Below are 72,089 nucleotides of genomic sequence, written 5' to 3'. Positions count from 1 at the left end.
GTTTTTTAAAATGTTTAACAGATTAACTAGCATTGTACAATATGAAAATAAATATGACCTATGATTATGTTGAAGGACATTTTAACTCACTACAAACTTTAAAGTTTAAAATGAAATCAATAAAAATTATTTTATTCAGCATACTAACAAAAACTACAGTAACGTTTTATAATTCAAAGTATTTCTGAGAACAAGAAAATGGATTGTCAGAAGCTAAGTCAGGAGAGCCAGGGGGACACTGTATGTTATTTCTTTTTTTTTAATCAAATCATAATTTTTACTTTTGAACACAGGAGTTATAAACATGAAAATGCAGGATGTGGGGAAGGGGATGACACAGGAGCATAGGTGTTCAGGGGGAGTACAGATATCTTTCAGAACAGGGTATCAGCTGGGTGAAGATTCAGGGGTCAGGTCACTATGACTCTGCCTATGATTCACTTGTCCTTATCTAATTTGGTACTATCCACTAAGGCTGCCTATTTACAAGGTCTATGACTACTCAGGCTGGTAGATTTCCACAAAAGCTGCCTGTTTACAATAGTCCATAGCCCTCTGTTTCAGTGTTTTTTCCATAGAGACCAAAGACTCTGTGTTAGCAGGCATGTAAGTCAGGCCTATTGCTGATTCTAGGCTTATGGCTGATTTCAGGACTTCAGTGTATAAGCAGGGCTGCCCCTGACATCTCCTCCCTTCTCCAAGTATATAAGGGCTGTGGCAATTCTAATCTTGCCAAGGCAGGGATAGAGGCCTGACCTCCAGTACGTAAAGGGGACCTTGTAATGGCTCCAGTCCTCCTGTCGTTGTCCAGTGAGGCATGAGGGCCATACTCATCCTGATGTCTTTTTCCTGGAGAGGGAATACTTTTGACATCAACCCCTATGCAGTCAGGTTTGTCCCTCAGGAAACCCAGAAACATATTTTTAACTTTTATTTATATTCTCTTGCAGTGCTTAGCCTCACAGCCTAAGCAATAATTCATATCACCAGACAGAGGGGTTCTGGGTAGCCCCTCTCTGCTTGGTCTAGGAGCAGAACTCCCCTCTTTTAGATTGGGTGGAGATGGGACTTGACTTGGGAGCACCCTGGATAGAGTAACATCCTCATCTAGAGTCTCGTGGTCCTTTATAGCTACCTTATGACAATGTATCTGAATAGATTTTGCTATCAGATTATCTATCTGTTGTTTCACAAAGTTAGCCTATTTAAGGCCCAGGGACCAAAGGAAATAAGCAAAAATAACATAATTAATGGTCCCAACATGGAAGAAAGTAGGGTTAACAATCTTGGAGAGGTTGAAGACCAATTCTTGTACAAGCTCTCATTTTTCTCTTTCTCTGTCTTTTCTCAAGACCTTCTGTGGCCTTTTTCATGCTCTCTTTAATCATCCCTGTTTTGTCTACGTAAAAGCAGCATTCTTCTTTAAGGGCTGTACACATTCTAGAGCTGTACACAGTCTTTTCTATTGTAAAAAAGAAAATCAAGTCCAATAAAGTCCTTTGCAATTTTTGGGGATCGCATCAGACAGTGAAACGAGGGATTTTTTCAGATTAGTGATGTCAGTCTATAGCTGTTTGATGTCCTTGTCAAAAGCCCATGGAAGATCTGAGTAGTATAAGTCCAGAATCCAGCATCAGGATTAGAACTCCTAACAGCAGACATCACGGGTGATTAATTTTTACCTGTAAAGGAAAAAAGAAGGGAATTCTCAGGGAAATTTCTCTTCCCTGGATGTCAATTGTTATTCATCTTATTTATAATTGGGCCTGGTTTTGTCGGGGTATCTATTTAATTCATTAATTTTTTTGGCAGCCATTTAGCTGTGCCTTCTGTGGTATCAAACAGGCATATCAATCCTCGGCCTCATATACAAACTGGGTCCTGGCCATTACACTTAAGGGTAAAAGGGCCCTTCCACATAATTGTGGCATAGTTTTTATCGGTCTCAGCGATGCCAGAGGCAATCAGTGGCAGATTTGCCATGAGTTTTCAGTTTTAGAAAGTTAAGAGTAAACAAGGCATGCTCCTTCCACCCTCAGAGAGTCATAAAGACACTACTTAAAGAAATATAATTCTTTATTAATAATCTATTTTATCAAAGAACTATTATAAAACAGCCAACAATTAATCAATCTATATAATATATCAATTAATGAGAGCTTCTTCTACTAGACACTGATGTAGATGGCTGGAAGTGCATGCTGTCAAGAACATGATATAGCTGTCTCCTTAGAGGTCTGCCAAAGACTAACACATTCAGAGGACAATGCTCACAGTTAACCACTGATATGATCAAGGGTTTCCCAATGGAGAACTTAGAGAGAAGACTGAAGGAGCAGAAAGGGTTTGTGACCCCAGGAGTAAAGCAACAATACCAAACAACCAGAGCCCTCCAGGGTCTAAACCACCAGCCTGGGAGCACATAGGGAGGGACCTATGACTCCAGCGGTATATGTAGGGGAGGATGGCCTTGTCAGGCATAGTTGGGAGAGGAGATTCTTGGTCCCATGAAAAATGAACACAGAATGGGTGGGGAATGTGAGGGTGGGGAGAGGGTAGTGGGGGTGGGGAGTAGGTGCGGGCACAGCCTTATAGAAGCATGAGGAGGGGGGATAGGATAGGAGGTTTCTGGGTGGTGGGAGGAAGTGGGGTAAGGGGATAAAATCTGAAAAGGTAAATATAATACCCAATTAAAAAAAGAGAGATGGAAAAAAGAAAAAGGGGAAAAAAGCAAAAAAGAGAGAAAAAAGAAAAAGGAAAGAAAAAAGAAAAATAGGAGATTTAATAACACAAAGGGAAGGATTTAGAAATTTAGGAGGCAGTTTATGTTAATGGAAACAACATCATAGAAACTGGAAAATCACACCCTCATAGAAGCACAAGGAGGGGGATGGGATAAAGGGTTCCTGGGTGGTAGGAAAATGGGATAAGGAGATAAAATTTGAAATGTAAATATTATAACCAGTTAAAAAAAAGAAAAGTTATTACAACCAACATTTTAAAAAAAATGTCAGCCCTCTAAAAAATTTTTTTTCTTGATACTAAAACTTGTTCTGAGAATTGTATATTGCAGAATAAACAGCCTTGGTGTATCTACTCATCAAGCAAACTGAGCAGACCTGCTCAAACCTCCGATGTCCTGGAATTCCATCTGGATGCAGTGAATACACAGCGTCAGACGCTTATCAATGTACTCTTTCCCCCACCCCTCTTCTAATATCTCAATGCCCGTAATCAGCTTGAAGAAGTTAATGAAGAGTCAGTGCCCCTATTCCCTGGGCTTGGGGACTAAGGTGGTTAATATTGGGCTGTCTTTCTAGGGGCAAGTAGTGGTTTTGTTGGAACGGGGAGTATTAGCTAGGACTTATTGCATAGCCATAACCTATTGATAGAAATCTGTATAATTAGTATCAAGATGAAGTTATAATTTCTTAAATGGTACAAAATTTACTTTGATTTCAAATTTAAGGTTTTCACTGGTACAAGCTTCTTATTGATATAAAAGTGAGATGAATATTGTTACTCTCATAGGCATTGTACCAGTATAACACATTTAGGAATACAAGGCTTAGACCCAGTTCTTCTTTAACTTTTTTAACTGATTTGGGATGGTTAGCCTATAAGTTAAGGGACTATAGCAAATTCATGGCTTTGAGTTTATTGTTAGGGTGTTTTTCATATTTTATTTAGAAATAGCTGAGAGGAGTTAACAGACAACAGTCCAGGTTACCTTACATGGATAGTTGGTTTTCAAAACGTCAGAAGTCCATAGAATTGACATTACAAATATTTCTATATTAATGTTCATTTTGATTAGAGACCTGTCTGCTCCTGACAGCTTCCCGTCTTTGATTCTAAGAAGAAATGGAGCATCCTTGGAGTTACTCCAGTTGTGAGGAGACAGCCACCAGGCAAGAATTGCCTCTTTCCATCTACAGACACATTACTGTCCAGAAAAGGACACACTTGAAGAATAGTCGACTGATTATATCTGCCTAGACAGAGTAATCAGCCCTTAATAATTCTGCATCACTAAGGTCTGTCAGATGATTCTGTGCCAGAAGCCTGAAGATTTGATGCTCCAACGTTCAGTAGTATAGGGGCTGTCCAGGTGTTCAGCGGTCTCTATAAATTGGCTAAGTTTTAGAAGCTATGCTTAGTGCTTCCCATAATTTTAGTTAACTCAGTCATTCTGGATTTCTGATGGGGTTAAAGACTTATAGTCTCATAGCCAATTCTGGCTATTTACTTTGAGAGAAAAGATCTGAGTGGATGGTTTTCAGCTGACATTCTAAGCCAGGAAAAAAACCAGGTTCAAAACTAAGTGTTTTAGTTGGGAGAGACGACAGAGTTTCTGGTTAGTCAACAAAATGATGGACGGGGTATTAGGACTATCTTGTACCTCACTGGTACCAATAGGCATAATCATGCTCTAATTGTATTTTTAGAGAAAAGTTTTATTTTAACAGGAAGGGTGATATGTAGGAGGAGCTAAGGGGGAAGAAATACCGAGAGGAAGAGAAGGAGTAAGGAGAGAAGAAGAAGGAGAGGAGAAGCTAGATGATGAGAGAGAGAGAGAGAGAGAGAGAGAGAGAGAGAGAGAGAGAGAGAGAGAGGAGGGACATGGAGGCATATGTTCACGTGTCTCCAGCAGTTAAAGATAGTTCATATATCTAGGTTGGGTATTGGGTTACATTTCTGACTGACCATTAACAAACTTACAAAGCCTTTGATTAACATTTTTTAAAATTGTATAAACGCAAAAAGGAAAAGGGGGCATGGGATAGGGGTTTTCTAGGGAGAGGAAATGGGGAAAGGAGATAGCATCTGAAATGTAAATAAAATATCCAATTTTTAAAAAGGAAAAAAAAGAAGTAGACAGAAGAAAAAGCCATGATGACCCTGGACTCAGCAATGTTCTGGATCAAAAGATTAGTATGTAAAAATGAGTTGCAATTCTTATTAAAGGAACAATGCAAAAAAGGATGGAGTACATTTTTTAAATTAATGATCTATATAGTAAAGCTCATTTTTCTTTAGCCAATGCTATCCCTTGGAAGTTGATGATAGAATGTATGAGAAAAAAGCTGATCACGCAATGTGGGTAATGTCAGTGAGCAGTGCTCCTTCCATGCTTCTGCTTCACTTCTTACCTCTTGGTTACTGCTTGGGTTCCTGCCCTGACTTCCTCAGGGACCATGGCACAGAACTGTATGGTCATCACACCATTTCCTCTGTAGTTTGCATTTGGTTCTAGCCTGCATGACAGGTTTTGAAAGTATACTGGATTACAGGTTTAAAGAATATTTCTTCGAAAAATAAATGTTTACTGTATGACTCCAAGCTTTAGTTTCACCTTCACAAAATTTATCACTAAATGCAATTAATTACAGACTACACTATGATTTACATGGGTGGATTATATATAGATTACATCTCTATGTGTATAATTATTTATCTTGTGCTTATCTTTTTATCTATTTATAAAGTTAGGTATCTATCACTTTTGTATCATCTATCATATATTATAATTAAGTATTGGTGATTTAGAATTGATTGTGTCTGAGATAGTATTTCATTGGGAAAATTGAAGACATAAAAATGTAAATTTTTAAAGACTTTCCATAATTTTATTACTGATGAGATTACAAAAATATAAAATAAATACAAGTGAAGATTGAAAAAAAATAAAACCAGATACACTGAAACTAATAGAAGAGGAGATGGGGAAGACCCTCGAATACCTAGGCACAGGGGGAAAGTCCCTGAACAGAACACCAATGGCTTATGCTCTAAGATTAAGAATTTACAAATGGGACCTCATCAAATTGCAAAGCTTCTGTTCAGGAATGGACACTGACAATAGAACAAAACGGAAACCAACAGATTGGGAAAAGATGTTTACCAATCCTACATCCGATAGAGGGCTAATATCCAATATATACATAGAACTCAAGAAATTAGACTCCAGACAACCAAATAACAATATTTAAAAATGGGGTACAGGCCCAAACAAAGAATTCTCAAGTGAGGAAACTCGAATGGCCAAGAAGCACCTTAAGAAATATTCAACATCCTTAGTCATCAGGGAAATGCAAATCAAAACAACCCTGAGATTCAACCTCACAACAGAATGGCTAAGATAAAAAATTCAAGTGATGGTAGATGCTGGCGAGGATTTAGAGAAAGAGGAACACTCCACCATTGTTGGTGGGAATGCAAGTTGGTACAATCACTCTGGATATCAGTCTGGCGGTTCCTCAGAAAACTGGACATAGCACTACCTGAGGACCCAGCTATACCACTCCTCACCATATACCCAGAAGATGCTAAAACATATAACAAAGACATATGCTCCACTATGTTCATAGCAGCCTTATTTATAATAGCCAGAAGCTGGAAAGAACCCAGATGTCCTTCAACAGAGGAATGGATAAAATGTGGTACATTTACACAATGGAGTACTACTCAGCTATTAAAAGTAATGAATTCGAGAAATTTTTAAATAAATGGATGGAACTAGAAAATATCCTGAGTTAATCCAATCACAAAAGAACACACATGGTAATTACTCAGTGATAGGAAGATATTAGCCCCAAAGCTGGAAATAGCCAAGATTCAACTAACAGACCACATGAAGCTCATGAAGAAGGAAGACCAAGTGTGGATGCCTCGGTCCTACTTGGAAGAAGTGACAAAATGCTCAAGGGAGCAAATATGGCGAGAAAGTGTGGGACAGAAAGTCAAGGAGGGGTTGTCTGGAGACCATACAACCCTGGTATCTGTCCCATGTGCAGTCACCAAAGATAGACACTGATACAGATGTCAGGAAGTGCATGAGGACAGGAGCCTGATGTAGCTGTCTCCTCGGGGAGGTCTGCCAGAATCTGACATATCCAGAGGTGGATTCTCGCAGCTACCCATTGATCTGATAAAGGGTTCCCAATGGAGAAGTTAGAGGACTGAAGGAGCTGAAAGGGTTGGTGGCCCCAAGAGGAGAGCAACAGTGCCAGCCAACCAGAGCTCCCCAGGGTCTAAACCACCAGCCTGGGAGCACAAAGGGAGGCACCCATGATTTCATGTGTATACTGAGGGGAGGATGGCCTTGTCAGGCATGGGTGGGAGAAGAGATACTTGGTCCCTTGTAGGCTGAACACGGAGCGGGGAGGAATTCAAGGGTGGGGAGGGAGGAGTGAGGGTTAGGTGGGGGCACACTCTTGTGGAGGCAGGAGGGGGAATGGAAGAGGGGGTTACTGGGTGTTGTGGGGAATGGGATAAGGGGATAAAATCTGAAATGTAAATATAATATCCAATAAAAAAGAAAAGGAAAAGAAAAAAAGAAGAAGAAAAACCTGGGTCCAAATCTTCATAGTAAAAATCAGTCCATAGAGTGGGTAAACAAATCTAGGGATCAATGTAAAGTGGTATATAAATCTGCTATTTTATAATATAATACAAACAGATTAAAAGAGTTTTAATAGAAGCATCCTGCATAGAGAGATAATCCCCAGCAGCAACAGGTCATTAAATGGACTTTTCAGAGCCATGAATGGGACACTACTCTGAGTTGTTATAATTATCCCCACAAAATTATTTTTGATCTCCCATCAAATACCAGCCCTTTACTAAAAATATCACACACTTTGATTGTAAAACATAGAGAACTGAAACTGAAAACGAGCTGACGCTCTTATTTTCAAAGCTTCATAATCTCAAATACATTGTGTAGGCTGCTAAGAAAGGAAAGACATCTATGGTCTGACCTAACCCTATGTTCTGTAACATCTACTTGCAAGGCATCTACCTACTTGTACATTAATAGCGTGCTCTTTAAGGAATAGTTAATTGCTTTTTTTTTATCATATATGATGTGTGTCTCACAGGAGAGCATGCATTATAATGTACATTGAGTCAAAAATTCACTGCTGGAGATGGGAGCCTACATAACTTTCTCTAAGAGTCTCTGCCCAGCAGTGAATGGAAGCATTTGCAGAGACCCACAATCAAACATTACATGGAGCTTGGGAAGTCCTGTGGAAGAGTTGGTGGAGGGATTAATGAACCCCAAAACCACAGGAACTCTACAGGAAGACCAACAAAGCCAACTAACCTGGGCCCTTGAGTGTTCCCAGAGAGTGAATCAAAAACAAAATAGCAAGCATGGCCTGGACCTTGGCTCCCCACAATACACATAAGTAACAGATGGGCAGTTTGGTCTTCATGTGGATTCCTCCACAACTAGAGTGGGGTTCTCCCTGAATCTGCTGTCTGCCTATGGATCCCATTCCCCTAATTGTGGAGCCTTGTCTGGCCTTAGGGGGAGAGGACATGCCTAGTTCTGCAGTAACTTGATATGCCTGGGGATGATACCCAAAGAGGGGTTGGGAGTGTTCACATTGACTTTAACAAAGCAGCTGAGGAGAAGGCAAGGGGAAAATGTGGGGAGGATCTGTGTGACAGAGTTATGGGAGGAAAGGGGGGCTGATATTGGAATGTGAAGTTAATTAATTAATTAATTAATTAAAATAAAAAAGAGAGATCACCAGCTTCTCTGATCTTCTGAAGACACAACAGTCTGAAGGCCTCTCAAGAGGTCCACTGCACTGACATGCACAAGTAAGGAACCCTCTCAAAGAACCACAGCCACTGGACATCCCAAAGAGCCCAACCATCTTGGGACCCATCATCCCCCAAAGCCCCCACCCTCTGAAATCCATTTTCCTTCTGGCCTGTACCTTCCAGAGCAGTTCACCATCTTGTCTGCTTCTCCAAAGACACCACAGGCTGAAGGCCTCCAACAAATTCGACCACACTCAGGGCAACTGGGCAACTGACCCAACAATCTGAAAGCCTCCTGGAGTTCTGCTGCACACAGGCTGACAAACATCATAGTCTGAAGAATTTCCAAAAGAACAGCTACACACAGGACAACAGCTTGACTGCTCCTCTGAAAACCCAAGAGTCTGAAGGCCTCCCAAAAGATCTGCTGCAGCCAGGGTGGTCACTGGCCTACCAGGAGATGTGCAGCAATTCAGGAACACAAGAGGCAAACACCAGACAGAGACAGCCAAACCAGCTAACACTAGGCATAGCCAGCAGAAGCCAATATACATTGGCATCATCAGAACCCAGTTCTCTCACCATAGCAAGCCCTGGATGATATACGTTGGCATCATCAGAACCCAGTTCTCCCACAACAGCAAGCCCTGGATACACCAACAAACCTGAATATCAGAAAACTGACCTAAGATCCTATCTCATGAAGATAATAGTCTTTTAAGGAGAATATAAATAACTCACTAAAAGAAATGCAGGAAAATGAAGGTAAGCAAGTAGAAAGCCTTATAGAAACGTATAAATCCCTTAAGAAAGTACAGAAAAACACAATTAAACAGGTGAAGGAATTGAATAAAGTGGTTCCAGCACAAAGAACCCGAAAAAGGGCTTCAAGAAAATAATAGAAAAAAAACTTTCCCCAATCTAAAGAAAGAGGTGGCCATAAATGTACAAGAAGCCTATAGAACACGGAATAGATTGAACCAAAAAGAAAATCCTTTTGTTGCATAAGAATCAAAACACTAAATGCACAGAACAAAGAAAATACTTTGAAAGCTGCAAGGGAAAAAGGCCAAGTAACATATAAAGGCCCACTTATCAGAATTACACCAGACTTCTCAACAGAGACACCAAAAGCCAGAAGGGTCTGAACAAAGGTCATGTAGACCCTAAGAGAACACAAATGCCAGCCCAGGATACTACACCCAGCAAAACCCTTAATCAACATAGATAGAGAACCCAAAGTAATCCAGGACAAAAGCAAATTCAAACAATATCTACCTAACAATCCAGCTCTACAGAGGATCCTAGAAGGAAAACTCCAACACAAGGGGGATACCTATACCAAAGAACCAAAGAAAAAGAAAGATATTAATCATATCAAAACAAAGCCAAAATGGAGAGAATCACATACACATAACCACACCTACAAAAACAATCGTAACAGGAACTAACAATCATCTGTCTTTAATGTCTCTTAATATCAATGGACTCAATTCCCCTATAAACAGACATAGGCTAATAGACTTGATATGCAAACAAGATCCAGCATTTTGCTGCATAAAAGAAACAAACCTCAATAACAAAGACAAGCACTCCCTCCAAGTAAAAAGCTAGAAAAAAATTATCCAAGCAAGTGGTCCCAAGAAACAAGAGAGAGAGAGAGAGAGAGAGAGAGAGAGAGAGAGAGAGAGAGAGAGAGATGCCCTCCTAATAGCCAATAAAGTAGATTTCCCTTTTATTTATTGGTTATTTTATTCACTTACATTTCAAATGTTATCCTGCTTCCCAGTTTCCCCTCTGCAAACTCTATCCCATCCTCTCCCCCCTGCTTTTATGGGGGACCTCACCCACATCCCTACCAACTCCTGACTCACTGCACTAGCATTCCCATACACTGGGGCATTGAGTCTTCACAGGACTAAGGGCCTCCCCTCCCACTGTTGACAGATAGAACCATCCTTTGCTACATATGCAGCGGAAGCCATGGGTCCCTCCATGTGTACTCTTTGGTTGGTGGTTTAGTCCCTGGGAGCTCTTGGGGATCTGGTTGGTTAATAGAGTTCTTCTTCCTATGGAGTTGCAAACCCCTTCAGTTCCTTCAGTCCTTCCCCTAACTCATACACTGGGGTCTGATGGTTGGCTGCAAGCATCCTCCTCTGTATTGGCCAGGCTCCATCGGAGAGTCTCAAGGGACAACCATACCAGGCTCCTGTCAGCAAGTGGTTCTTGGCATCAGCAATAGTGTCTGGGTTTGGGGTCTGCATGTGGGATGGATCCACGTGTGGGGCAGTCTCTGGATTGCCTTTCCTTCAGTCTCTGCTCCACTCTTTGTTCCTGCATTTCTTTAGACACGATCAATTCTGTGTTAAAATATTTTAGATGGCCCCATCCCTCAACTAGGGGAAATGCTTAACTGCTGGATATGGTCTCTACAAGTTCTCTCTCCTCTCTGTTGGGTATTTCAGCTAATGTCATACCAGTTGGGTCCTCAGAGAATCTTGCTTTACAGGAATCTGAGACTTTCTAATGGGCACCCCCAGTTTCCAATTCCCTACTGTGACATACCTTTCAATTTCCTGACCCTCTACACTTCTCCCCCCTCCTCTCACACCCAGTTCTGGCCCCCCTTTTTTCTTGCTCCTTTTCCCCTTCCAAGTTCCTTCCTCTCTAACTCCAGTGATTATTTTGTCCCCCTTCTAAACAGTACTGAAGCATTCGCACTTTGGTATTTCTTCTTCATGAGCATCATATGGTCTATGAGTTGTACTGTTGGTATTCTGAGCTTTTTTTCCTAATATCAACTTATCAGTGAATACATAGCATGTGTGTTCTTTGTGACTGAGTTGCCTCACTCAGGATGATATTTTCTAGTTCCATGCATTTGCTGAAGAATTTAATGAAGTCATTGTGTTTAACAGCTGAGTAGTAGTCCATTGTGTAAATGTACCACATTTTCTGTATTCATTCCTCGTTTAAAGGACATCTGGGTTGTTTCCAGCTTCTGGCTATTATAAATAAGGCTGCTATAAACATAGTGGAGCATGTGACCTTATTACACGTTGGAGCATCTTCTGGGTATATGCCCAGGAGAGGTATAGCTGGGTCCTCAAGTAGTACTACATCCAATTTTCTGAGGAACTGCCAGACTGATTTCCATAGTGATTGTACCAACTTGCAATACCACCAGCAATGGAGGAATGTTCCTCTTTGTCCACATCCTTGACAACATGTGCTGTCACCTGAGGTTTTGATCTTAGCCATTCTGATTGGTGTAAAATGGAATCTCAGGGTCATTTTGATTTACATTTTCATGATCACTAAGGACTTTGAAAATTTCTTAAGTGCTTCTCACCCACTCCAGACTCCTCTGTTGTCGATTCTCTGTTTAGCACTATAACCCATTTTTGATTGGGTTGTTTGGTTTTTTTAGTGGTTAGCTTCTTGAATTCCTCATATATTTTGGATATTAGCCTTCTACTGTATGTGGGGTTAGTGAAGATTTTTTCCCAATCTGTAGGTTGCTGGTTGTCCTATTGGACCTATTGTCCTAATAGCCAATAGGTCCTCCTATTGGCTATTAGGAGGGCATTGTGTCCTTTGCCTTACAGAAGCTTTCCAGTTTCATGAGGTCCCATTTGTCAATTCTTGATCTTAGAGCCTGAGCCATTGGAGTTCTTTTTAGAAAATTTCCCCCTGTGCCAATGAGTTTGAGACATTTTCTACTTTCTCTTGTATTAGATTGCGCCATGTCATTTTAAATATTACCCACAATAAGGGAGTCCAGGTTAGTTGAGACTGCTGGTCGTCCCAATGGAGCCACCCTCCTCCACAGCCTCTTCCAGCTTTTCCCAAATTCAACCACAGGGGTCCCCAACTTCTACCATGGTTTGGTTGTAAGTATCTACTTCTGACACTTTCAGCAGCTTGTTGGGCACTGGCCCTGGCACCACCATGATGGATAGATCAGCCAATCCACTCTGCTATCTCCACAAAGCTTGGCTAAACCTGAGACAATACCCACCATCCACGTGGTACCTGATAAAAAGAAGACTCTAAAGCTTAATTATCATCCAAGGCCTTTATATATTTAGAAATGCTCAGTTAACAAGATGTCCGTACAATTATACTTGTTAACCTAATTAACTATTCTAGATATAAATTATTACCCAGGACTGCTCTCAATGCATCCATAGGTCTCCATGGCTGCTACATCCCTCCTCTCTTCCTCACTCCTCTTCTTTTTTCTCCTCTTCCTCTCCTTACTTCTCCCACATTAGCTCCTCCAAAATTACCAAGTTTATTGTAAAATATATCAGAGGAACTATTATGCTATACCCCTGAGATCTCTCAGATACTCAGCAACCAACCAGGCAGCATTCACTAGCTGGTCCAAGACCCCCAACACATATACAACAGAGGACTGCCTGGTCTGAACTCTGTGAGAGAAGATGCACCAAACTCTTGAGAGACTTGAGGCTCCAATGAGTGGGGATGTCTGGTGGATGGTGGGGGGGAGGGAGGAATCCTCCTCTAGACAGTACAGGGAAGAGGTATGAGATGAGGAACAGTCAGAGGCCAGACCAGGAGAGGAATAAAGACTGGACTTACAAAGGGATTGAAAATTAAATTAAAAATAAATGTGCAAACTGAATATTAATAAAATTAATTAAATTTTAAAATCAATAAAATTAAAAATAAACTGCTTTCTTAATATACAATTTAAAATCCACTATAATGGAGACATTATAGGCCCTAGAGGGGAATATACTAAGTCTTATTTTGCTAAGTTGACATGATGTGAAGCTACCTTCTATGTTTATATGAGCAAAGTAGCACATGTCTCAGTGTTAGTCATATATGTTTCTGTATATAATTGGTAATATTTAATTGATAGTGTAGACTTATAACTTGTCAAGCCATGAAGAATAAGTGAATGTTAAGTGCTTGGACCAAATCAGGACATCTACATTCCCCACTTTATGGATCAGCAAACATAAAAGAAGATAAACGTGGTATGAAGAGTAGTGCTATGAAATACTGTCTCCTGAGCATAATGTCACCTTGTACTACTAACCTCATAGCAGTTGTGGTTTTCTGAACAGGACTGCTACAGCCTGGGTTTTGTGACAGAAGGTGCTCAAGGAGCCTATCTTAGTTACTTTTTCTGTTACAATGATAAAACGATAGGATAAAGGTTCAACTTAAAGAAGAGACTTTTATAGCCTACATCTCCAGGGCACAGGTGTTTGTGTTGAGAAAATTCAAGGCAACAGAATCTTGAAGCAACCAGTCACATTATATCCACATACAGGAGGCAGAGAAAGATGAGTGAACACATGCTGGAGCTCAATTCACTTTCTTCATTTTATACACACCAGTCCCGAAAATAGTCACATCCGCAATTAAGACGGAACTTTCTACACCCGTAAATATAATCAAGGTAATGACCCAATAACAGGTTCAGAGGATCACGGCCCAAATAAAAGCTGGTGAAGGCCTGGCCAGGCGCTCCATACATGCTGGCCTGAGCATCCTAAGTCTTCAGGATCACCATCTTTTTTTTTATATTGTCCAAGTTTTATCTGAACTGGGACATTTGACCCAGTTCCCTGAGTCTTCAGAGCCCCAATTCACCACTCCAATTCTCACACAATTAACAAGAGCAAAGGCCTGTCAAACAAGAGTGTACACACTTGACTTTAACCAAAGAACTACAAAACATAAGACAAGGATCTCCTCTTTGTAGATCTCAAGTGTTCCACATATCAACTAAGGATAAAAGTAATCTTCTGTATTATGAGAATGCAAAGATGTACCATCGTTTCATAGTGCCCAACATCTTCATATGAAACCAGACAGGAAGGACAAAGGTTGCCACTACTGGTATGATCAGTGCTTCTTGGTGCCCCACATGGAACTGGCTGACCTTGGTACCAGTACTGATGGAAAGGATGGAACTTCAAGATGCGCATGGAAAGAATTTTGCACACCAATCAGCAAATGTCAAAGACAGGGTCTTTTTAAAGAACATGATATTTTCAAAACCATACAACAGTGTCCTAAAAGATAGTTCCTTTAAACATATGAAGGGAAGTGTTTGTATATCAGGAGGAACCTTACAATGAGTATATAATAAATACCTAATGGTCTGAGTGTCCATCATTTATATTCAGATATTTTTCATTCTGGAATCTGACTTTTGTACATAATTTTTTGTTATCACCTGAGTCAAATACCTTATTACAAAAAAATTATAGTGGCAGCAATAAAACAAACAACAAAAACCCACAGGATTATAATGCACAGTGGGGAATGTGGTATCAGAACCATGGTATCAAGCCAGTTTTATTTATTATAAAGGAAAGGTTTACATGAGAATAAAGGCAGATACACACTGGTGGGGACCCAAACCTCACTGGTAAGATGTGTTTCCCCACACATGAATTGACAAGAGAAGAGAAAAATAAATCTACAAAAGTCTACAGCTTTAATGTGTGGTTGAAAAGTTCTCAATCCCAACATTTAGATCTTTCCCTGCACTCAAAACCCATTTCCCTCCTAAATATTTTTCACAAGTTATTTGCAACACTAGCACTACATTTTCTTATCAAAAACCTAATATCTTAAATTGATTTTCCAGACATGGTGACCATGCAAGGCCTACTGCTGTCTCTCCTCTTCACCTGTAGGCTGCCTTCAGCATCCTTCTCTGGCTGCAGCAAGCATCAAACAGCAGAATCCCAAGAACTGTTAGGATCAAGCCAGACAGGCACATATGTATGAGGTTCTCCATCGTGTGATGCTGAGACTGTGAGGCTGGAGATTGTGGAGAAAGAGGTCAGGGCTGACCAAAGCTACTACTAGATAACTGGATTTCCACTCTGAGAGGCTCCCTGCACTGTATAGAAACTGATCCTCTGTGCAGAAATACCCAACTAGGATCTTTCTTACTTACCTGTCTTGTCTTCTGACAGGTTTTGTGGTTGGCTGGTGATCTCAGGCACTCCTGAGAAACAAAGACATGTTGGGTGTGTGAAGTACTCAAGAGAAGGAACTTTTGTCCAGTTTTATCTTCTTATTTTCTATAGAGTCATACGATTCTTCTCACATAACTTCATGAAGATCCTACTGTAGTAGTCTTCCTCCTGTTGTGATTGACTTCTTCTGCTCAACTAGGCTCTGAGTTCAGAGCTTCTGGACAAAGCATTTCTTTGGAAAAGAGTTTATCTTTTTCCAGAAAGCTCAGATGGAAAAATATAATCTAGTTTAGAATAAGGGAAGTTTTATGTGCTCCCAGTTCAGTTTGAAGTATAAAATATAGGAAGATAATTCCTCTTAAGATTGGTGTTCACTGATTCACCAGCTGAGAACCCAAAATTCAGTCAGAAAGTCCCATTTTCTGGGCCCCATGAATATCAAGTGTACAAAATAGTGACAGTGAGGGACTCTCTCTCAGCACTCACCTCACCCAGTTCCCATGATGCTTTTGTTTAACATGTCATCTAATAATCCCATGGTTAGGGACACAAACAATGCAACCACAAAGACATAAAGATATACTCACAGTGTACATAAATGCAGATTTGTTCTTATAAGCAGTTAACCTAAATTATCAAATAGTCCAATAATAAGCATGTAACATCATATCATCATATTACTTGTATCCATATCTGAAGAGATTACAGACTTTAGTGGAGAAACCAATACTGCTATGTTCTTAAACCAATGTAATTTCTAACTGCATTCTATCATTCCTCATCAAAGAAGATTTTTTTTGCAACAGAAGAGAATTATTGTAGAGCTTCACACCTGGTCAAAATAGACATAAGTGGCATTGGTGTGCCCAGTCCAAATGGGGACTTCTATAACAAAAATCATGTAACTAATATATAAGGAACATCAAAGTAGTAGGATAGAAAGGCTATAAGAGCCAGAGTCCTGCTACACAATAGAGACTTCTAGTCATTGCAGGAAAATTACACCCATGAAATGGCAAAAATATTGTTATCTAACCCTGGACTTCATAGTTACCGCATGGATGCCACTCCCAGGACTTCACTGCACATCCTTGGATCAGATCAAACTACTCAGATCAAATAGCAACAGGTAGATAATAAGAAATGGACACAATCAAACTAATGAATCTGTGATGTCTTCAGTTGAAATTGTTTGGAGACAAGGGAAGAAAATATAAGGATCAAATTCAAGCTGGCCTGTAAACATCTGTGTGTGTGTGTGTGTGTGTGTGTGTGTGTGTGTTGTGTATATATGTTCATGTGTATATAATAATAATAATTTAAAAAGCAGAGGTTACAAATTTGAGACAGATTGAGTAAGACTCAGGGAGAGAGTAAGAGGGAAAAGTGAAATTGTGCAAATATAACATGTATGAAATTGTTAAAAGACATATATATATATATATATATATATATATATATATATATACCTAAAATACTATAGATGAATTTCTAAAATTATAAATACATGTAAACACAAAAATAGAATTGTACATGTATGTGAATATGCTTATATGCTGCCAGATGCAGTTGCAAACATATTTATTTGAGAGAAAATATTATTTGTACAGAACAATTGTAAAAACACTGAGTGCAACTGGAGATTAATATATTAAAAAAATAATTCAGACACAAGAAATACACATCATGTTTTCTTTCATTTAGGGATTTGGATTTATAGGTATATAAAATCATATACAATTCATATAACATAAACCTCTCATATACATATCAATTCATCTATTATATGACTATATGCCAATCATTGGGTTGATCCCTGATTGGAGTCATGTGGAAAGTCATCTATCTTCTAAAATTCCCATGTTTCACTCTCACTGCCCTCCCTTGGTTTCTGTATCATAGGTCTTATTGTCTCCAGGCACTGTGTCAATGGAACTGAGAACCCTGGATTCCCTGAAAACCTACATCAGCTCCATTGTCTTTCAAAAGAAAAGCTGGGATTCCTCACCTGAGACCAGGAGCTCTTGAGGGTCACTAGGTTCTGACCACACTTGAGGTTTGCTCAAGAAATAGCCATAGCATCTGAATGTTCTTCTCTGTCTGGAGGTCACAAGACCCACAGAGAACAGTGCCCGGAACTGCCCATTAGAGTATATGTACTGTGAATCCCAGATCAAAGATAACTTCTGTGATTCTTCCTTAGTCAGAACAAAGCCATCATATCCCAGTTGTGAAACACACTGGAGGGTTACATTTTCTCCTAATCTCACCACTGGGCTGGACAGGACTGACAGATGTGGTTTTCTGTAGAGTCCTGGGAAAGAAGATGGCAAATATTAAAGGGACCAACACCTCCTGATTTTTCCTCCAGAGTTGTGATGTACAAAACACACCTCAACGGGAAGTTACTGTACTGAGGACAGAACCTTGGACTGAGGACCCTGAGTTTTCTCTTACCTGTCACCATCAAGTCCAGAGAGTCACTGTTCTCTGACCAGCCAACATGGGTCTGATAGTAACAGTGATATCTCCCTGCATGGTTCTGTTGAATGGATGGGAAGAAAAATTCAGCCTTATTCCCAGGTACCATGGAGCTCTGTCTTTGCCAGGGGTCTGGACTTCCCTCTTTACAGAGATAGTATTCCTGAGCACTTGAGGTACCCTCACAGGACATGGTCACTTGCATACCCCTGGTTATCACGAAGCCTGGATGAGCTTTCAGTGTGGGCTTGCCAATAGTCTCTGCAAAGAAATCAACAAATTGATCCTAGAACATTGCTCCTCAAATATCATCCCTCAGCCCCAAGACCCTCTAAGTGTCACCCAGGAGCAGTCCACACCTATTGTTCTCTATTCCATTTCCCAGGGTTAGCTCCTGGTCCTCAGGAGAAGAAACCTTCTGAGTCATACTCACCTGCTGGTATATGGATCATGGGAACCAAAGTCAGCCCTAGAAGAGAATGCTCTGTGAGCGTTTTGCCCTTGAAATTAGAGCAGGACCTCCACTACCCAGAGATTTCTGCACACCATCTGACCCAGGGTAGATCTATGAGGCATAGTTCCCCCACCCAGATCACAGTATTCCTTCCCACTCTGTATCTCACCAAGACAGACCAAGGCAATGAAGGCAATAATCATGGCATCTCCTTCCAGTCGCTGCAACTGTGCTTATCAGTAGGACCAACGTGCCTGACCATATGGGCAAACAGCACAAGATGTGATCTTGGAAGGCTAAGTACTACCCATCACATGATGACATATTTCTTCAGCTCCATAGAAAAGGGAACTAACCACCTAATGTTTCATTTCCCCAGTTCTATTATTTGGGAGGGTTTTAGACTCTAATGTGCTTTTTTACAGAGATGCTGTTGCCCCCAACCTCATGACTGCATTACACTGAGGACTGGAAAATAGCAGCAAATACATCTGGTACCTCCCTTAGCTGATCCCATTCCATCCCATCCACGTCTGGCTGAAGGCTCTTTATCTGTTCTCAGAGCCTCTTCACAGGGATTTCTTCACTCTTTTGGTCAATCTATCTACACATTATTATACGGTTTTACATTGCCCAGGAATCTCCCCGACCCTCAAGATGCTTTGGAAGGAATGCAGGTTTGTACTACAAGGAAGACACAGAGAAACAGAGACACTCTGGACACCTCACTACTGCAGCTAACATGGAGCTCTACTTAGAGACAAGCCCAAGGAGATTCAAAGCTATGGGAAGAAAACATGACTGTTCTCATACTTCTAGTGTTTTATGTGCTAAATAGGCTTGTTCAGATGTGTGCAGTGCCCATGGATGAACAAAATACTGTCCTGGGACTAGAGTTAAAGAAAGTTATGAACCACAATATGAGTGCTGGGATTCAACACAGGTCACCTGGAAGAGCAGCCAGTACTCTTAACTACTGAGTCCCATTATATATCTATAGATTTTCTATATCTCTAGATTATATACATAATTGAGAAAGAGAGGATTTATTGGAACGACTTATAGGCTGCAGTCTAACTAACTAATTCAACAATGGCCAGCTGTGAATGGAAAGTTCAAGAATCTAGTATTTACTCAGTCCCACAAGACTGGATGTCTCAGCAGCACTTCTGTATATGCTGTAATCTCAAAAAAGTGTGCTCCAATGGCAGTGAAGGAATAGATGTGCTAGCAAGATGAGGGTAAACAGGTAAGAGAGAAAAACTTTCTTCTTCCATGTTTTATATAGTCTTCCAGGAGAAGGTATGGCCAAGATTAAACGTGTGTCTTCCTGCCTCAAGATCTGAATCAAGGGTGTGCAAAAGGGTGTCATCCTGCCTCAAGATCCAGATCAAAAGTGTGTCTTCCTACCTCAAAGTTCTAAATTAGAAGAGGATTCAACCACTTCAAAACAAGCAGACTATATCTTACAGGTTTGCCATTCATATCATGCCAGATATGGTCAAGTTGACAACCAGAAATAGACAAGAAAAACAGAAAACAATTGCAATAATTCAGAAAACACTCTTAAGTATCAAGAAAAAAGAATGTTCAAATGCTTAGATGGTACTTCTTTAAGTGAAAGCTAAAAGGTCAGATGTCAGAGTTTGTTATGCAGGCTAAATATATTTTACTTTTCCCCCAAGCTTTGGCCCACAAGTCATAAATTGGCATTTGTAATGTAGAACACAGCAATTAACCATTTTTCTTAGAGCCCAAAGCATACAGAACCCTGGCTGGTTTACAATAATGTATCTATTTCTTCATTTTCTTGGGGCTATAAACATCATCGTGACAATTATCCCGAACATTCCCTGAGGTATAGCTTATGCTATTCACTCTAACAGAGCACCGAAATAAATTATAAACAACACTACATGAAATAATTAATTATGGCTGACCTGAATTGAATTGAATTAAACTGAACTGGATTGAACTAGACTGGACTGGACTGAACTGAACTCAAGGGCACCCTTGGATCAGAGGCTTAATTTGAACTGAACTGAACTGAACTGAACTGAACTGAACAGAAAAAGACACCAGACCAGACAAGACCATACTGGACCTAACCAAACTGAACTGAAATTAAATGAAGGGCACCTTTGAGTCAGAGGCCTGAACTGAACTGAACTGAACTGAACTGAACTGAACTGAACTGAACTGAAAAAGACACCAGAACAGACAAGACTGGACCAGACCTAACCAAACTGAAATGAAATGAAATGAAGGGCACCTTGAATCAGTTGGCCTGAATTCAACTGAACTGCACTACACTGCACTGCATTGCACTGAACTGGACTGAACTGGACTAGACTGAAATCAAGGGTACCTTTGAATCAAAGACCTCTTGGGTTGTGAAAGAACACAAAATGGAACAAAATATGCTTTCAAAGAAGAAGCCAAATATACTGCAGTTCAGAAACAAAACCATTCAATACAGCAACTCCATTTTTTCCAGAGAGAGGGGGGGAGAGAGAGAAAGAGAAAGAGAAAGAGAGCAAGAGAGAGAGGGGAGAGAGAGAGAGAGAGAGAGAGAGAGAGAGAGAGAGAGAGAGAGAGAGAGAGAGAACTGGAGATACAGAAAAGGGATCACTTCAGGGGGACAGAGAGAAAGAGAGACAGAGAGAGAAGGAGAGAGAGAGAGAGAGAGAGAGAGAGAGAGAGAGAGAGAGAGAGAGAGAGAACTGGAGATACAGAAAAGGGATCACTTCTAATGAAAATCATTTGGAGGGATCTATGGAGTTTCAGAGTCAAGAGCCCTGGAGTACCCCAGCCAAGGCAGAAATTAGGATGCCTCATTAAATCAGTGACTTAATAAGTTACCTAGCTCTACAAACAAAACCATAGCTCATACTACAGGCCACAATAACCATAAGTGGAGAGAGTCAAGACTTAAGACTGGAAAAGTAAATGGAGAATTATTTACTTGACTCTCCCCCAAGAGGACATTCTCAGAGATAGACTGGCAGAGTGAGACTAGTTACTCTAGGGTGGGTCTCCTTCAGAGTCTCTCCTTTATATGCTGGATGTCTCCAGCCTTATAAAGACGTCAATACTCATGTTGAACAGTTTTTCCATAATGCATGGTCCCTTTCTAGTTTTTATATTCTGTGATGTTGACAGTGGATTTCCATCACCTTCCAATTGTATAACCTAATCTGCCCACAAACATCTTGGGAAAGGCATTAGTACATGAACTGTGTTACAATCTAGATAAGGGTTGGAAGAGAGGCTGTGTAGCTAAGAGTGTTGATTCATTATAAAGACAAAGTCCTGAAAAGCCACATGTTCAACCAAGTCACATGATTCAGTGTGTTCATAAAAAATGGAACAGAGCTGGGCAGTGGCCATTCACACATTTAATTCAAGAACACAGGAAGCAGAGGCAGTCAGGTCTCTATGAGTCTGAAGTCAAGCTAGTTTACAGAGTGAGTTCCAGAACAGTCAGGGCTAGATGAAGAAATCCTGTCTTAGAATCCTAGCATAACTGTCCTCTGAGGCGCCACCCAGCAGCCAATAAAAACAGTTGCAAAGACCCATAGCCAAACATTAGATAGCCAAACATTTCTAGGACCCAGAAACCAATATATGAAACAGGAAACAAACAGTCCTTTGATATAATGAGACTTCATAAAAATGGGTGGTGCCCTACCCCCAACTCACCGTGAGAACCATACAGGAAGGCAGAGGCTGGAACTTCTACCACAGCAACTTCTGCTTCCTCTTTTCTGGTTCCTGCATGAAGCTGACTGACTTGGGTATAAGGGAAGAGCCTTGGGTGTAAGGGGACTTTCCATGAGCAGTTACCTCTGCTCCATCCATTTAGCCCTTTGTTTATCGGTTCACTCCAGGTGCTCCCCATTCCTCCTCTCACAGCTTCAAAAAGCAATCTTTAAATTACTGAGAAGTCTCAAACTTTGGTAAAGTTAAAATGATTCTGATTTTCTCCCTGAGGAAAAAAAAAAAACAATCAACTTCTGCCTTTCCCTACAGTGTTGGGTTTCTAGGAGAACAGTTCTGACCACATAGTGGGTAAGGAAGACCACAGTCTCTCAGCTGAGTGGTTCCTGTATGGAATCCTTTTGCATTGACCATGCTTGTTTAAAGCTTGATGATATGCAGTCTCTTCAAACTCATGGCTGTGAAACATGAGATGACTCCTTCTTCCACACAATAAATATCTGAGGCTTTCAGGTTCTCATCAAATCATGACAGAATCAGGAATATCTTTCAGTGGAGGAAAACATGTGGATTATGTACACATTCCTGTTCCATTTTTGAATGATCTGGTCAGATCTTAGAAAGAAGCCCACCAGAGTAATTGCTCACTCATGTCCTAAAAGTGACCTAGCTCATGTGAGGCCAGCATCATAATCTAACACCAACTTCAGACAAGTGCATTATAAGAAAACACAAGTATGCATGGATATCTCCTATAAGCATAAGTACTAAGTCTTCAACAAATATCACTCAAACATCACATAACAAAACTTCAGTAAATGGAAGATCTCACATACGATGTTGATCCCATTAGAGCACATCACCCATACAAATGTATCCATGTGATTTCTTTATGATGCTATTATACTGAAAAATATTCCCTAATATACTATTATCAGAACATTTTCTATTGTTGGTCATGCAAATTAAGTATACTGTTGTGTGTGGAGAGCCACACCGACACCACGCCCTAAAGATGGCGCCTGGCGGATGCGCCAGACAACTCCTGGCTGGGCGGAGAGATGGGAGGACTTAGCAATCGCCTGACCTGATGTTGCTAGGCCCGAGCCTATGGCTTGCAGTGGTGTGATGTGGCATGCTGGGACGTCATTTTCAGGGATATAAGGCTCACCCTAGGAGGGCAGGAGAGAAGAAGCCATCAGATCGCCCCGGGGCTCAACCATTTCTCTCAATGCCTGAGTAAATTGCTGTTGGAAGGAACTGTTGTGGGCGTCTTTCTTCCCGCTGGTCGGGAGCTTGGCGCGTCACAGTTGTGAAACAAGTTTAATACATAATGAACAAATAAGATTTTCCCTATTATACAATGATGGTCCAACAACCCCAAAACCAGTTATTATCACCAATCACAGCAACCAAGTAAAGTGGAAATAAACATAATAATGTCATAAAGGGAGATAAAGAAATAGCATTAGCCAATTCTCAAAATCTGTTCATTATAAACACTCACCATAAATTAAGAATAGAGAACTCTCTCCCTGAATAAGATCCTACTAAAGATGCTAACATTAACATCATATTTAGTGGTGAGAAATGAGAGATTTCACATTAAGTTGGAAAGAAGACAGCAATGTCCACTCTCTTCATACAATTTCAACCTTGTACTTGAAGTTCCAGCTAATGAAGTAAGACCAGTAACTGAAGGTACACCTCTTCAGATTGAAGAACTGCAGCTGTCATTGTTGGCTTATTGTGAAGACCCCCAAACTCTGGAGACCCTTCCTCAAGTCTCAGGAAATCACGACCACCCAAGAATCACAAGAAACCATACCTGGATGCAATCAGCAGAGGTTTATTGGGGAGTTGGCTAACCAAGGTCAAAACTGCTCGTCCACGCAGGAACAGGATTTTGACAAAAGGCCAACAAGCTGAGGAGTTTCTTTTATAGGGAAAGGGAGGAATTTTCACACAGTTACACATGATTGGTTGTATTTTCTCGTGGTTACACATGATTGGTTGCTTTACAAAGTTTGAACACCAACAGGTTGTAACACTGGAAAGACCAAGGGGGTGGGTAACCCAGAACAGTGGAACATTTCAGAGGAACCTACCCTAAATGATCATTACCAACTATTTCAGGTAAACTATTTTTCACTTCTTCTGGCTGTAGCCCCACCTAGATGGCTTGCATCTTTCTCTATGGTCAGGAATGTGTCTTCCTGCCTTGGGCTTTCCACTCACAGGTGGGGCCTATTCCCTGAGGATTGAGGAATGTAATCCAGTAAGTGTCCTCTGATTCAGGGATAATGTCCTCCACCCAGAATGTGTCCTGGGGCAGTGAAGGTCTCAAATCTTATTTTCAGTTCCGTGTTCTGGAACCTGCACTTTTCCTGCCCAGGTCTAAGGGCAAAGAAAAAGTCTACATATTTCATAAAATGGTCTTTATAATTTTTCACTCTACAATTGTATGATGTTCCATGTAGAAATTCTAAATGATATTGTAAATTTATTTTGTTGAATTAAGCAGTGATATATTTCCTTTTTGTGTGAATGCGTAGGTGCTTGTGTGTGTCTGTGTGTGTGTGTGTGGTGTGTGTGTGTGTGTGTGTGTGTCTGTGTGTGTGTCTGTGTGTGTGTGTGTGTGTGTGTGTGTGTGTGTGTATGTGTGTTGCCTACATGGATATTCATACTCACAAAGACAAGCAGATATCAGATTATCTGGAACAGGAGTTGTGAGCCACTGTGTGGATGCTGGAAATTGAACCAGAGGCCCCTTGAGGAGCAGCCAGTGCTCAAAACCACTGAGCCACCTCTCCAGTCCCCACAAAAGTGATTATATCACAATGACTCAAGATTGATTTATTAACAAGTCAACTGCTTTTGCACATGGCAGCAGTTGACAGTTTAACTGAAAGTACATCAACTTTATGTATCATTTCCAAACCTTTCACACATGTTTTACATGGATGCTATGAAGTTGGCCATGGAAAGCTTATATTATATACACCAATTACACAAATGATATTACAAAGCACGTTAACAATGCCCCACCACAGAACTCCTTCAAACACCAGTGTGTTGGTGGCTGGCAAGTCTTTATTTTTTCTATTGGATATTTTATTTATATTTCAGATGTTATCCTTTTTTTCTCATTCTCCTTTATAGAAAGCCCCATCCCATCCCCCCTTCTCCTTTTTATTTTTATGCCATTTTAGTTATATGCAAGTATTAAGGTCAGTTCTAGGTTGTGGAACTAGCAAAACAATAGATGCAAATAGTCATGTTCGACTCTAAGATCCAAAACCAGGGGGTGCACTCCCCCAGAAACACTCACGGATGGAATTTGCTCTAATAACATGAGGTTTATTGATGATAAGTTGTTAGCCAGTATACTGGGGTTCCCCTATATGTTGTCAAGAGGAACCCCAAGCCAAAGTTGGGAGCAGTTTTTATACAGAGTTTATGAGGGCAACTGAAAAGGACCACAAAGGCTGGCCTTCCCATCTTGGAATGTGTCTCTGTGCTCTGGGCCTTCCCCATCCTCAGGTGGGTTCCCTTCCCTGAGGTCTGAGGAATGTTAATCAGCCTCTCCCTTCCTCCTCTGAATGTTAATCCAGCAAGTGTCCTCTGACTAAGGAATGTACTACTCCTGGAATGTGTCCCAGGGCAGTGAATACTAAGTTCAAACTGAGACCTGAAATTTAAGTTCAAATGGAGACCTGAATATCTCACATTTGGTTCCTACTGTCAAAGAACAAGCAAGAAACAAAGTTCAGTGATGACTCCCATGATCACTATTTCTAAGGGCTTATCAGGAAGACCAAAATATCTGAGCCAACTTCATGTCCTAGCCTAAAGTCATTTTTTTTGTCTGAAGTCTACTTCTTTGTTCTAGCCTAAGATTTAGATTCCTGCCTGAAATTACTTTATTTGTTCTAGCCTAATGTCAGATTCCTGCCTGAAGCCCATTTCCTTGTCCTTGATGAATGTCAGATTCCTGCCAAGCAGTGCATTTCCTTTTGAGAGGCCACACAATAAGCATGTGGAAGTGAGTGAATGGTCCCAGGATCCCTAAGAGAGTTGCAAGACCTGATTGTTGTTCAGTTATTTTTCTTTCTGAAATCTGATTTATGCTTGTAGTTATTGTTATTGAGCCAAATACCTTGTTCTTGGTAAAAAGGACAGGCTCTCAAGGTACAGTGAGGAACTTGGTGATTTATAACGAATGAAAATGTTACATTAAAGTAAGAGAAAGTCAGAGAAACATGAAGTTTACCATCTTTAGGACAGGATTTTTCCTACTGTCATGTAGTAAGAAGAGAAGAGACATCAGTCAACGAAAGTCCACAGTAAGATGAAGAGAAATAGTCTTAATCTAGTGTGAAAATGCTCTGTACTCCATGTCCTCTCCCTGAACCTAAACATACATATTCCTTGAACAGTGCTGAAAACATAAGCCCCAGATTTTCTTAAAGAAACACTTTGAATCCCCGGATATATTTCCCAGAATCTGCCACCAGGGAGGGATACAGTGCTCTCTTCTCTTTGTCTCCCAGATGAGTATCAGATCTGTCTCTGATTGTGCCAGGCCTTTAACTGCAGAATCCCCAAAACAAGGAGGATCAAGCCAACCACAGCCATCAGGATGATGTTTTCCACTGTATGATCCTGGGGTTTTGATGCTGGAGACAGTGCACAAACAGGTCAGGGCAGAGAAAGTCACTCCTAGGTGAGTGGATGTCCAAGCACAGCACCTGAATCTACTGGATAAGGAAGACTTGATCCTCTGCATCCCACCCTTAATGGAGAACTGCAATTACTCACCTGCCTTGGCTTCTGATGAGTTGATAGTCTCAGATGCTCCTGAAAAAAGCAAAAGGAAAAAGGTAGGATGTATGAAGTACTTAAGAAACCTGGGCCTTTCACATGGGATTCATATTATTTCTTTTATTGCTTGAATATTAGTCTAATCACATAATTTCTTGAAGATACTTTTCCTGCTAGGGTAGAGCTGTCTCTGTGTTATTTTAATAAATTCTACAGGTCCAGTGCTCACTATTTATTCAGAATATTATTCTCATCACAAGTTTATCTCTCTCCTAAGAGCTACAGATATAAATGGTCTCCCACTTGAGAATTAATGATGCCTCCATTTGTTTCTATTCACCAGCTGAGGACCCCAGATCCAGGGGTAATGGCTGCTCCTCAGGAGTTCCTAAAGTCTGGAGGACAAAGAAGAAGGAGACTTTGTCCCCTTTACCAACAACGGCTAACTCTCTTGTTACACATTGTTATACATCTTGGTACAAATGTATCAGTGCACACATACATGCACATTGATGGGTTCTATTAAGAAGTGAAATATGTCTGCAGAGAGTGGTAAAATAAAAAACTTGTAAAAACGTATTAGCAAGACATGTTAATGTGAATGGATTTGTAATAATAAATACATTTAAACCTATGACATATATATATATATATATATATATATATATATATATATAATCACCACTGTAAATGCATTTTTATATTCTATATACAAAAATACAGACATAAAATGTGAAGCAAGAAAAATGTGATATGCAAGAAGTTCATTCTGCTTGTTAGATATAAGTGCAACTAGAGATCACTGCATTAAACCATGTAAATCAGACTCAAAAAGACAAATACCACAAAATGTGTTCACTCATAGGTATTATATAGATATACATAAATTCATATATATAATAGCTTTTATGTCTTATTAAAGAATCATATTTTTGCAGCAGACAGAACCTACAACTGGTCAAAATGCAGAGAAGTGACCATGAGTGCCCAGCTCTAATTAATACTTACACAACACAATTCCTGTATTAAAAACCAGGAAATGTCATGAAAAACATGTCAGAGAGATTGTTAAGAGCTGGGTGACCAGGGTGCTTGTTTGGGGATTGTGTATTTTAAATATTACAGGGTAGATGTACCCATAATATATCAACAATATGCTTGCCTAAAGAAGACCTGAACAATTACACCAGCAGTTGGCATGCCAATGTGGATGGAGGAAAATTCACAAGGTTCTATGCCTAGATGAAGACTTACAGGCAGTCAATGGCTTCTGAGAGAATCAGTTTTTTATATGGAAGAACCCCAAATAGATTATTTAATTCTAAGTGGTCATCCCTAAACAAATGTACATAACAGTAACAGCAAATTGACCATATATATGATGTGTGTGTGTGTGAATAATAATTTTAAAAGAAATGCCTTAATTTTGAGAGGGATATAGGAGAAGTTGAAGCACAGAGATGGAGATAAGGGGTGTGAATGATGCAAAGACAATATACATCTATGAAATTCTCAAAATTTAAATTAAAAATCATATCCATGAAGATAGATCATAGGCTCAGCATCTTAGAGAACTCTCTGTTCTTCCATGGAACCCAGGTTTGGTTCTGAGAACTCACACAACCATTTGAGAGTGCAGTCCCAGAGGGTTTGATGCCCTCTTCTAGCCTTCAGTGGCATGGCATGTAAGTAGCTTACAGCCATACATGCAAGCAAAACACCAATACATACAATAAAGTTAGATATGTGTGTGAGTGTGTTTGTATATGTGAAAGTGTGATTAGACTGTAGAGTGTCTAATAATAGAGAGATGGGAAAAAAGGACCAGTGTGTGAATAGGGTAGAACTACCCAATATCCTTCGATAAAAATAACTTTCTAAGAATTATGATTATCTAAAACGGACATATGCCAATAAAATTTTTTGAGGGAGCGAAAATTTTACCTAACTAATTACTTTTATCAGTCAATCAAAAATATTGAAAGATGGAAGAGAACTATAGAAGAGAAATAACCTACATAAATATGAAATAAAATAATGTAGAGAAACTAAATGCTTTCTTTTACATGCTTCATTATTTAGAAAATATAATGCTCCAAAACGCTAACTTGGAAATTATTGAAGTCATTGAGCAACTCAGTCTCACTTAAACATACAAAATTTTTTATGAAAAATTGTAAATACTTTGGTTATACTACTAATTATCCATTTAAAATATATAGATAGAAAGATTTGATGTTGAGACAAACTTTTCTTTCTAACTCATGTAGATATCATCCACTCATCTGAAGATAATGGATTAATTTTCTTTAAGATCATATCTTAAACTAAATTTAATAATAATAATAGTAATAAAAATAAAATTATTATTTACAAATTTCCAGAAAAATATACATGCACATAAAAAATGCAGAGAAGAAACACCCAGACAGACACTGCAACTGAGTATGGTGGTTATTCCCTGTTAGCCTCCATCTCCCAGAAGGGTGAATACCTTCTTGCTGAACCTCACTAGGGTCTGTCACTTCCTTCAAAGAGTTCTTAGCAGGGGCAGGACAATGAGCGAGCATTTGGATTCAGAAAGATTTGATCAGTGTTCCACACTTGAGACTATAAGCACCTTGGGTCACTAGTGTGCATGGTATGTATGGGGAAGATCTTTGAAACTCCTAACATCTGCAGGTATAGAGTTCATAGCATTCACATGGAATCATGTTTGTTTGGGTTGAGCTATGGTTTCAGATATTAGACATGGGAGAGCACTGACTCTCTCCTTTGAATGGGCTCTATGATTATCACAGTTGATTCATGTGATTTTCTGAGGGCATAATGTGACAGAGCTCTCTCCTGAAAGGAAAAAAGGAAAGGCTAGGGGAAGATTGCCCTTGTTGTGACTTGAGACCTATTCATGGCTGAAGTCTGAAGACTTTGTCTCTATTTTTCTCAGATCTTTTCATTTCATTCCCTCCCATTTCCATCCATCTCTCTATTTCCCTGAGAGTCTCATCCGTTACCACAGCTGTTACCTTTTTGGTTCTTGCCACAGAGTATGTGCAGGATGTGGGTACCTGACTGAGCTCTTTGCCTGAAATTATGAATTCCAGTGGATCACATGAACTGACAAAATAGGGGAAAGGCCATGTGAACCTCACTTCCTATAACAGTCCCGTATGAGGCAGCTAAAGGTTGAGGGGAAATCAACCTAAGAGAACCCAGCATTACGCTGGCAGATAAACCCACATGCCACTTCATAGGACAGAAGAGTTCCATCCTAGAAAATGCCTAAGGAATCCAGAAAGATCAGGTTCTCATAGGAGACAATGATTCCTAGCCAGCTCTGGAGAGAATATGACCTGAGGATTAAGTCAATTCCTGCCAAATAATTGGCTACCCCACATCCTGTCCTGGAAGTGTTACTGCCCTTCACACTCTGAGAGTCTAACTTCAGAGTCAGAACCAACACTAAGCTACCCATCCCCTTGACAGCAGAGCTCATGGCACACAGTTTAGGGTCTCAGCAAGTGACTGAGTTATTGATGGGGCTCCCTCATCTGACACCTGTATTTCCAGGGGGTCACTGGGCATGGACCACTTCTGTGAACTTCTTTTGTAGTAGCCATAAGATCTGAATGTAACACTGTTTCTGGGGGTCGAAAGACCCACATTAAAAATGGCTGGCAAATGCACAGTGAAAGTATACTGTGGGTCCAGGGTTCTGGAGAAATTGGGTTCTCCTTCCATGGTCCGAATAAACCCATCATAGTTCTGCCATAAAACACACTGAGAGGTCATAATGTCTCCTGTGTTCACAGTGGGACTGTCCAGGATTGACAATCTAGGTTTGCTGTAGGAATCTCCTAGGAGAGATAGAGAGAATGTGTTAATGGACTCACAGCTTCCACACTGTCCAAGATGAGAGGCTGAGATGGCACAGATACCCTTTTCCAAAGATTAGAGGCTGAGGATGGAGATCCTAAATATGATTATCCATACCACCAGCAGCTGCAGGAGAGTCACTGAGCTCTGATAAACTGTTAAGAGTTTCATAATAACATGTAACCCTCAATGTTACTGTACAATAGAGGAATTTAGCCTTTTCCCAGCCTCTATTAGAATCTTTTTGCACCGGCATTTCTGGGCTCCTCTTTTTATAGTCATACTTGTGAGCTCTTGAGGTCTTCTCACATGAGATAGTCACTTTCATACCTCTGTGGACCACAAAGCCTGGTTGAGCTCTGAAGTTGGCTTTGGAGTGGATCCTTGCAAGGAAATCAGAGGCTCTGTCCTAGTTCCTCCCTACAAATATCCCACCATTCAGTCTCAGGATCCTCTTGGTTTCTCCAGGGTTGATTTACTTCTGCTATTCTCTATCTCACTGCTCAGCTTTTAGCCATCCTCTGCTTCCAAATGAGGTGTAAAGACCTGGGACATCAGGAAACACTCACCTGCCAGCACTGGAGACCTGAGTCCCAGAGTCAGTTCTGAAAGAGAGTTTCTTGTAAGTTTATCCGTCACTGAAGAGACATCCTATACCTACAGCCTCCTGAGTTCCCTGGACTTTGATGAAGTTCAATCCATGCTAGACTATAAGGCTTTGCCTCTCCAAGACAATAACGTATCCTAACCTTCCTTATATGTCACCCAGACAGAGCATAGCTGTAGAAGTGAACATCATGTTATCTCTTCACAGTAGATCCAAGTAAATAGGCAACACAGAGAGAGTCAGTTTGTTGAAAGGTCAACATCCCCACAAAAAGGGGAAATCGGAGCAGCTGTTTTTCACCTCCCTGTCACTTTGACTTGGACAGACAACAAACTCTGAACTCACTTCTCATAAAAAGTTCACCTCCCCCAATACCATTCACTTCTGCTTAATGTGTCCTCAATGCAGTGAAGGCCAACAAGCAGCAACTCACAGAACCTGTGCCACATTCAGTTGAGCATGGCAGAGGGAGGATCCTGCCCCTGTACAGCTGCACCATGTGGTGTTCCTCAGTCTTTCCACCCATCTATCTTCACTTCACCATAAGGTCCTCACCATGGCCACAAAAATACTCACCCTGAAGATACTTCATAAATGTTCAGGCTGGGGATATAAGGCAAAAACACCAGTAGCAGAGACACACTGATCTCCTGACCTAAGCTCACATGGGCCTTCATCCTAGGGATGAGCACAGAGGAGAACACAGAAAGCTGATGGAGGAAAAACAGCAGGTCTCATCGTTGCAAGATGGGGTTTTCTCTAAAGAACAGCCTCCTGCATGGAACTAACTCTTTCCATAGCAACATCATCATCTTTCATCTCTCTGGAAACAACCATCAGAGCTGTTCTTGCCTACTTGCTGTTTGTGTTTTCTGGTACAGAATTCCTTATGGTAGGATCAGGAATGACAATCTCTTTAATATCAATGTTTCTCATTCTCTGTGCCAGTTAGAATGCATGTAATCTCTGAGGTTCCTCATGTAAAGCAATTTGTGAATACTCAGACCAATCTCCTTTATGAATATCAGCGCAAAAATACTCAATGAAATTCTCAAAAACCAAATCCAAGAACACATCAAAACAATCATCCATCAGGAACAAATAGATTTCATCTCAGGTATGCAGGTATGATTTAATATACTGAAATCCAATTACATAATCCACTATATAAACAAACTCAAAAGAAAAAATAACCACATAATCATCTAATTAGATGCTGAGAAAGAATTTGACAAGATTCAACATCCTTTCAGGGTAAAAGTTTTAGAAAGATCAGAAATTCAAGGCCCATACCCAAACATAGTAAAAGCATTATATAGCAAGCGAACATCAAACTAAATGGAGAGAAACTTGAAGCAATCCCACTAAAATCAGGGACTAGAGAAGGCTGCCCACTCTTTCCCTATCTATTCAATATAGTACTTGAAATCCTAGCTAGAGCAATTAGACAAAAGGAGGTCAATGGGATACAAATTGGAAAGGAAGAAGTCAAAATATCATTATTTGCAGTAATATGACTGTATACTTAAGGGACCTCAATATTTCCACCAGAGAACTCCTGAACCTGGTAAACAACTTCAGCAAAGTGTCTGGATATAAAATCAACTCAAATAAATCAGTAGCCTTCCTCTACTCAAAGGATAAACAGGCTGAGAAAGAAAGTAAGGAATAACACCCTTCACAATACTCACAAATATTATAAAATACCTTGATGTGAATGTAAATATCTGTATGACAGAACTTCCAGTCTCTGAAGAAAGCAAAGATCTCAGAAGATGGAAAGATCTCCCATGCTCTTGAATAGACAGGATTAATATAATAAACATGGCCATCTTGTCAAAAGCATTTATATATTCAATGCTATCCCCATCAAAGTTCCAAATCAATTCTTCATAGAGTTAGAAAGAGAATTTGCAAATTCATTTGGAATAACAAAAGACCCAGGAAAACAAAAACTATTCTTAACAATAAAAGAACTTCTGGGGGAATAACCATCCATGACCTCAAGCTGTATTACAGAACAATAGTGATAAAAAAAACACTACATGGTATTGGTACAGAGACAAGCAGATAGATCAATGAAATAGAAGTGAAGTGCTAGAAATGATCCTACACACCTATGGTCATTTTATCTTTAACAAAGGAGCTAAAACAACCCATTAGAATAAAGACAGCATTTTCAACAAATGGTGCTGGTTCAGTTGGTAGTCAGCATGTAAAAGAATGCAAATCAATCCATTCTTACCACCTTGTAAAAGCTCAAATCAAAATGGATCAAGGACCTCCACATAAAACCAGACACAGTGAAACTAATAGAAGGGACAGTGGGGAAGAGCCTCAAACACATGAGTACAGGAGGAAATTTCCTGAACAAAACCCCAATGGCTTGTGCTGTAAGATCAAGAATCGACAAATGAGACCTCATAAAATTGAAAAGCTTCTGTTAGGCAAAGGACCCTATCGATAGGACAAAACAGTAACCAACAGACTGGGAAAAGATCTTTAGCAATCCTACATCTGATAGAAGGCTAATATCCAATATACAAAAAACTCAAGAAGTGAGACTCCAGAGAGCCAAATAACCCTACTAAAAATGAGGTATAGAGCTAAACAAATAGTTTCAAATGAGGAATTTCAAAATGGCTAAGAAGCACTTAAAGAAATGTTCAACATCCTTAGTCATGGGGGAAATGCACATCGAAACAACACTCAGATTCGACCTCACACCAGTCAGGATGGCTAGGATCAAAACTCAGGTGACAGAAGATGCTGGCAGGGATGGAGAAAGAATAGTACTCTATACCTGGAGGGATTGCAGGCTGGTGTAATAACTCTGTAAATCAGTCTGGTATTTCCTCAGAAAATTGGAAATAGTTCTAACACTCCTGGGCATATACCCAGAAGATGCTCCAACATATAACAAGGATAGATGCTCCACTATGTTCATTACAGCCTTGTTTATAATAACAAAAACCTGTAAAGAACCCAGATGTTCTTCAACAGGGGAATGGATACAGAAAATGTGGTACATCTATGTACACATACTTCAAATAATTATGTTAAATAGACTTATTTTATTTTTTTCTAATTTTCTTACGTTTATGCTTCAGTTTTTATTTGAGATATTTCCTAATTCTTTTTAGCACTTATATTTGTTTTTTAATTATTTTTTATTGGATATTTTATTTATACTTCAGATGCCATCCCCTTTCCCTATTTTCCCTCCCTAGAAAACCCCTATACCATGCCCCCTTCTCCTTTTTGCTTTTATACAATTTTTTAATGTTAATCAAAGACTTTATAAGTTTGGTAATGCTCAATATCAATCAGAAGGGTAACCCAATACCCAACCTAGATATATCAACTATCTGTGAATGGCAGAGACATGTGAACATCTGCCTCCATGTACCCCCCTTTCTCTCTCTCATCACCTAGCTCCTCCTCTCCTTACTCCTCCTCTTCCTGTCTGTACTCCTCCCACCTTGGCTCCTCCTACATATCACGCTTCCTGTTAAAATAAAACTTTTCTCTCAAAATACAGTTAGAGCATAACTATACCAATTTGTGTCAGTAAGGTTCAAGATAGACCTAATTCCCAGTATATCATTTTGTTGACTAACCAGAACCTCTCTCATCTTTCCTAACTAAAACAATTAGGTCTGAATCTGGCTTTTTTTCTTGGCTTTAGAATGAATGTCAGCCGAAAACCATCCTCTCAAATCTTTTCTCTCAAAGTAAATAGCCAGAATTGGGTATGAGACTATAAGTTTTCAACCCAGGCAGAAATCCAGAATGACTTGGTTAACTGAAATTATGGAAAGTACAAAGCATAGCTTCTAAAACTTAGCCAATTTATAGAGACCGCTGAATACCTGGACAGTCCCTATACTACAAAACATTAGAGAATCCAATCTTCAGCCTTCTGGCCCAGGATCATCTGACTGACCTTAGTGATGCAGAATTATTAAGAGCTGATTACTCTGTCTAGGCAGATATGAGCAGTAGACTAATCCACAGGTGTGTCCTTTTCTGGACAGTAATTTGTCTGTAGATGCAAAGAGGCAATTCTTGCCTAGTGGCTGTCTCACCACAACTGGAGTAACTTCAAAGATGCCCAAGTCCTTCTTAGAATCCAAAGCAGGAAGCTGTCAGGAGCAGACAGGTCTCTAATCAAAAATGAACATTAATACAGAAGAGTTTGTAACATCAATTCCGTGGACTTCCGTTTTGAAAATCAACTATCTATGTAAGGTAATCTGGACTCTTGTCTGTTAACTCCTCTTAGCTATTTCTAAATGAAATATATAAAACACCCTAACAATAAACTCACAACAATGAATTTGCTATAGGGCCTTAACTCACAGGCTAACCATCTCAAATCAGTTAAAAAAGTTAAGAAGGACTGGGTCTATGCCTTGTATTCCTAAGTGTGTTATACAGGCACAATGACTATGAAAGTAACAATATTCATCTCACTTTTATATCAATAAAAAGCTCATACCAATGAAAACCTTAAATTTGAAATCAAAGTAAATTTTGTACCATTTAAGAAATGATAACTTCATCTTAATAAATATTACAAATATTTCTTCCAGTAGGTTATGGCTATGCAATAAATCCTAGCTAATCCTCCCTGTTCCAGCAGAACCACTACTTTCCCCTAGAAAGACAGCCCAATATTAACCACCTCAGTCCACAAGCCCAGGGAATAGGGGCACTGACTCTTCATTAACTTCTTCAAGCTGATTATGGGCATTGATATATTAGAAGAGGGGCAGGGGGAGAATAAATTGATAAGCCTCTGATGCTGTGTCCAAACTGCATCCAGCTGGAATTCCAGAACATCAGAAGTTCAAGCAGGTCTGATCAGCTTGCTTGATGAGTGGATACAACAAGGCTGTATACTCTGCAATATACAATTCTCAAAACAGATGTTAGTATCAAGATAATTTTTTGTTTGAATTCTAGAATCTAGTCTTCTGGCAGCCTGCTTCTGTCATGTGTAATCCATATAATTCTGGGAGTTTCTATGAGGGTGTGCTCCCACCATTCTCCCATTTCCTCCTTCCTGCTCTCAAATTCCCCAACACTGTGGAATTCAAACTTTCAGGCACCAAGACCCTTCACTTCCACTGATGCCTAACCCCTTACCCCATCCCCCTTCCTTCAATTATTATGAGGGTAGGCTCCCTTTCCTGAAATTCCCCAACACAGGGAATACAAATTTTCAGGTACCAAGGCCATTCACTTCCACTGATGCCTGGTAAGGCCACCCTATACAGGTGGAGCCATGAGTCCCTACCTTTGTGTTCTCTGGCTGGAGATTTTAGAATGACTACCCCAGCTTGTTTCTTAGGACCATTTGCTTGAAAAATTGTTTTCCAGCCTTTTACTCAAAGGTAGAGTCTGTCTTTGTCACTGAGGTGGGTTTCCTGTATGCTGCAAAATGCTGGGTTTTGTTTATGTATCCAGTACACTAGCCTATGTCCTTTAATTGGGGAATTGAGTCCATTGATGTTAAGAGATATTAAGGAACAATGATTGTTGCTTCCTGTTATTTTTGTTATTAGAGGTGGAAGTATCTTTGTGTGTTATCTTCTTTTGAATTTGTTGGAAGAGGGTTACTTTCTTGCTCTTTCTAGGGTATAATTTCCCTTCATTGTATTGTTGCTTTCCTGTTATTATCCTTTGTAATGCTGGGTTTGTGGAAAGATATTCCACAAAATAGAAACAGAAGGAACACTACCCAATTTGTTCTATGAAGCTACAATCAAGCTCATACCTAAACAGCACAAAGACCCAACAAAGAAAGAGAACTTCAGACCATTCTCCCTTATGAATATCGATGCAAAAATTTTCAATGAAATTCTTGAAAATCAAATCCAAGAATACATCAAACAATCATCCATCATGATCAAGTAAGACTTATCTAATTCTCTTAAGTTTATGCTTTAGTTTTTATTTAAGATAATCCTGCTTCTTATTTAGTACTTTTGAAAGTTTGTTTTTATTTGTGTGTGTGTGTGTGTGTGTGTGTGTGCACGCACATGCATGTGTGGAGGGCAGGGGGGTACTGTGCACTTGAGTTCAAATACCTGTCAGATGTCACAGAGCTAGATTTACAGCTCTGATAAGTCTGAGGTCCTTGATAGAATCTGAACTTGAGTTCTCCGAAACTCAAACTATATATATATATATATATATATATATATATATATATATATATATATATATACATATATACATATATATAGACAACTATGGACTCAAATGTGCACTCTAATACTTTAGCCTCCGAAACACTGGTGTTATAAGTGTATACCACTATTCCTAGACAATAATCCTCCTCCTCTTCCTCTTCCTCTTCCTCCTCCTCCTCCTCATCCTCCTTCTGCTTCTCCTCCTCCTCTTCCTTCTCTTCCTCCTCTTCCTCCTCTTCCTCCTCTTTCTGAAAATGGATCTTTAAAGTAACTAACTGTGGTTGGCCAGGAACTCAATATATACCAGACTGACCTCTAACATTTGTCAATCCTCCTGCCTCTGCCCCCTGAGTGCTGGGATTACAGGCTTGTACCACTAAAGCCAGTGATTTAGAATAGCTCTTTATGGCATTCACTAGTGAAAGATTCCCATCTAGGAAGAATCTCTACCTCAGCATCACATATGAGCAAGATTACAAGAAATTCACCTTTTCTTTGTGTCACATGATTGTCAGAGGGCACCTATTATTCTCCACTTTGACTCCTGAGTCTACAAATTCTACCGATCAAAAGATATCAGTGGCATGGTGTATCAATATCAAATTATTTTCATAACCTATAAATTCTATTTCTCTATATGCATGATTTTTATACATTGTATATAACAGGAAAATTCACACTGCACAATATATCCCAAACTTTTCACTACATCCATTTGAAATGGAATAGTCTCATAGTCTATCAGACCCAGCAACCCCTCCATCCTCTTCCTTATATGTACACCTATGACCAGTCATCCCAGTATGTCACAGTATCAACTTTTTATGGGTACCTTATTTTCCTGGCCTTGAGAAAAAGTAATAGAATATTCCCTCTGTTTGAACCCAGAGTCTCCTCTGTGCTCAACAGGTGCTCTATCTGAGCTACATCCTCAGCTGTGATGTTCCTGTGAACTCAGAGACACTGCCCTCCCCAGGGTATCATTCTCAGGAGGAGCAGGTGCTGCCCTCTACTGGCAGGATGAGCTACATGTAATGAACTTGCCTCAGGTGACTTGTCTCATCACATGACACCCAATCTACCTTCTGTGGTGGGTCAGATGTTGAGTCACAGCAATAGCAACATTGTTCCTGATTTTGAAGAGGAGGAGGAATAGGAGGAGGAGGAGGAGCAGGAGGAAGAGGAGGAGGAGGAGGAGGAGGAGGAGGAGGAGGAGGAGGAGGAGGAGGAGGAGGAGGAAGAGGAAGAGAAACAACAATTCCCTAGGAACTTGGGTATGTACTGGTCAATCATCCTTGTCCCATGGTACCGCATTCATAATCTGCTCTTTGTGCACCACAGTCACTAAGCACATAGCTGGATAGAGTCTGTTGCTTAGCTCTGCAGTCCTGTGTGTCCATCAGTGTCCAACCAAATGAGAATTACTCCTGATACTACTCACAGTCATGCTCATGGTGGGAAATAGAAGTCTTTCTGTCCTCACCTGGCTTTAGTTTTGGGGAAAATCTGTGCTTGGTCATTAGTTAGGGCTCTCTGTATGTGTGACTACCTTACATCCACTCTCCACATGTGTTTGGATATTTTGAGTAGGAATTTACTGCCCCTCACCTAGCAAGTACAAATCTCTAGTGGTATCTGGACAATACCATGAGAAGTCCCTGAGACTGAAGATCTTAAATGGTGGTTATCAGGATCCTGTGGAAGTTCATGAGGCTGTAGAAATCAGATGGTATTTTTTTGGATCACAAGCCCACCAATGTTTCCTAAGGCCCTCCTGGGTAGACAGTGACTTTTAAATCTGCATTTCTAACCATGATAGATCATCACTTGGACTCAATGATCTGGGGAGGAACATGTTTTCAGATATGACACCATGCCAACCAGTCAAGTTAGTATCACAGACCTGGACTCACTGCTTCCTCCAAATTTCAGTGTACATATATGTGGTAGTTTGACAAAAAATAGCCCACATAGGCTCATATATTTGAATGCTTAGTCACAAAGGAGTGGAACTCTTTGCTCAGGTTAGAATAATTATGGGGCGGCCTTGTTGAAGTAAGTATTTCACTGAGGCCTGAGATTTGAGGGTTCAAAAACCCATGCCAGACTCAGTCACTCAGTCTTCAAACCTGCAGATCAGGATGTAGTTCTCAGCTACGGGTCCAGTGCCCCACCATGATAATAATGACTAAACCTCTGAAACTGTAACCAACTGTAACTGTAAGACCTCAGTTAAATACTTTCTTTTATATAACAGTTGTCTCAATTAAACGGGTCCTTTTACAGCACTAGAACAGTGACGAAGACAGTATCTAATATAACGATGGAGTACATGTGTATCAGCAGGTACACGTGAAGACCTCTGCTTGAGTTCTTTAGATATACAGTTATCCTCAAACCCAAAGCCTCACTGCAAGGATGCTAGGCCCCTTCTGTTCTTTCCACTTCATTCTTCAGCCTCAATGTATGGTGAGTATTCAGCACATGAATCTGAGTCACTTAAGAATAGTTTATCTCTGCTGTTTGGCTTTGAGATCCACTAAGTTTAACAATGATCATCTGTGTGACTATTGGTTGGGAACTGCCCACTGAAGCCTGGCTTCCTTGGGTTCACAACTGAAGACAATGAATTCCTCTCCCCCTGAAACCATCAGAAGGGCATAGTTCAGGAAGGAAGGCTAAGAAGAAGACACAAGTTCATAAAGGTGACTTGGGGTGGGTGAATAATCAAGTTAGAATGGAGATTAGAGAGAATGAGGATATGATAGTTTGAATATGTCTTCCATAGACTAAAGAATGTGAATACTTATTTCCATGTGGTGGCACTGGTTGGAGAAGTTAAGAAGATCTAGCCTTGCCCAACATGGCCATCCTCCCCTACATATACAGCTGGAGTCATGTGTCTCTCCATATGTGCTCCTAGGCTGGTGGTTTAGACCCTGGGCATAGGTGGGAGACAAGGTCATTGATACCTTGAAGGCTGAGCACTGAGTGGGAGGGGACCTGAGGGTAAGGAGGCAGATTGGGGGGTAGGTGGGTGAACACCCTCATAGAAGCAAGAGGAGGGGGGATGGGATAAGGGGTTCCTGGATGGTCAGGGGAATGCAGTAAGGGGATAAAATTTGAAATGTAAATATTATATCCAATAAAAGAGGGAAAAAAAAGAAAAGCAGTTAGGACCAACATCCTTAATAAAATGTCAGCCCTCTTAAAAAAACTATCTTGATACTAAAATTTGTTTTGAGACTTGTATATTGCAGAATGATCAGCCTTGGTGTATCTACCCAACAAGCAAGCTGGGCAGACCTGCTCAAACCTCTGAGGTCCGGGAATTCCATCTGGAGGCAGTGAAGACACAGCATCAGAGGCTTGTCAATTTGCTCTCCCCCCCCCCCATGCCTCTTCTAATATCTCAACGCCCATAATCAGCTTGAAGAAGCTAATGAAGAGTCAGCGCCCCTATTCCCTGGGCTTAGGGAATAAGGTGATAAATGTTGGGCTGTCTTTTGAGGGAAAAGTAGTGGTTTGTGGGAATAGAGAGGATTAGCTAGGGGTTAATTGCATAGCCATAACCTATTAGTAGAAATCTGTATAATTAATATCAAGATGAAGATATAAATTCTTAAATGGCACCAATTTACTTTGTTTACAAATTTTAAGGTTTTCATTGGCATGAGCTTCTTAGTGATATAAGAGTGAGATGAATATTGTTACTCTCATAGGCATTGTACCAGTATAACACATTTAGGAAAACAAGTCTTAGACCCAGTTCTTCTTTAACTTTTTTAACTGATTTGAGATGGTCAGCCTGTGAGTTAAGGGACTATTGCAAATTCATGGCTTGGAGTTTATTATAAGGGTGTTTTCTCTGTTTTATTTAGAAATAGCTGAGTGGAGTTAACAGGCAACAGTCCAGATTATGTTATATAAATAGTTGGTTTTCAAAACATCAGAAATCCATAGAATTGACATGACAAGCATTTCTGTACTAATGTTCATTTTTATTAGAGACCTGTCTGCTCCGGACAGCTTCCTATGTTAAATTCTAAGAAGAAATTGAGCATCCTTGGAGTTACTCCATTTGTGGTGAGACACCCACTAGGCAAGAATTGCCTCTTTCCTTCTACAGACAAATTACTGTCCAGAAAAGGACACACTTGCAGAATAGTTGACTGATTACATCTGCCTAGACAGAGTAATCAGCCCTTAATAATTCTGCATCACTAAGGTCTGTCAGATGATCCTGGGCCAGAAGGCAGAAGAACAGATGCTCCAACGTTTTGAAGTAGAGCGAGTGTCCAGGTGTTCAGAGGTCTCTATAAATTGGCTAAGTTTTAGAAGCTATGCTTTGTGCTTCCCACAATTATAGTTAACTCAGTCATTCTGGATTTTTGCCTGGGTTGAAAACTTATGGCCTCATAGCCAATCCTGACTATTTACTTTGAGAGAAAATATTTGAGTGGATGCTCATCAGCTGACATTCATTCTAAAGCCAGGTTCAGAACTAAATGTTTCAGTTAGGATAGACGACAGAGGTGCTGGTTAGTCAAAAAAAGGATGGACTGGGTATTAGGACTATCTTGTACCTCACTGGTACAAATTGGCATAATTATGCTCTAATTGTATTTTGAGAGAAAAGTTTCATTTTTTCAGGAAGGGTGATATGTAGGAGGAGCTAATGTGGAAGGAGTATTGAGAGGAAGAGATAGAGTAAGAAGAGGAGGAGAAGAAGGAGATTAGAAGCTAGGTGATGAAAGAGAGAAAGATTGGGGAGACAGGGAGGCAGATGTTCATGTATCTCCACCAGTCAAGGATAGTGGTTATATCTAGGTTGGGTAGTGGGTTACACCTCTGATTGAACAATACCAAACTTATAAAGCCTATGATTAACATTATTTAAAAAAATGTATAAATGCAAAAATGAAAAGGGGGCATGGGATAGGGGTTTCCTAAGGGGGGGAATGGGGAAAGGGGATGGCATCTGAAGTGTAAATAAAATATCTAAGAAAAAAAGAAAAAAGAAGAAGATCTAGCCTTTGGAGGAAGTATGTCACTGGATGGCCAGAACTCAGAGGAATAAGAGTCCTAAATAGTAAGGCATCCAGTGGGAGGATTGGGAACTGAGGAATAAATAAGACAAAAAGAAGCAGTCACTCGGATATGGAGTTCCTGCATAGTCTGATGATTTATGCTAAGCATGTTTTACAAGTATATACAATTTGTAGGGAAAAAAAGTGAGTCAAGGTCGGCAGAAAGCTAAATCAGACAATGGTGACAAAGCAAGCACAAAATATCACCAACACAGATGCTTGAGGACTGATAATCACAGTCCAGGGAGGAAATCAAGTCCCCAGAAACTACAGCATTGACACTTTTTTTCCAATTTCATATTTTTTATTTATATTTGCTTTACATTCCACTCACTGCCCCACTTCTAGTCACCCCTTCCAACAGTCCTTCCCCCATAGTCCCTGCCCTTCTTTTCTGAGTGGGTAGCCCACACCCTTCCCCCACCCACAGAGTATCCACACCAAAACAGGTACTCAAAGTGTCTGAGAGTTAGGTGCTTCCTCTCCCACTGAGGCCAGACAAGGCAGCCCAGCTAGAAGAACATATCCCATATATAGACAACAGATATTGTGATAGCTCCCACTCAAGTTGTTCAAAAACCACATGAAAGTCAAGCTACACATCTGCTACATATGTGCAGGGAGGCCTAGGTCCAGCCTCTGTATGTTCTTTGGTTGGTGGTTCAGACTCTTAAGAGGCCCAAGGGTACAGGTTAGTTGACTCTTTTATCTTCCTGTCGAGTTCCCATCCTCTTTAGGACCAAAAATCCTTCCTCCTGTTCTTCCATAAGAAACCCAATCACCATTCACTGATTGGCTGTGGGTATCTGAATCTGTTTGACTCAGCCTCTGAGTGGAGCATCTCAGAGGACAACATGCTGCTGTCTGCAAGCATAACAGAGTTTCATTAATAGTGCTAAGGATTAGTGCTTACACTTGGGATGGTCCCAAGTTAGGCCAGTTATTGGTTGGCCATTCCCTCAGTCTCTGCTCCCTCTCCTATGGCTTCAGTACTTGTAGATAGCATAAATTTTGGGTTGAAGGGTTTGTGGTTGGGTTGGTGTCTCTATCACTTTACTGGGGTTTCTGTCTAGACAGGAGGTGGCCTCTTTCAGGTTTCATATCCCCAGTGTAGTGAGTCACTGCTAAGGTCACCCCCATTGATTCTTGGACACCTCCCTTGTTCCAGGTCATGTCTCATCCTGGAGACACAACCACCTCCTCAACCACATCAGTTGCAGATTTCCATTCATTTTCATGTCCATCTAGCGACTTCCCCTGTCCTTCCCCACACCTGATCCTGAATCCCCCATTCCTCCTCTCTCCCAGTTCCCTCCCTTCATCTGCTCCTTATGACTGTATTATTCCTCCTTTTAAGTGATATTCAAACATCCTTGCTTGGGCCTTCCTAATATTTTAGTTAATTTGGGTTTGTGGAGTATAACATGGCACTTATATTTTATGGCTAATATCCACTTATGAGTGAGTACATATCATGAATATCTGTTTAAGACTGGATTACCTCATTCAGGATGATATTCTCAACTTCCATCCATTTGCCTGCAAAATTCATAATGATTTTGTTTTTAATATCTGACCATGGTGTAGTTGTGCTATCTTTATCTGTTCTTCAGTTGAGGGACATCTAGGTTGTTCACAGTTTCTGGCTACTACAAAAATGTGCTATGAACATAGCTGATCAAATGTCTTTGTGAAATTTTGGAGCACCTTTTGGGTATATACCCAGGAGTGGGATATATTGGTCTTCAGGGAGAAACATTTCCAATTTTCTCAGGAACTACCAGATTAATTTCCAAAATGATTGTACCAGTTTTCAATCCCACTAGCAATGGAGGAGTGTTTCTCTTTTCCCACATCCTTGCCAGCATCTGCTATCACCTGATCTTAGCCATTCTGACTGGTGTGAGGTAGAATCTGAGTGTTGTTTTGATTTGCATTTCCCTGATGACTAAGCACTTTGAAAATTTCTTTAAGTGTGTCATGGCATTCTAGATTTCTTTTGTTGAGAATTCTCAGTTTACGTCTATACCCTATTTTTAATTGGGTCCTTTGAGTTGTTCATGTCTAACCTCTTGAGTTCTTTATAAATTTTGGACATTAATCTTCTGTCAGATGTAGGGTTTGTGAAGATCCTTTTCCAATTTGTGGATTGCCAATTTGTCCTATTAACAGTGCTATTTACCTTACAAAACTTTGCAGTTTCATGAGGTCCCATTTATCAAACACAACTTTGACTCTTGGCTGCAACCCCAGACCAACATTGCCAAGTCTGCCCCTGAATAAGGACACAAAGGTAATATTTCCGTTGTCCTTTCATCTGAGCCTCTGCAAAACCCTTGGGTAGGTCTGGTTTCCAACAACTTGAGGTGGACTTTGAATGTTTAAAGAATTGAGCCATTTGCATTTCCACTTCCAGTTTGTGTGTGTGTGTGTGTGTGTGTGTGTGTGTGTGTGTGTGTGTTTCAAGAGGGAGCTCTTAGCATCCTGCTCCAGCTACCATGGCTGTCTACTGTCTCTGTCTCTGCCCTGTCATTATGTGAACTAACCCTTTGGAACCATAAATGAAAATAAACTCTTTTATAAGTTGCCTCAGTCAAGGTGTATTGTCGGAGCAACAGAAAAGTAATAGAGAAGCTGGTATCAGAGAGTTGGCTCTTGTGAAGAACCTAGCCATACTGGGGTTTAGAGAAACGTCGAAGATTCTGAGACATTGGGCTGGATAATAAGGTGGATTTCATGAGCAAACTTAATAGGCCACATTAATGTGACCTGGAAGGCAGTTCTGGGACCAAGTCAGAAAAAAAGACCTGACTCTCAAAAGTGTCAGAGGGAATCAAGAAGTTTAGCTGTAACTGGGATAGAGACCAACCCTATGATATTTAGAAAATTTATCTATCTTTTTCTGCCTAAGAATTTGTCTGATACCAAATTCAAATTAAATGGGTTCATTTCTTTCATGGAGGAAATTTCTAGACAAAATGTATCCAATAAAATAGAATTCAACCAAAAGTTATCAAGTGAGATGGGGAAGGACACTTGATATTCATCAAAGAAAAAATCCACCAAGAGAAAGTCTCAATACTGAGCATCTATACCCCAAATGTAAGCGTGCCCAATTCATTAAAAAAAAACTTTACTAGAGCTCAAAACACACATTGAACCACACACAATAATAATGCAAGACCCCACTCTCACTAATGAACAGGTTATTGAAACAGAAACTGAACAGAGACACAGTAAAACTAATAGAGATTGTGAACCAAATGAATTTAGTAGATATCTACAGAACATTTCACCCTAAAACAAAAGAATGTACCTTCTTCTCAGCACCTCAACGTAGCTTCTCCAAAAATGACCATATAATCACTCACAAAACAAGCCTCAACCATTACAAGAAGATTGAAATAATTCCATGCTTACTATCAGATCACCATGGACTAAGGATGGGCTTCAATAATAACAAAAACAATTAAAAGCCCATATACACAGGGAAGCTGAAGAACACTCAATGATAACTTGAACAAGGAAAAAAGAAAGAAAGAAATTAAAGACTTTTAAGAATTTAATGAAAATGAAGGCACATCATACCAAAACTTATGGAACATAATGAAACCAGTGCTAAGAAAACTCATAGCTCTAAGTGCCTACAAAGAAAAAAACTGGAAAGATCATACACTAGCAGCTTGACAGCACACCTAAAAGCTCTAGAAGGAAAATAAACAAAATACACCCAAGAGGAATATATGGCAGGAAATAATCAAACTTGGAGCTGAAAACAATCAAGTAGAAACAAAAATAAATTTACAAACAAGCAAAAAAACTTCGATCTGGTTCTTTGAGAGAAAATCAACAAGAAAAATTAACCCGCAGCCAGACTAACCAGAGGGCACAGAGACGGTATCCAAATTAATAAAATCAGAAATAAAAAGGGAGACATAATAACAGAAACCAAAAAAATTTTAAAAATCATCAAATCCTGCTACAAAAGCCTATATTCAACCAAACTGGAAAATCTGGATGAAATCGACAATTTTCTAGACAGATATCAGGTGCCAAATTTAAAGCAGGATCAGGGAAACCTTCTAAACAGTCTCACAACCCCTAAAGAAATAGAAGTAGTCATTAAAAGTCTCCCAAACCAAAAAAAAAGCCCAGGATAATAAGGCTTTAGTGCAGAATTCTATCAGACCTTCAAAGAAGAGCTAATACCAACACTACTCAAACTATTGTACAAAATAGAAACAGAAGGTACACTACCTAATTCCTTCTATGAAGCCACAATTACTCTAATACATAAACCACACAAAGAGCCACCCAAAAGAGAGAACTTCAGACCAATTTTACTTATGAATATCAATGTGAAAATATGCAATAAAATTCTCACAAACTGAATGCAAGAACACATCAAAGTCATCATTCACCACAATAAGTAGGCTTCATCCCAAGGATGCAAGGTTGGTTCACTATATGATGAGCCATTAAAGTAATCCACTATATAAACAAACTCAAAGAAAAATATTACACAATCATCTCATTAATGATGAAAAAGCATTTGGCAAAATACAACACAACTTCATGTTAAAAGTGTTGGATAGACCAGGAATTTAAGGCTCATACTTAAGCATAATAAAAGCAGTATACAGCAAACCAACAGCCAGTACCAAATTAAATGGAGATATACTTGATGCAATCTGACTAAAATCAGGGACAAGACAAGGGTGCCCACTCTCCATGTATCTAGTCAACATAGTACTCAAAGTTCTAGCTAGAGCAATAAGACAACAAAAGGAGATCAAGGGGATACAAATTGGCGAAAAATAAGTCAATTTGTCACTATTTACAGACAAAATAGTATTAATCTGTGATGTGATTGTTATTAATGGCTGTTAGGCAAGTCTACATGGGGAAAATGTAGCCAGGGATTATTACTCCTCCAAGAGTTTTGCTTCAGTTCCAGCCTCCAGTTCTGCCCTGCTTAATTCCTGCCTTCCTTTCAGAGTGGACAGTGACCTGAGATATGTAAGATTAAATAACCTTTTCCTCCCCCTCAATGTTTTTTATCCTTATGCCTTATCACAGAAATAGAACGTTAACTAGGACAGGGTGTTACAGCAGTCAGCATGCACCGTATACATGATGAGATTCTCATGTGTGAGAATATATTTTATTGTTAGTGACATAAATGTATTATCAACTTTGCTCCAATGTGTACACCATGAACAAAGCATTTACATGACCTTGTAAGTCTGGGGCACTCATAATGTAATTGATACTATCCATTACATCAACAAGGAATAAAACTAGAAACATGAATGATGAAGGCATTCATGTAGATAAAGAAATAGCCTTTGTGGCTTTCACATGCACATTCATAATTAGCAATCACAGATAATAGGAACAGATACATTTTCCATCTAAATAAGATAATATACTAGACCAAATTTAACATTCTATATAACAGTGAAAATCTAGAAGTCTCATAAGTCAAATTTTAAATCAGAAAGAAGACAGCAATATCTCTTCTTTTCATAGAATGTTTAGGTTCCTATGTAAAGCCCTAATTATTGCAGTAAGGCCAGGAAGTAAGTTAAAGTCCCTCATATTAGAAAGAATTGTAAGTGGCATTGCAGATAACATAAAAAATTAATCATTTTTCAAAAATGTCTTCATTGAACTGATCAAAATTGACAGCAAAGTGGTTCAAGATTCTTGATTCATTTACATTCCAGCTGCTTCTATAAATGCATGTGGTAAACACTGAAATTTTAAATCTAAAAAATATATCAGTTTTAGGCTGGAGAGATGGCTTAGCAGTTAAGAGTACTGACTGCTCTTCCAGAGATTGTGAGTTCAGTTCCCAGCAACCACATGGTGGCTCACAAACATCTGATCTGATGCCCTCTTCTGGTGTGTCTAAAGACAGCAACAGTGTCCTCACACACATAATATAAATAAGTAAATCTACAAAAAATTTACTATCTCGGCTGGAGAGATGGCTCAGGGGTTAAGAGCACTGAATGCTCTTTCAGGGGTCCTGAGTTCAATTCGCAGCAACCAAATGATGGCTCACAACCATCTGTAATGGGCTCTGATGCCCTCTCCCAGTATACATGACATCTACAGTGTATTCATATAACTAAAATAATTCTTTAAAAAAATATATTGGTTTTATATCTCAGTTCTAAACTCTACATATAAATGACATTCCACAGCGGTCATGGATGTGCTTATGAAGATGAAGGCTCATGATGCAAGTGGGATTATGGTAGCATGTAATAAAGGGAAAGGGGGAAGGCAGAAGATACAGAAGATTAGGACCCAAACCTGACTGAGACAGGATTATGCCTTCCCCATTATTGGAGGCAGGAGAAGAGAAGCGATCATCGGCTAAAGTATACATCAAGGTGAAGAGAGAACAAGATGACTGGCTATAGAAGACCTTTCCACCACAGCACCCAGGTGTTCCCCTACACTCAAATCACATTTCCTCCCTGAATGATCTCTGAAAATGCTTCCCCACTAACTATAGCCCCAGATTTTTCTTGCAGAATCACCTGAGATCCTTGGACTTATTCACAGGATTCTGCCACCATGAAAGAAGCACTGCTTTCTCTCCCAGCCGTATGTTGGGTCTGTCTTTGACTGTGCTGAGCTTCAAACAGCAGAATGCCAAGAAGCACAAGGACCAAGACTGACACCCCCATCCTGATGAGATTCTCCACTGTGTAATCCTGGGGCTGTGAGACTAGAGGTTACAGAAAAAGAGGTCACAGAGGTCAGGGGAGATGAAATCAGCCCAGGAGTTTGCTTCCCTTGGACAGGACTTAATCTTCTGTATTGAGTCCTATGGCTAAAAATTCTCTTTACTTACCTGTCTTGGGGTCTGATATGTTTGGTGATGGCCTGAGGAGCTGATCTCAGAAAGAACCAAAAGAAAAACGTAGATTGTGTAAAATACTAGAAACCTAAGTGTTTCTCCTAGGTCCCATGTTTTTATTTTCTTCCTTCCTCCTTCACCTACACCATTATTTTAACAGAAATGACATTTAAAGATAGATAAGCCAAGGCAGGTGTGGTGGCCCATGCCTTTAATCCCAGAACTTTGGAGACAGAGACAGACAGATTTCTGTGAGTTGGAGGCCAGCCGATCTACATAGTGGGTTTCAGGGCAACCAGGGCTACATAGGTAGACCCTCTCTCAAAAGTTCCTCTTCTCTCTCTCTCTCTCTCTCTCTCTCTCTCTCTCTCTCTCTCTCTCTCTCTCTCTCTCTCCCTCTTTCTCTTTCTCTCTCTCTTTCTTTCTCTCCCCCTCTCTCTTTTCCTCTCTCCCTCTCTCTTCTCTCCCCCTCTCTTTCTCTCTCTCCCCCCTTTCTCCCCCTCCCTCTGTCTCTCTTATACAGGATGTGGAGACCATCACAGAAATCTACAACCAGTCAAAACACAGAGAACAACGAAGAATGATGTACCCATCTCTAACTGATACAGTTACAATACAACCCCTACAGCTACAGCTCAGGAAATATTTCATGAGAGTTCAGAAATACAAGAACCAGAAGACCAGAACATCTGATGTAAAATAGTGTCGTCTATGTCAAGGAGTCTCACCCATGAATTTTTTGTATATGTATATATGTGTATGTATTTGTCTAAACAAAACCGTCATGATAACACTAGTTGACATGCCAATGTGGGTTGGTGAAATATAAGGTCCCACACTTAGCTGAGGAAGCTACAGACAAGTGACAGCTTCTGTGAGAGGAAAATCCAGTCTTTTCCATGGATGAGCCCCTGGGGAGTTATCAAATCCCAAGTGGTGAACCCTAAATACTTACACTTTTGAGCAAAGCTAAATGTCACATTGTATATATATACAGGATGTTGTATTTATATATACATACATATAACAAGATTAATGAAAAGGTCATGAAATTGAAAGAGAGCAAAGGATAAATAAAAGGAACTCGAAGAAGAGAAGAAGGGGTATAAAAAATGCAAATACAGTACTTATGTGTGAAATTATTTTTAAAATTAAAATAAATGTAAAAAATTAAAAAGAAATGAACTAGAAATTTTATTTATGCTGAATTTACTGTGAATATTCATATAAAATATTTTATAAAATAGTCCAAGCTTCTTAGTTTTTCATTTGTTTGTTTGAGACAAAAATCTTTTATAGCCTTGGCTGTCCTGAAACTTGCTAGGTAGTCAAGGCTGTGCTTGAATTCACAGAGATCTGTCTGCCTCTGTTTCTTCAGTCTTGGGATTAAAGGTGTGCATCACCATGCCTGGCAAGTTCAAATTTCTTAATTTAATTTCTTACTTTGTTTCTCTCACACTCCTTCAATCTCTTCCTAGTTTCTCTTTTTTTGTCTGTCTGCCATTCTTTTTTATTTCTTTCCTTTCTTCCTGTCTTTCTACTTTTTTTCTTCTTTCTTTGGGATAGAGTCTTACATTGCCCAGACTGGCCTTCAACTCAATGTTACCTAGGATGACTATGAATTTCTGATCCTCCTGCTTCCACTAAACTGTGCTGACTCTTTACTTTTCCCCTGAGTAGCCAAAGAACTGGTAATGTCATAAGACAACCCATCACTCACCTGAACATCCCAGGTTTCATTCTCATTATCACATACCCCACACACACTTTATTGAATGGTAACAACCACAGCCTGCATACTGTGTCTTTTTCTCAGGAATATTTGGTCCTCAGACACATCACATACCAGGGCCTCCACTGGGAACCTGTGTCAAGTGCAATGTTATTTAACAGAGACGCTTCAGCTCCCTCACCTGAGAAGAGGAACTCCAATGGGTCACTGGATTCTGACCACACCTGAGGATCATCTTCAGAATAGCCATAGCATCTGAATCTCCAACGTTGTCCAGAAGTTATTGGACCCACTTGGAACCTGGCCAGAGACGCCATAGAGTATGGGTCTTGTAAGCCAAAGGATCTGTAGATTTTCTGATCATCAGTTCTTAAAATGAACCAGTTAAATGTCTGATTTGCGGTACATGAGATGTTCACAAACACTCCTAAGTTTACAACAGGGCTTTGTAGGGCAGAAATGATGGGTTTTTTGTAGACTCCTAGGAAAGATACATATGAAATATTGAACCAGCATAAACAATCAACATTGTCCTTTATAGCTAGTCTGTGGTAGAAGATACTGTTGGATCAGTATTTCCTTGACAATAACATCTGGATCTTAGACTCCTGAGAGCACTCTCACCTGTAACCACCAGTTTCAGGGTGTCACTGGGCTCTGACCACCCAGCAGAGGTGTAAGAGTAGCAGGAATATCGCCCTGCATTCAGATGTGTCACAGATGGGATGGTGAGTTTTGCTTTATTGTGGTCCATTTGGAACTCTCTGTCCCAGGATTCTAGGCTTCCCTCTCTATATAGCTTATATGTTTGGGTTTTGTAGTCCCCTTCACACCAGATAGTCACAGGGCTCCCTGAGGTTATGATGGAACCTGGATGAGCCCAGAGTATGGGTTTGTGATGGGTCCCTGTAAGAAAGTAGAATACGAGGTATGTCTGTCAGGAAAGTTGCTCAAAGAAGGTCATACTTGAAAACGACACTTAAGCTGATCTACAGTAGCACAGGGACATAGAATGCCTCCATATTTCCCAAAACTCTTGGGTTCCACTGTTAACATCAACCCTGATTACTGCATCCTACATCCAGCTGTATCACACATTGTGTTCAGTATCCCAGGCTCTCAATCATCCACTACACATCACATCCTTCTCTGGAATCCTGTATCAGATGTAAGATCATTCAAGGGAAAGCAATGGCTTACTTACCTGGGACCAGGAGTTCTAAATGGTTACTGGGCCTTGACCACATCTGGGAGTTACTCAAGTAATATCCATAGCATGTGAACCTCCACCTTTGGTTGGAGGTAACAGGACCCACTGTGAAAAGGGCTTGCCGTAATGCAGGATATGTATGCCATGAGGGCACCACAGTGGAGAATTTCTCATCTTCCTTCATTAGAATAAACCTATCATATGTAACTTGTGATGCACACTGAAGGGTCACATTTCCCCCTGAAGTCACAACATAGCTAGGAAGGGCAGACAGCCTGACTTCACCGTTGATAACTCCTAAGAGAGATGAGGAAGCCTGTTAAGTGAACTCACATGGGGAGCATTGTTACCCTCTTCTCAGATTTAAGAAAGGGAGTCCCAAATGAACATAGACCTTTTCTCAAGGAAGATTCTGCAGTATAGGTAAAGTCTTTTCACCTGTCACCACCAGCTCCGTGATGTCACTTTGTCGTAACATGTTAGTTGGGGTTTTATAAGAACACCAGTATTGACCTGCATGATTCCATTGAATTGGTGAGATAGAGAACTTGGCCTTGTTTTCAGTTTCTAGAAGGTTTGTCGGTATCAGGTAATCTGGACTTCCTTCTTTGTGGAGACGGTATTCTTTGGCATGTAAGGACCCTTCACAGAAGATGGTCACCTCTTGCCCATTGGTCACCACATTGCTTGGCACCACCTTGATTGTGGGTTTAGAGAAGGCCCCTGAAAATATCAGCAGTTCTGTTCAAGGATATATCCTTCAGATACCAGTGGTCAGACCAAATATGTTTCAGGCATTCCCAGCATCAGCCCACACCTACTGTTCTCCATCTTCTTCTTTCAGGAGTGATCTGTAGTCCCCATCAAATATGTTTAATATGCGAAAGCTAAGAAGACACTCACCTGACAGTACTGGGTTCCCAGATCCCAAGATCAATCCTGAAAGAGAGATACCTGTGAGTGTTTGCACTGAAACCTGAGCAGCTCCTCCACTTTCAGATGACTTCTGAGCTGATGAGACATCCTGATGTGCCACAGAATGGTTGTGAGGTAGATTTCCTCCCAGACATAAATTCTCCCTCACAGTCTTTACATCTCACCAAGATACAGCAGGGCTGTGAGAGTGGGGGTCATTTCATCTTCTAGTTGTTGCAGGTTTGCAGAGTTTATCTTCCTCCCAAATGAACAGACATGAAGTATATGGCCTAGGCAGTCTGGAGTCTTCTTTGTGTCATGAGGCTCTCATATTATCAGGCTCAGAGGAAGAGGAACTCATCTGGGGCATCTGGCTCTTTTTTCGCAGATCTGTAGTGGGTTGGGCTCCACAATATGTGGTTTCTGACTCTGTGGTTCTTTAGTTTTGGTTACTGAGACATAACCACTTGAATCTCACACAGTTCTAAAACTCATCCTATTCCCTCAGCTGTGTCTGTGCAGACACTACAGCACAAATCTGGTTATGATCTCTTCATGCACATCATCTCCATTGTACCCATCTATATCTGCCTGGATGATCCCAATCAAAGGAACTAGGACCGAACACAAAATGATCCTGGTTGTTTCCTGGGTCTGCACCTTCACCTATAAAAGCTCAGAGCTGTGTGATCTTTTTCTCTCTGACCATCTTCTTAGTTATTCATTGCTTAAACCAGACCAAACCCTTGAGATGTTTTGGGGATACTATATGAACTTTTCCTGGGGATATATGAACAATATCTACTCACAAGATGAAACAGCAGTGACAGAAAGCTTCATTTCTGTCAAGACTCTACACAAATTCATCTGGTGAACCAATGGGTTATATTATGGTTCATTGGAAGTGTGTGATCAACTTTTCAGGTTTTCTGATTTTTTGAGACAGAGTCTTACTACATAGCACAGGTTGGCCTGAGTTTCATTATGTAGATCAAACCATCTTAAACTCAGAGAGAGACATACCAACCAGTCACTGCCTATTAAGTGTTGTGACAACAATATGATCCACTGTAGAAACATTGCCAATGTTCAGTGTTTATATCACTACATCACTGCAAAAAAAGTTTTACCTTCAATATGTTATCTGGCTACTATCCCACAAGGAGAGCAATGGCCCATAAGTTTCTACACCATGAAGGAATACACATGGGACCAACCTTGTGTAGGTCATCTGTGTGTAATCACAGATACTTAGACATCAAAGGGCAAAGGTCATGCTGTTCCAGGAGCCCAGTGTCTCACAGCATGGAAAGATGCAGGTTGAAGCTGCAGGGAGCATCCATAACAGAAGAAACATTCTGAGAAGCTGATTTTTCAGTTGTCATGGTTGAATCCAGAGGAAACTTAAAGAGATATGTAGAAGGAAATATGGTATGTACATGAGTCTTGATTTAACTCCACTCTGTTGAAAAATCTACTACAGAGGCATTGTCCTTTTCCTGGCAATATATGTCATTTCTGTAGGAATAGTCTTATCAACACCCTTACCTCTCTGGTATTCCTATTTTATTGTTCAGAATTTTTCTAAGTTTTTGAAGGATAATTTTGAGTTAGTGGTTACACATGCCCAAACACCCATTCTAGCTTGAACATTGTTAGTATCTTAACTATGATCCTCAGCATCATCCTGATTGTCTATCATCAGTCTTATTTTTCACCATGGTTATGGGTTCAGAATCCTTGTGACTATGAGATACACAGGATTCATTAACTTTCTGACTTTTTAGAACATAGATGGGGTACAATAGGGTTTTAGTCATGCAAATGTTACAATGAAAATGGACACTGTCTGCTCATATACAGATGATTCATACATTAAGTCTGACTTGTAAAGGTCAGCAAAATTATGGGCTGAAAAACAGAACTGAAAATTAAAGCTTACAAATATGCTCAAGAAAAAAAAGGTTAACACTGTGTCGTCCCTGGATAGTGGACAGTGTCCTGAAGGATCACTTCAGGGAGACTACCTCCACCATGTTGGGTAAGATAGGGTTAGAGCCCCTATTTAGTCAGTGCTAAGTCAGTATATGCCCTGTGATTTTTTGCAGGTGGATCATCTTACTGTCTGCCCTCTACAGTGACAATAAAATCAACTACTTCCTACTTTCATCCATTGGCATCTGTCTCATGTGTTAATATCAGTTTCAGTTTAGAAGCCACACTGTATCCATTCCATGAAGGATAGCAACTAGTAATCCATGCAGATAATTCAAATTTGTATCCCCCTCTGAAAGTTGACTGATTGACAACAGATATGTTAATCTCACTTTTGTATGTATCAGTTCACTTTCTGTTTCTATTTGACCCTGTGTCATTATAAAGTACTCTGTTTTGTGCATTTTGGTGTTTTGGCTATTATGTGAGAAGAGGAATTTCTTTTCTATTCCAATCTATTTAGAGTTCTGTAGGTTTCTTAAGTTTATGGGTATCTCTTTTTTTAGATTAGGGAAGTTTTCTTCTATAATTTTGCTGAAGATATTTACTGGCCCTATTGGGAATCTTTGCTCTCTTCTATACCTACTATTCTTAGGTTTGGTCTTCTCATTGTGTCCTGGATTTTCTGCAAGTTTTGGGTTAGAAGCTTCTTGCATTCTGCACTTTCATTGACACTGTTGTGTCAATGTGTTCTATGGTATCTTCTGAACTTGACATTCTCTGATGCCATTTACATGTCATATATATTTGAAGATTACATTAGGGTTATGTGTCTCTATAGAAATTATTAATTGTACACAGTTTGGAAAAGAATAGAAGACTATATTCTTTGTTCACTCAAGATCAGAAATAAAATATTAATGCTATGAATTTCTGTAATTACTATATAGAGGGTATCTTATTTATTATCTAGTGTCTTGACTTACAATATGGACAACTTCAAAGAATTTTTTTATTTTATTTTTTTAATTTATTTTTATTTACATTTTATTTACATTTCAGATGCCATCCCTTTTCCCCATTTCCCTTCCCTAGAAAACCCCTATCCCATGCCCCCTTTTCCTTTTTGCTTTTATCCAATTTTTTTTAAATGTTAATGAAAGGCTTTATAAGTTTGGTAATGCTCAATCAGAAGTGTAACCCAATACCCAACCTAGATATATCAACTATCTTTGACTGGTGGAGACCCATGAACATCTGCCTCCAACCCTCCTCTCTCTTTTTCTCTCTCATCACCTAGCTTCTTCTCTCCTTCATCTCCTCTCCTTACTCCATCTCTTCCTCGTGATACTCCTTCCCCCTTAGCTCCTCCTACATATCACCCTTCCTGTTAAAATAAAACTTTTTCTTAAAATACCATTAGAGCGTACTTATTCCTAATTGTACCAGTGAAGTACAAGATAGTCCTAATTCCCAGTCCATCATTTTGTTGACTAACCAGAACCTCTGTCATCTCTCCTAACTAACACACTTAGTTCTGAACCTGGCTGTTTTTCTTGGCTTTAGAATGAATGTCAGCTGAAAACCATTTACTCAGATCTTTTCTCTCAAAGTAAATAGCCAGGATTGGCTATGTGGCTATAGGTCTTCAAGTGGTCAGAAATCCAGAATGACTAAGTTAACTGAAATTATGGGAAACACTAAGCATAGCTTCTAAGACTTAGCCAATTTATAGAGACTGCTGAACACCTGGACAGCCTCTGTACTACCAAACGGTGGAGCATCAAATCTTCAGCCTTCTGGCCCAGAGTCATCTGACAGATCTTAGTGCTGCAGAATTATTAAGGGCTGATTACTCTGTCTAGGCAGATATAATCAGTTGACTATTCTGCAAGTGTGTTCTTTTCTGGACAGTAATTTGTCTGTAGATGGAAAGAGGCAATTCTTGCCTAGTGGCTGTCACTGCACAACTGGAGTATCTCCAAGGATGCTCAATTTTTTCTTAGAATCCACGACAAGAAGCTGTCAGGAGCAGACAGGTCTCTAATCAAGATGAACATTAATATATAAATATTTATAACGTCAATTCTATGGATTTCTGACTTTTTGAAAACCGACTATCCATGTAAGGTAACCTGGACTGTTGTCTGTTAACTCCTCTCAGTTATTTCTAAATAAAATACAGAAAACGCCCTAACATTAAACTCAAAGCCATGAATATGCTATAATCCCTTAACTCATAGGCTAACCTTCCCAAATCAGTTAAAAAAGTTACAGAGGGACTGAGTCTAAGCCTTGTATTCCTAAATGTGTTATACAGGCACAATGCCCATGAGAGTATCCATATTCATCTCATTTTTATATCAATAAGAAGCTCGTGCCAATGAAAATCATAACTTTGAAATCAAAGTAAATTTTGTACCTTTTAAGAAATTATAGTAACCAATAAAGTAGACTTTCCTTTTATTTATTGGTTATTTTATTCATTTACATTTCAAATGTTATCCTGCTTCCCAGTTTCCCCTCCACAAACTCTATCCCATCCTCTCACCCAGCTTTTATGAGGGAACCTCACCCACCCCCTACAAACTCCTGACTCACTGCCCTAGCATTCCCCTACATTGGGGCATTGAGTCTTCACAGGACAAGGGCCTCCTCCCCACAGTGATGACAGACAAGGCCATCCTTTGCTACATATGCAGCGGAAGCCATGGGTCCCTCCATGTGTACTCTTTGGTTGGTGGTTTAGTCCCTGGGAGCTCTTGGGGATCTGGTTGGTTAATAGAGTTCTTCTTCCTATGGAGTTGCAAACCCCTTCAGTTCCTTCAGTCCTTCCCTTAACTCATATACTGGGGTCTGATGGTTGGCTGCAAGCATCCTCCTCTGTATTGGCCAGGCTCCGTCTGAATCTCTCAAGGGACAACCATACCAGGCTCCTGTCAGCAAGTGGTTCTTGGGATCAGCAATAGTGTCTGGGTTTGGTGTCTGCATGTGGGATGGATCCACACGTGAGGCAGTCTCTGGATTGCCTTTCCTTCAGTCTCTGCTCCACTCTTTGTTCCTGCATTTCCTTAGACAGGACCAATTCTGTGTTAAAATATTTGATATGTTCCCATCCCTCAACTAAGGGAAATGCTTAACTGCTGGATATGGTCTCTACAAGTTCTCTCTCTTCTCTGTTGGGTATTTCAGCTAATGTCACCTCAGTTGGGATGAATTGGAGAGTCTTGCTTTATGGGAATCCGAGACTTTCTAGTGGGTACCCCCAGTTTCCAATCCCCTACTGCAACACAACTCCTTTTAATTTCCTGACCCTCTATTCTTCTCCACTCTCTCCTCCCACACCCAGTCCTGCCCCCTTTTTTGCTCCCATTCCTTTTTCCCTTCCAAGTCCCTTCCTCTCTAACTCCAGTGATTATTTGTTCCCTCTTCTAAGTAGGACTGAAGCATCCACACTTTGGCATTTCTTCTTCATGAGCATTATATGGTCTGTGAATTGTAGTGTTGGTATTCTGAGCTCTTTTTCCTAATATCCACTTATCAGTGAATACATAGCATGTGTGTTCTTTGTGACTGAATTGCCTAACTCAGGATGATATTTTCTAGTTCCATGCATTTGCTGAAGAATTTAATGAAGTCATTGTGTTCAATAGCTGAGTTGTACTCCATTGTGTAAATGCACCACATTTTCTGTATTCATTCCTCTTTTGAAGGACATCTGGGTTGTTTCCAGCTTCTGGCTATTATAAATAAGGCTGCTATAAACATAGTGGAGCATGTGACCTTATTACACGTTGGAGCATTTTCTGGGTATATGCCCAGGAGAGGTATAGCTGAGTCCTCAAGTAGTACTACATCCAATTTTCTGAGGAACTGCCAGACTGATTTCCATAGTGATTGTACCAACTTGCAATACCACCAGCAATGGAGGGATGTTTCTCTTTCTCCACATCCTTGCAACATGTGCTGTCACCTGAGGTTTTAATCTTAGCCATTCTGATTGGTGTAAAATGAAATCTCAGGGTCATTTTGATTTGCATTTCCATGATCACTAAGGACTTTGAACATTTCTTAAGTGCTTCTCACCCATTCCAGATTCCTCTGTTGTGAATTCTCTGTTTAGCACTATAACCCATTTTTTGATTGTGTTGTTTGGTTTTTTTGGGTGGTTAGCTTCTTGAATTCCTCATATATTGTGGATATTAGCCTTCTATTGGATGTGGGGTTAATGAAGATTTTTCCCAAACTTTAGGTTGCTGCTTGTCCTATTGATTATGTCCTTTGCCTTACAGAAGCTTTCCAGTTTCATGAGGTCCCATTTGTCAATTCTTGATCTTAGAGCCTGAGCCATTGGAGTTCTTTTTAGAAAATTTCCCCCTGTGCCAATGAGTTTGAGACATTTTCCCACTTTCTCTTCTATTAGATTGTGCCATGTCATTTTAAATATTACCCACAATAAGGGGGTCCAGGTCAGTTGAGACTGCTGGTCATCCCAATGGAGCCACCCTCCTCCACAGCCTCTTCCAGCTTTTCCCAAATTCAACCACAGGGGTCCCCAACTTCTACCATGGTTTGGGTGTAAGTATCTACTTCTGACACTTTCAGCAGCTTGTTGGGCACTGGCCCTGGCACCATCATGGTGGCTAGATCAGCCAATCCACTCTGCTATCTCCACAAAGCTTGGCTAAACCTGAGACAATACCCACCATCCACGTAGTACCTGGTAGAAATGAGACTCTAAAGCTTAATTATCATCCAAAAACTTTATATATTTAGAAATGCTCAGTTTAAAAGATGTCCGTAAAATTATACTTGTTAACCCAATTGACTAGATATAAATTATTACCCAAGACTGCTCTCAATGCATCCATAGGTCTCCATGGTTGCTACATCCCTCCTCTCCTCCTCACTCCTCTTCTTTCTTCTCCTCTTCCTCTCCTTACTTCTCCCACATTAGCTCCTCCAAAATTACCAAGTTTATTGTAAAATATATCAGAGGAAATATTATGCTATACCACTGAGATCTCTCAGACATTCAGCATCCAAACAGGCAGCATTCACAAGCTGGTCCAAGACCCCCAACACATATACAACAGAGGACTGCCTGGTCTGAACTCTGTGAGAGAAGATGCACCAAACTCTTGAGAGACTTGAGGATCCAATGAGTGGGGATGTCTGGTGGATGGTGGGGAGGAGGGGGGAATCTTCCTCTAGACAGTACAGGGAAGAGGTATGAGATGAGGAACAGTCAGAGACCAGACCAGGAGATGAATAAAGACTGGACTTACAAAGGGATTAAAAATTAAATTAAAAATAAATGTGCAAACTGAATATTAATAAAATTAATTAAATTTTAAAATGAATAAAATTAAAAATAAACAGATTACTTAATATACAATTTAAAATCCACTATAATGGAGACATTATAGGCCCTAGAGGGGAATCTACTAAGTCTTATTTTGCTAAGTTGACATGATGTGAAGCTACCTTCTATGTTTATATGAGCAAAGTAGCACATGTCTCAGTGTTAGTCATATATGTTTCTGTATATAATTGGTAATAGTTGATTGATAGTGTAGACTTATAACTTGTCAAGCCATGAATAATAAGTGACTGTTAAGTGCTTGGACCAAATCAGGACATCTATATTCCCCACTTTATGGATCAGCAAACATAAAAGAAGATAAATGTGGTATGAAGAGTAGTGCTATGAAATACTGTCTCCTGAGCATAGTGTCACCTTGTACTACTAACCTCATAGCAGCTGTGGTTTTCTGAACAGGACTAATACAGCCTGGGTTTTGTGAAAGAAGGTGCTCAAGGAGCCTATCTTAGTTACTTTTTCTGTTACAATGATAAAACGATAGGATAAAGGTTCAACTTAAAGAAGAGACCTTTATAGCCTACATCTCCAGGGCACAGGTGTTTGTGTTGATAAAATTCAAGGCAACAGAATCTTGAAGCAACCAGTCACATTATATCCACATACAGGAGGCAGAGAAAGATGAGTGAACACATGCTGGAGCTCAATCCACTTTCTTCACTTTATACACACCACTCCCGAAAATAGTCACACCCGCAATTAAGACGGAACTTTCTACACCCGTAAATATAATCAAAGTAATGACCCAATAACAGGTTCAGAGGATCACGGCCCAAATAAAAGCTGGTGAAGGCCTGGCCAGGCGCTCCATACATGCTGGCCTGAGCATCCTAAGTCTTCAGAATCACCATCTTTTTTCTTGATAATGTCCAAGTTTTATCTGAACTGGGACATGTGACCCAGTTCCTTGTGTCTTCAGAGGCTCAATTCAACACTCCACTTCTCACACAATTAACAAGAACAAGGGCCTGTCAAACAAGAGTGTACACACTTGACTTAAACCAAAGAACTACAAAACATAAGACAAGGATCTCCTCTTTGTAGATCTCAAGTGTTCCACATATCAACTAAGGATAAAAGTAATCTTCTGTATTATGAGAATGCAAAGATGTGCCATCGTTTCATAGTGCCCAACCTCTTCATATGAAACCAGACAGGAAGGACAAAGGTTGCCACTACTGGTATGACCAGTGCTTCTTGGTGCCCCACATGGAACTGGCTGACCTTGGTACCAGTACTGATGGAAAGGATGGAACTTCAAGATGTCCATGGAAAGAATTTTGCACACCAATCAGCAAATATCAAAGACAGGGTCTTTTTAAAGAACATGATATTTTCAAAACCATACAACAGTGTCCTAAAAGATAGTTCCTTTGAACATATGAAGGGAAGTGTTTGTATATCAGGAGGAACCTTACAATGAGTATATAATAAATACCTAATGGTCTGAGTGTCCGTCATTTATATTCAGATATTTTTCATTCTGGAATCTGACTTTTGTACATAATTTTTTGTTATCACCTGAGTCAAATACTTTATTACAAAAAATTATAGTGGCAGCAATAAAACAAACAAAAAAAAACCTCATAGGATTATAATGCACAGTGGGGAATGTGGTATCAGAACCATGGTATTAAGCCAGTTTTATTTATTATAAAGGAAATGTTTACATGAGAATAAAGGCAGATACACACTGGTGGGGACCCAAGCCTCACTGGCAAGATGTGTTTCCCCACACATGAATTGACAAGAGAAGAGAAAAATAAATCTACAAAAGTCTACAGCTTTAATGTGTGGTGGAAAAGTTCTCAATCCCAATATTTAGATCTTTCCCTGCACTCAAAACACATTTCCCTCTTAAATATTTTTCACAAATTATTTGCAACACTAGCACTACCTTTTCTTATAAAACAAAAAACCTAATATCTCAAATTGATTTTCCAAACACGGTGACCATGCAAGGCCTACTGCTGTCTTTCCTCTTCACTTGTAGGCTGCCTTCAGCATCCTTCTCTGGCTGCAGCAAGCATCAAACAGCAGAATCCCAAGAACTGTTAGGATCAAGCCAGACAGGCACATACGTATGAGGTTCTCCATCATGTGATCCTGAGACTGTGAGGCTGGAAATTGTGGAGAAAGAGGACAGGGCTGACCAAAGCTACCACTAGATAACTGGATTTCCACTCTGAGAGGCTCCCTGCTCTGTATAGAAACTGACCCTCTGTATAGAAATACCCCAAGTAGAATTTTTCTTGCTTACCTGTCCTTTTTTTCTGACAGGTTTTGTGGTTGGCTGGTGATCTCAGGCACTCCTGAGAAACAAAGACATGTTGGGTGTGTGAAGTACTCAAGAGAAAGAACTTTTGTCCAGTTTTATCTTATTTTCTATAAAGCCATACTATTCTCTTCACATAACTTCATGAAGATCCTACTGTAGCAGTCTTGCTCCTGTTCTGATTGATTTCTTCTGCTCAACTAGGCTCTGAGATCAGAGCTTCTGGACAAAGCACTTCTTTGGAACAGAGTTTATCTTTTTCTAGAGAGCTCAGATGGAAAAATATAATCTAGTTTAGAATAAGGGAACTTTTATGTGCTCTCAGTTCAGTTTGAAGTATAAAATATAGGAAGATAATTCCCCTTGAGATTGGTATTCACTGATTCACCAGCTGAGAACCCAAAATTCAGTCAGAAAGTCTTGTTTTCTGGGCCCCATGAATATCAAGTGTACAAAATAGTAACAGTGAGAGGCTCTCTCCCAGCACTCACCTCACCTAGTTCCCATGATGCTTTTGTTTAACATGTCATCTAATAATCCCATGGTTAGGGACACAAACAATGCAACCACAAAGACATAAAGATATACTCACAGTGTACATAAATGCAGATTTGTTCTTATAAGCAGTTAACCTAAATTATCAAATAGTCCAATAATAAGCATGTAACATCATATCATCATATTACTTGTATCCATATCTGACGAGATTACAGACTTTAGTGGAGAAACCAATACTGCTATGTTCTTAAACCAATGTAATTTCTAACTGCATTCTATCATTTCTCATCAAAGAAGCTTTCTTTGCAACGGATGAGAATTATTATAGAGCTTCACACCTGGTCAAAATACACATAAGAGGCATTGGTGTGCCCAGTCCAAATGGGTATTTCTATAACAAAAATCATGTAACTAATATATAAGGAACATCAAAGTAGTAGGATAGAAAGGCTATAAGAGCCAGAGGAACAGTAGTCCTGCTACGCAATAGAGACTTCTAGTCATTACAGGGAAGATACACCCATGAAATGACAAACATATTGTTATCTAACCCTAGCCTTCATAGTTACCATATGGACGCCACTCCCAGGACTTCACTGCACATCCTTGGATCAGATCAAACTACTCAGATCAAATAGCAACTGGTAGATGACAAGAAATGGACAAAATCAAACTAATGAATCTGTGATGTCTTCAGTTGAAGTTGTTTGGAGACAAGGAAAGAAAATGTAAGGATCAAATTCAAGCTGGCCTGTAAATATCTGTGTGTGTGTGTGTGTGTGTGTGTGTGTGTGTGTGTTCATGTGTATATGGTGTATATAATAATAATAATTTTAAAAGCAGAGGTTACAAATTTGAGACAGATTGAGTAAGACTCAGGGAGAGAGTAAGAGGGAGAAGAGAAATTGTGCAAATATAACATGTATGAAATTGTTAAAAGAATATATATATATATATATATATATATATATATATATATATATCCCTAAAATACTATAGATAAATTTCTGGAATTATAAATACATGTAGACACAAAAAATTTGATTATACATGTATGTGAATATGCTTATATGCTGCCAGATGCAGTTGCAGACATATTTATTTGAGAGAAAAAATTATTTGTACAGAACAATTGTAAAAACACTGAGTGCAACTGGAGATTAATATATTAAAAAAATAATTCAGACACAAGAAATACACATCATGTTTTCTTTCATTTAGGGATTTGGATTTATAGGTATATAAAATCATATACAATTCATATAACATAAACCTCTCATATACATATCAATTCATCTATTATATGACTATATGCCAATCATTGGGTTGATCCCTGATTGGAGTCATGTGGAAACTCATCTATCTTCTAAAATTCCCATGTTTCACTCTCACTGCCCTCCCTTGGTTTCTGTATCATAGGTCCTACTGTCTCCAGGCACTGTGTCAATGGAACTGAGAACCCTGGATTCCCTGAAAACCTACATCACCTCCATTGTCTTTCAAAAGAAAAGCTGGGATTCCTCACCTGAGACCAGGAGCTCTTGAGGGTCACTAGGTTCTGACCACACTTGAGGTTTGCTCAAGAAATAGCCATAGCATCTGAATGTTCTTCTCTGTCTGGAAGTCACAAGACCCACAGAGAACAGTGCCCGGAACTGGCCATTAGAGTATATGTACTGTGAATCCCAGATCAAAGATAACTTCTGTGATTCTTCCTTAGTCAGAACAAAGCCATCATATCCCAGTTGTGAAACACACTGGAGGGTTACATTTTCTCCTAATCTCACCACTGGGCTGGACAGGACTGACAGACGTGGTTTTCTGTAGAGTCCTGGGAAAGTAGATGGCAAATATTAAAGGGACCAACACCTCCTGATTTTCCTCCAGAGTTGTGATGTACAAAACACACCTCAAAGGGAAGTTACTGTACTGAGGAAAGAACCTTGGACTGAGGACCCTGATTTTTCTCTTACCTGTCACCATCAAGTCTAGAGAGTCACTGTTCTCTGACCAGCCAACATGGGTCTGATAGTAACAGTGATATCTCCCTGCATGGTTCTGTTGAATGGATGGGAAGAAGAATTCAGCCTTATTCCCAGGTACCATGGATCTCTGTCTTTGCCAGGGGTCTGGACTTCCCTCTTTACAGAGATAGTATTCCTGAGCACTTGAGGTACCCTCACAGGACATGGTCACTTGCATGCCCCTGGTTATCACGAAGCCTGGATGAGCTTTGAGTGTGGGCTTGCCAATAGTCTCTGCAAAGAAATCAACAAATTGATCCTAGAACATTGCTCCTCAAATATCATCCCTCAGCCCCAAGACCCTCTAAGTGTTACCCAGGAGCAGTCCACACCTATTGTTTTCTATTCCATTGCCAAGGGTTATCTCCTGATCCTCAGGAAAAGAAACCTTCTGAGTCATACTCACCTGCTGGTATATGGGTCATGGGAACCAAAGTCAGCCCTAGAAGAGAATGCTCTGTGAGCGTTTTGCCCTTGAAATTAGAGCAGGACCTCCACTACCCAGAGATTTCTGCACACCATCTGACCCAGGGTAGATCTATGAGGCATAGTTCTCCCACCCAGATCACAGTATTCCTTCCCACTCTGTATCTCACCAAGACAGACCAGGGCAATGAAGGCAATAATCATGGCATCTCCTTCCAGTCACTGCAACTGTGCTTATCAGTAGGACCAATGTGCCTGACCATATGGGCAAACAGCAGAAAATGTGATCTTGGAAGGCTAAGTACTACCCATCACATGATGACATATTTCTTCAGCTCCATAGAAAAGGGAACTAACCACCTAATGTTTCATTTCCCCAGTTCTATTATTTGGGAGGATTTTAGACTCTAATGTGCTTTTTTACAGAGATGCTGTTGCTCCCAACCTCATGACTGCATTACACTGAGGACTGGAAAATAGGTCTGGTACCTCCCTTAGCTGATCCCATTCCATCCCATCCAAGTCTGGCTGAAGGCTCTATCTGTTCTCAGAGCCTCTTCACAGGGATTTCTTCACTCTTTCGGTCAATCTATCTACACATTATTATACGGTTTTACATTGCCCAGGAATCTCCCCGCCCCTCAAGATGCTTTGGAAGGAATGCAGGTTTGTACTACAAGGAAGACACAGAGAAACAGAGACACTCTGGACACCTCACTAGTGCAGCTAACATGGAGCTCTACTTAGAGACAAGCCCAAGGAGATTCAAAGCTATGGGAAGAAAACATGACTGTTCCCATACTTCTAGTGTTTTATGTGCTAAATAGGTTTGTTCAGATGTGTGCAGTGCCCATGGATGAACAAAATACTGTCCTGGGACTAGAGTTAAAGAAAGTTATGAGCCACAATATGAGTGCTGGGATTCAACACAGGTCACCTGGAAGAGCAGCCAGTACTCTTAACTACTGAGCCCCATTATATATCTACAGATTTTCTATATCTCTAGATTATATACATAATTGAGAAAGAGAGGATTTATTGGAACGACTTATAGGCTGCAGTCTAACTAACTAATTCAACAATGGCCAGCTGTGAATGGAAAGTTCAAGAATCTAGTATTTACTCAGTCCCACAAGACTGGATGTCTCAGCAGCACTTCTGTATATGCTGTAATCTCAAAAACGTGTGCTCCAATGGCAGTGAAGGAATAAATGTGCTAGCAAGATGAGGGTAAACAGGTAAAAGAGAAAAACTTTCTTCTTCCAGAAGAAGTGATCTTCCAGGAGAAGGTATGGCCAAGATTAAATGTGTCTCCCTGCCTCAAGATCTGAATCAAAGGTGTGCAAAAGGGTGTCATCCTGCCTCAAGATCCAGATCAAAAGTGTGTCTTCCTACCTCAAAGTTCTAAATTAGAAGAGGATTCAACCACTTCAAAACAAGCAGAATATATCTTACAGGTTTGCCATTCATATCATGCCATATATGGTCAAGTTGACAACCAAAAATAGACAAGAAAAACAGAAAACGATTGCAATAATTTAGACAATACTCTTAAGTACCAAGAAAAAAGAATGTTCAAATGCTTAGATGGTACTTCTTTAAGTGAAAGCTAAAAGGTCAGATGTCAGAGTTTGTTATGCAGGCTAAATATATTTTACTTTTCCCCCAAGCTTTGGCCCACAAGTCATAAATTGGCATTTGTAATGTAGAACACAGCAATTAACCATTTTTCTTAGAGCCCAAAACGTACAGAACCCTGGCTGGTTTACAATAATGTATCTATTTCTTCATTTTCTTGGGGCTATAAACATCATCATGACAATTATCCAGAACATTCCCTGAGGTATAGCTTATGCTATTCACTTTAACAGAGCACCGAAATAAATTATAAACAACACTACATGAAATAATTAATTATGGCTGACCTGAATTGAATTGAATTAAACTGAACTGGATTGAACTAGACTGGACTGGACTGAACTGAACTCAAGGGCACCCTTGGATCAGAGGCTTAATTTGAACTGAACTGAACTGAACTGAACTGAACTGAACTGAACTGAACTGAACTGAAAAAGACACCAGACCGGACAAGACCATACTGGACCTAACCAAACTGAACTGAAATTAAATGAAGGGCACCTTTGAATCAGAGGCCTGAACTGAACTGAACTGAACTGAACTGAACTGAACTGAACTGAAAAAGACACCAGAACAGACAAGACTGGACCAGACCTAACCAAACTGAAATGAAATGAAATGAAGGGCACCTTGAATCAGTTGGCCTGAATTCAACTGAACTGCACTACACTGCACTGCATTGCATTGAACTGGACTGAACTGGACTAGACTGAAATCAAGGGTACCTTTGAATCAAAGACCTCTTGGGTTGTGAAAGAACACAAAATGGAACAAAATATGCTTTCAAAGAAGAAGCCAAATATACTGCAGTTCAGAAACAAAACCATTCAATACAGCAACTCCATTTTTTCCAGAGAGAGGGGGGGAGAGAGAGAAAGAGAAAAAGAGAAAGAGAGAGAGAGAGAGGAGAGAGAGAGAGAGAGAGAGAGAGAGAGAGAGAGAGAGAGAGAGAGAACTGGAGATACAGAAAAGGGATCACTTCAGGGGGACAGAGAGAAAGAGAGACAGAGAGAGAAGGAGAGAGAGAGAGAGAGAGAGAGAGAGAGAGAGAGAGAGAGAGAGAGAGAGAGAACTGGAGATACAGAAAAGAGATCACTTCTAATGAAAATCATTTGGAGGGATCTATGGAGTTTCAGAGTCAAGAGCCCTGGAGTACCCCAGCCAAGGCAGAAATTAGGATGCCTCATTAAATCAGTGACTTAATAAGTTACCTAGCTCTACAAACAAAACCATAGCTCATACTACAGGCCACAATAACCATAAGTGGAGAGAGTCAAGACTTAAGACTGGAAAAGTAAATGGAGAGTTATTTACTTGACTCTCCCCCAAGAGGACTTTCTCAGAGATAGACTGGCAGAGTGAGACTAGTTACTCTAGGGTGGGTCTCCTTCAGAGTCTCTCCTTTATATGCTGGATGTCTCCAGCCTTATAAAGACATCAATACTCATGTTGAACAGTTTTTCCATAATGCATGGTCCCTTTCTAGTTTTTATATTCTGTGATGTTGACAGTGGATTTCCATCACCTTCCAATTGTATAACCTAATCTGCCCACAAACATCTTGGGAAAGGCATTGGTACATGAACTGTGTTACAATCTAGATAAGGGTTGGAAGAGAGGCTGTGTAGCTAAGAGTGTTGATTCATTATAAAGACAAAGTCCTGAAAAGCCACATGTTCAATCAAGTCACATGATTCAGTGTGTTCATAAAAAATGGAACAGAGCTTGGCAGTGGCCATTCACACATTTAATTCAAGAACACAGGAAGCAGAGGCAGTCAGGTCTCTATGAGTTTGAAGCCAAGCTAGTTTACAGAGTGAGTTCCAGAACAGTCAGGGCTAGATGAAGAAATCCTGTCTTAGAATCCTAGCATAACTGTCCTCTGAGGCACCACCCAGCAGCCAATAGAAACAGTTGCAAAGACCCATAGCCAAACATTAGATACCCAAACATTTCTAGGACCCAGAAACCAATATATGAAACAGGAAACAAACAGTCCTTTGATATAATGAGACTTCATAAAAATGGGTGGTGCCCTACCCCCAACCCACTGTGAGAACCATACAGGAAGGCAGAGGCTGGAACTTCTACCACAGCAACTTCTGCTTCCTCTTTTCTGGTTCCTGCATGAAGCTGACTGACTTGGGTATAAGGGAAGAGCCTTGGGTGTAAGGGGACTTTCCATGAGCCCAGTTACCTCTGCTCCATCCATTTAGCCCTTTGTTTATCGGTTCACTCCAGGTGCTCCCTATTCCTCCTCTCACAGCTTCAAAAAGCAATCTTTAAATTACTGAGAAGTCTCAAACTTTGGTAAAGTTAAAATGATTCTGATTTTCTCCCTGAGGAAAAACAATCAACTTCTGCCTTTCCCTACAGTGTTGGGTTTCTAGGAGAACAGTTCTGACCACAGAGTGGGTAAGGAAGACCACAGTCTCTCAGCTGAGTGGTTTCTGTGTGGAATCCTTTTGCATTGACCATGCTTGTTTAAAGCTTGATGATATGCAGTCTATTCAAACTCATGGCTGTGAAACATGAGATGACTCCTTCTTCCACACAATAAATATCTGAGGCTTTCAAGCTCTCATCAAATCATGATAGAATCAGGAATATCTTTCAGTGGAGAAAACATGTGGATTATGTACACATTCCTGTTCCATTTTTGAATGATCTGGTCAGATGCTAGAAAGAAGCCCACCAGAGTAATTGCTCACTCATGTCCTAAAAGTGACCTAGCTCATGTGAGGCCAGCATCATAATCTAACACCAACTTCAGACAAGTGCATTATAAGAAAACACAAGTATGCATGGATATCTCCTATAAGCATAAGTACTAAGTCTTCAACAAATATCACTCAAACATCACATAACAAAACTTCAGTAAATGGAAGATCTCACATACGATGTTGATCCCATTAGAGCACATCACCCATACAAATGTATCCATGTGATTTCTTTATGATGCTATTATACTGAAAAATATTCCCTAATATACTATTATCAGAACATTTTCTATTGTTGGTCATGCAAATTAAGTATACTGTTGTGTGTGGAGAGCCACACCGACACCACGCCCTAAAGATGGTGCCTGGCGGATGCGCCAGACAACTCCTGGCTGGGCGGAGAGATGGGAGGACTTAGCAATCGCCTGACCTGATGTTGCTAGGCCCGAGCCTATGGCTTGCAGTGGTGTGATGTGGCATGCTGGGACGTCATTTTCAGGGATATAAGGCTCACCCTAGGAGGGCAGGAGAGAAGAAGCCATCAGATCGCCCCGGGGCTCAACCATTTCTCTCAATGCCTGAGTAAATTGCTGTTGGAAGGAACTGTTGTGGGTGTCTTTCTTCCCGCTGGTCGGGAGCTTGGCGCGTCACAGTTGTGAAACAAGTTTAATACATAATGAACAAATAAGATTTTCCCTATTATACAATGATGGTCCAACAACCCCCAAACCAGTTATTATCACCAATCACAGCAACCAAGTAAAGTGGAAATAAACATAATAATGTCATAAAGGGAGATAAAGAAACAGCATTAGCCAATTCTCAAAATCTGTTCATTATAAACACTCACCATAAATTAAGAATAGAGAACTCTCTCCCTGAATAAGATCCTACTAAAGATGCTAACATTAACATCATATTTAGTGGTGAGAAATGAGAGATTTCACATTAAGTTGGAAAGAAGACAGCAATGTCCACTCTCTTCATACAATTTCAACCTTGTACTTGAAGTCCCAGCTAATGAAGTAAGACCAGTAACTGAAGGTACACCTCTTCAGATTGAAGAACTGCAGCTGTCATTGTTGGCTTATTGTGAAGACCCCCAAACTCTGGAGACCCTTCCTCAAGTCTCAGGAAATCACGACCACCCAAGAATCAAAAGAAACCATACCTGGATTCAATCAGCAGAGGTTTATTGGGGAGTTGGCTAACCAAGGTCAAAACTGCTCGTCCACGCAGGAACAGGATTTTGACAAAAGGCCAACAAGCTGAGGAGTTTCTTTTATAGGGAAAGGGAGGAATTTTCACACAGTTACACATGATTGGTTGTATTTTCTCGTGGTTACACATGATTGGTTGCTTTACAAAGTTTGAACACCAACAGGTTGTAACACTGGAAAGACCAAGGGGGTGGGTAACCCAGAACAGTGGAACATTTCAGAGGAACCTACCCTAAATGATCATTACCAACTATTTCAGGTAAACTATTTTTCACTTCTTCTGGCTGTAGCCCCACCTAGATGGCTTGCATCTTTCTCTATGGTCAGGAATGTGTCTTCCTGCCTTGGGCTTTCCACTCACAGGTGGGGCCTATTCCCTGAGGATTGAGGAATGTAATCCAGTAAGTGTCCTCTGATTCAGGGATAATGTCCTCCACCCAGAATGTGT

At 40.1% G+C, this 72,089-nt stretch overlaps 2 protein-coding genes across 8 annotated transcripts; both read right to left on the bottom strand.

Moving 5' to 3' along the window:
• Positions 1–14,861: 14,861 nt before the first annotated feature.
• On the bottom strand, positions 14,862–53,857 carry LOC143440863 (leukocyte immunoglobulin-like receptor subfamily A member 6). 4 transcript variants are annotated; one of them, XM_076927743.1, is made up of 10 exons: positions 53,708–53,857; positions 53,511–53,546; positions 53,046–53,330; positions 52,602–52,904; positions 52,022–52,303; positions 51,579–51,878; positions 17,994–18,278; positions 17,545–17,850; positions 15,515–15,565; positions 14,862–15,375 (listed from the first exon to the last, which is right to left on the bottom strand). In XM_076927743.1, the coding sequence occupies exons 1-10, from the start codon at positions 53,739–53,741 to the stop codon at positions 15,239–15,241; spliced, it is 2,019 nt and encodes a 672-aa protein (XP_076783858.1). In that variant the 5' UTR covers positions 53,742–53,857; the 3' UTR covers positions 14,862–15,238. The 4 variants fall into 4 exon arrangements, 3 of the variants coding, with proteins under 3 accessions (XP_076783858.1, XP_076783857.1, XP_076783856.1); XR_013108210.1 differs by lacking the exons at positions 14,862–15,375; positions 15,515–15,565; positions 17,545–17,850; positions 17,994–18,278 and adding exons at positions 43,556–43,652; positions 44,290–44,327; positions 49,343–49,533; XM_076927742.1 differs by lacking the exons at positions 14,862–15,375; positions 15,515–15,565; positions 17,545–17,850; positions 17,994–18,278 and adding exons at positions 43,523–43,652; positions 49,343–49,533.
• Positions 53,858–61,332: 7,475 nt separating this feature from the next.
• LOC143440858 (leukocyte immunoglobulin-like receptor subfamily A member 5) lies at positions 61,333–66,387 on the bottom strand. Of its 4 annotated transcripts, none has more exons than XM_076927732.1 (6): positions 66,234–66,387; positions 66,044–66,079; positions 65,587–65,871; positions 65,139–65,444; positions 63,101–63,152; positions 61,333–61,808 (listed from the first exon to the last, which is right to left on the bottom strand). In XM_076927732.1, the coding sequence occupies exons 1-6, from the start codon at positions 66,265–66,267 to the stop codon at positions 61,784–61,786; spliced, it is 738 nt and encodes a 245-aa protein (XP_076783847.1). In that variant the 5' UTR covers positions 66,268–66,387; the 3' UTR covers positions 61,333–61,783. The 4 variants fall into 4 exon arrangements, with proteins under 4 accessions (XP_076783847.1, XP_076783845.1, XP_076783846.1 ...); XM_076927730.1 differs by lacking the exon at positions 61,333–61,808 and adding an exon at positions 62,453–62,960; XM_076927731.1 differs by lacking the exon at positions 61,333–61,808 and adding an exon at positions 62,453–62,960 and having other exon boundaries at positions 66,244–66,350.
• Positions 66,388–72,089: the final 5,702 nt, after the last annotated feature.

Source organism: Arvicanthis niloticus, chromosome 30 (genome assembly GCF_011762505.2).
Source record: "Arvicanthis niloticus isolate mArvNil1 chromosome 30, mArvNil1.pat.X, whole genome shotgun sequence".
Classification (NCBI taxonomy): domain Eukaryota; kingdom Metazoa; phylum Chordata; class Mammalia; order Rodentia; family Muridae; genus Arvicanthis; species Arvicanthis niloticus.
The sequence above is the reverse complement of the archived record's forward strand: the minus strand, read 5'-3'. Positions and strand labels throughout refer to the sequence as shown.

What these genes read in the sequence shown, in the direction of transcription:
- LOC143440863 (XM_076927743.1), bottom strand. Translation starts at nt 53,741, where the DNA reads ATGACCCCCACTCTCACAGCCCTGCTGTATCTTG. An exon ending in TGGGAACCCAGTACTGTCAG is followed by an intron (nt 53,331 to 53,510) that starts GTGAGTGTCTTC and finishes TGATATTTTCAG; the next exon opens with GGGCCTTCTCTAAACCCACA. An exon ending in ATTGGAGTTCCTCTTCTCAG is followed by an intron (nt 18,279 to 51,578) that starts GTGAGGGAGCTG and finishes ATTTCTTTGCAG; the next exon opens with AGACTATTGGCAAGCCCACA.
- LOC143440858 (XM_076927730.1), bottom strand. Translation starts at nt 66,267, where the DNA reads ATGATTATTGCCTTCATTGCCCTGGTCTGTCTTG. An exon ending in CATGACCCATATACCAGCAG is followed by an intron (nt 65,872 to 66,043) that starts GTGAGTATGACT and finishes ATTTCTTTGCAG; the next exon opens with AGACTATTGGCAAGCCCACA. An exon ending in TCTAGACTTGATGGTGACAG is followed by an intron (nt 65,445 to 65,586) that starts GTAAGAGAAAAA and finishes CTACTTTCCCAG; the next exon opens with GACTCTACAGAAAACCACGT.